Below are 72,089 nucleotides of genomic sequence, written 5' to 3'. Positions count from 1 at the left end.
ACCGTTGACCCTGTGTTAACCTACATATGAAAAATAAAACTGAAAATGAACTTTCCAGCGTCCGTCCATTTCACTTGCGTATGAAAATAACTTTCAACTTTATTAACCAAAGGTCACTGTGGACACTGTGTCAACATGAAGTGTTTATGCAGCTGGACACGTTTACTTGTCATGACATCGCAGTAATGGTTCTGTGGCTCAAATAGAAGCTGCTACTATCTTACAAGAACATTGGTGATGGGACATTTTGCCAAAAGCCTGTCCACTGTCCACTGACATATCATCGAAAAGACATAATGATGACAGTTAAAGCAGCAGAGGCTGAGATATCCAGTTCATAGCATGACTCATGCACCAAAAATGCCGGATCCTACATTTCCCATGATGCAACTGAATAGCATCCCTTTGTTAGACCCCTAAACACCTATATCTTTCATATGTCAGATCCCAATTTGTAACTTGAGCTTCATGTTTGAAGTTCGTTAGTTTTTTTTCTCAGACCTGAAAGCTGGTCCTGTTTAAGTCCAGCACAAACACATTGTGAATGTTTAGTCTCTTCTACAAAAACAGCTAGACCTGATAGAGGTCATGGTTTTCATTACTGTTGTATATCCATAACCAAATAAATGCTTCATATGTAATAATATTATTATAATAAAGGAATTTACAAAACTCTACTGAGCATTTCTCCTGCCACAGGTTGCTCCACAATGAGAGAGAAGAGATCAAATACAGACTGGGTTGTCATTAAAATAGAACAAAGTTGTTGCAGATTTGAGTTCCGATGTCAGGAGTCAGATGAGTCCTGGTTTTATTGACACACCACCATGTTGTGCTGAGAGTCACACAGGAGGCATCCATCTAATAAGTGTCAAGTAAAAGTGTTTTTATTGGGTTACTAGTTGTAAGTAATGTAGTAAGCAAAAGAGGAGGGCAGCTGGCTCAGCTAATAAAGCAGTCATATCCCCAATCACTGGCCAGCCTAATTGACAGCCACATGAAGAGAGAACAGCTAATTGATTATAGGCTTGTCCTATTCCAACACACCGGGGGACTGATGGGAAACTCACTGAGAGAAAGTTTGTGTCTGACTCTGTGTGCACACTTGAATTTCTGTTTTTCAGAAAAAAACTTTGGTGTATGTTTCTTTGGAGTAGGTTCTGTTTTGCAAGTCCTTCTTCCTTCTTTAAGGAACCATAAATAAACCAAGCTGTGCTTGTGTGTCTTGACACTTTGTGCTGGAAAAGTCCTACTAGACAGCAGGGGGCCCTCACACCTCCAAATACAGTTCTATGGAGGCGGCATCCAATTAAAGAAGTGAGGGATTGTTGTAGCTTCTTCTATTCCAAACTGGAAGCAGGCTGTCAGTGAATGCAAGTGAAAATTCCTTCACTGAGCCTGGTTGGCATTCCTTTGTGTTTTGTGTACAACAAAGACATGAGAGCGACAGGTTACTCTTCATTCTGCCATTCAACACAGGTGGCACTAAGAGGAAGATGGTTAGAGTTCACTAATTGTCTATCACAGTGTTTGGGTGATGAACTGGCTCATTACTGTGAATGAACTGTCCTCATAATAATGCTAATGTATTACTGCAACAATGTGAGTGTAAAACAGTGAATTAATGAACTAGTGAAAAATGTTGACTATCATTGTCTTCATTTCTATAGGAATGGATAGGCACAAAAATAAAATGTAAACTAGCCCATAGTCCTTCTACTGACAGCAGTGTTTGTGGGTGTAACAGACATACGGCTGTCTGTGCTTTTCAACTGGTTTCAGTCAGGTAGGTCCACACCTTTACATTCTGGTCTGCTGCCTTAGCACTGAGTACTGGAGGTAAATGAGCCTTCCTAGAGACATCAAGCTGCTTGTAAACAGAGCTGATGTTTTAAAGCTGACACTGAACGCTGATGGAAAGGGTTAATACTCTGGAGAGCATGAATGGATGTCATCATAAATTTGCCATACATCATACAATTATGTGTGGAGGATTTTTGGATATTTAAAGTAAAAGCAGGAAAAAATGGTCTGATGGTTGCAGTAGACAAAAGGTCAGGGGTTACATTAGGGTTCTTCTTCTGAGTACTACATTTTCCACGGTGGTATTCTATGAACCAAAGTGTTGGACAGATGGACAGGCATAACCATTCTTAAACTCCAACATGATAAATAGAACCTATGAATCTCACACACACACACACACACACACACACACACACACACACACATTAAGTGTGAAACTGCTCCTGACCTGCTTAAGTCTTAACTTCTAGACCAGTTGTATTCAAGAGTGTTACAAAAGTAAAAGTCATCATTCTCTGTAAAAGAGCATGCCCCTTCTTATACAAGTCTCTTATGATTAAGATAATAAATATATATATATATATAATATATATATATATATATATATATAGATATATATATTAGAAGAAACAACTGAATGACTTTTTGCAGTGGAGGCCAAAACTAATGGTGAATGTGTATTATGTGTATTGTGAAGCATCTGTATCTGTATATTTGTAAAATAAAACGTTTCCAAGAAGTTTTATTTGTGCTATAAAACATTTCTTTTGCATAAGCTCCGCCAACGCTCCGTCACTGATCATCCAATAGAGGCTAAAGAAGTGAATCACTGCATCCTCCACTTCAAAGTCCTCCATCAGCACACTGTTATGTTCCACCAATTCATTGTGTGTCAAAGACAGCCATTGGTTTAATCCCATCCCAAGTCATTTTTTTGTTACCTATCAAAGTGAATGTCGGGTCCGGCCCATGGGAGGGGCAACATGACATTTCCACGGCAGCTTCTAAACAGGTCAGCCAAGGGAACCATGGAGTCCAAAGCGGTGGGAGGGGGACACTTTCAACCAAAACCGTGTAACTGAATCTAAACCAGTGGTTAAACCCATTCAGCAGTGCAGGAATGGGGAGAGCCCTGACAATACAATACCATTCATAGGCTAACACAGTCCCAGTGGAATGACCAGGGAGGGGTTTTAATCAGGCAGAAAGGCTCTCAGCCAGCCAGCCAACCAGCCAGTCAGTCAGTCAGTCAGTCAGTCAGTCGGTCAGTCAGACTACAGAGGCCCTTACTTCATATAAAGCCTCACATCTCCACACCTACATCTATCTCTCTGTGTTTGTTTTGGAGTGTGTGATGCTTGACTCTCTCATTCTTTCACAGAGCTTTGCGGAATAAGAAAAATTTAAAGCCGCTTCTGTTGGCAGCGGCTGGGAGGTGTGATAAAGTGAAAGGGGAGTGAGGGGATGGAGAATGGGGAACTGAGAGTCAGTCTGCCCTCGGCCTGACCTGCAGCTTTCAGGGGGCTTGAACACATCAGAAATCCCATTGTGGGAGGTGATTAATTGAGAGTGATAACTTACCATGAACAGAGATTGTTATAGGCTTTAATGTGGTAGGCCTGGCTTTTTAAACGCTGCTTTCACGTAGCTTTGTAGTCCAGCATATGGGCCCAGACGTATTCACTGACAAAAGACGAACGAAAATTTATCACGCTTGTACGTCCTGCTAACAACGTGTTCTCTCTCTCTTTATTCAAACACCGATTCTCTTTTAGCCTCACTGGCTTTTGAACCATAAACACTGATGGGAAAACATGTTCATACTGTGGCAATAACATGTTTTGATCAAGGGATAGCTGAATATTTTCATAACTGATCAGTCTATTGACTAATGCTTCAATGACCTGTTGTTGTTGTTCATAAATGACTTAACATTGGCAAAATGAAGCAGCCTCATTTTCTTGTCAAGTGGTTGGTGTTAATTTCATCATTGACAACTATGACCAAGGAACACTGAATGAGTCGCTGCTCTGCAGTGAGTGGTCTGATCCGCAGAGTTTGGGAATGATGACTTCATTTACTGAGTAGACTGTCTCATGTAAGAACAATACATAAGACATAGAACTAGAGCAATGTCTTTACTTTTATGTATTAAAACAAACAATAATGAAATGACAAAAATGTGATTTTAAGTAAGTTAACAAAGTAAATACGTGCAGTTTATTTATTGTTCCTATTCAACTGATGGTTTGATAGTTTGTGGTGAAGTAAAGAATCAGTACTGTGTCTTATCTGCTAATGTCTCACTGATGCACTGCTACTGAAGACACGATCTCAGCTCAGACCAAAGTCCTGTCGTCGTTTGAACAGATGGACAGAGAAAGAGAAAAACAGGGAAACGAGAGGCAGCGAAGTCAAACAGGTCTTATGTGGTGACACGCAGTGTTTGTTCTCAGCTTTTCAGCAGTGTCAGGACCCCGGGGCCCTGTCCACTGGCCCTTATCTATCCCAGCTCAATTACTGATGTGTCAGCAGTGATCTATGGGCTGAGAGGGTCGGGGGTGGAGGAAGAAAAGGTTGGGACCTGGCTGGAGATGGCCTGGGACCACATGGTTGGGTCATGGTGGGTGAGTGTGTGATTGTGTGTGTGCATGGACTGGGGTAATATAAGGATACCCAAAACTGGTGGTGGTGGTGGTGGTGTGTAAAGGAGGGAAGGGGGAGGGTAAGGTTGTGGGCGGACTGCCCATTGGGTCACATTGTATTTTTCAGGGTGTAAGCGGCTGAAGGCTGGTTGCTTTTTCAAGGGCGATTGCCCTCCAGCACGCTCCCTGTCAGCCCTCTTGACTTCTACTTGACTGCAGCACTCTGGGTTTGCAAAGAAACACTCTGACTGAGTGGACTGAGCACACACACAGTGTGTGAGAGTGACAGAGCCCTGTTCACATGAAGGACACAGTGATAGATGGATGGATATATGCTGAGTTATTGATACTTTTTTCAGTGTTTGTTCATGTGGAGCGAGCTGCTCTTTATGGATATAATAGAAGAGCAAAGGGCTGCTGCCAAATCAATCATAGTGCTAAAAAACGTCTCAGTGCACTCATACATAAAAGACTCAGGTGACTGGGTGACTATATACTATGGGATGCTACACAACACTCAACAAGATGTTCTTATGACAACAAAAAAAGTTTGGATGAATACACCTTCTCTAAAATGGTTAGGGGAAAATATGATGCTGATTGCTAAAAAGCTAACTCAGAAGTAATAAAGAATTACTGTTCTATGCAAAGGGGAGAGTTCTGTCGTTATAATGAAAACATGCTGGGAAAATTAGGTTTCATAATGATTGTTCTTTATTTTTAACTTTCTTCACTGTAACAACATTTTATCCTCTTCGTGTTCTAAGGTCATTTTTTATGTTCCCACCAGACCACACCAGATGCTTCTTCATTACCATTCAGTGTTAGCACACTTTTTTGAGTCCTCCTCAAACATTCAGTTAAACTTTGAATGTTCATCCTTTTATTTGTCTTCAGTGTTAGAATTGGAGCTTTAAGCGGACTTGCCGGGTGTTACGGTGTATTCTTTACCGAAGCTTCCTCACACTGCAGCATCGACCGCAGAAGTACAAGAGATCACACTTCGCTCACAATCTTTCATTTTGTGAATAAATCACATATCTTGTCTAATCATGCTAATTATTATTGATATCTGTTGATGACATATTTTTAATAGCTTTTATTAAAGTCTAATAAGATTGCATCTTCTAACCTGTATCCACATTTTCTATATGAAAGCACAAACTATAAAGAATAACAGTCATGTAATATCCTCTTCATTATTTTATATGTACCTTAAGGCAGAAGTAGGTTTTACATGCTGTGTGAACACATGCAGTTACAATTAAAACAAGCTAACTGGTAATTTCCTCTGTCAAAGATGCCGTGACAGGGAGATGCGCCATGATTGAAAATGTGACAGAGTTTTCATTGTTTGCAGTTCTGCAGTGCACATAAACTCATGTAGCTGATAAAGCTGCATGAGTGTGAAGGACCATCATCAGTTACTGTGTAATCCTTAGTGCAGTCTGTCCTGCGATGTACAGCAGAGTACACAGGAGAAAAGACACAAATAGCTTCCCACTAATCTTCCCCTGAGGCCTCATCATCACAGGATGCTCTTGTTGACATATTTCAGTCTAACAACAAGGGTATAATCTGCTCAAATGAATAGGCTGGCTTCTGTGCATCTGATAGTGCAGTCTGTAGTGTGAGCTTCCATATTGACAGGGGGAGGCGGGAGGGGCTCCCCTCTCAGACTTATCTGTGCTAGTCATGTAAGCTAAGCTCATTAAGCCCACAGACCAATTATCACTAAGTCAATATGAAGCCTGCAGATTATTGCAGTTAACTCAGCTGTGCAGGCCAGAGTGAGTCTCAGCTCCCTCATCAGGAGCTTCAGGAGGAAGCACAGCCGTGACCTTTGCTCTTTTCTCACTTCATCACGACCCCAAGGAAAACACTGAGTTAGTGGAGATCCATGGATGTCAGTATTGATTTAACACAAGCTGCAAAGTATAAGAACCTTAAACCAAGTTCTTACAGGTTATCTCCACCTTCATTACAAACAATACTATTAGAGTTTGGACTGGGCATGATTTGAGAGGAGGTAACATCTCCCTGCTTTTTGCCATTTTTGACTTATTATTGTCAAAATTATTGTAGGAAACGCTCTGATAACACAGATAATAAATGTCACCTTCCACTGAAGTGAGAGACTCCCAAATGACTTCTTTGTGTTGTTTTCCCTCCTCTGCAGCTCATAACAGAAACACTGTGAAAACACACAGAGGTGATTCTGCTGAATGAATCCCATATTACCTTCAGATAAAGTATATGAAATCATTTATTTATTTTAATATGTGAAAAGGGAAAAGATTTTTTCAGTTTCATTCACTAAAATTATCCTGATATAAAAAAGATTTTATTCATTTATTTCTTTACAAAATGCTTCACAGTTCACAGTTTGAATACTGAATTTGTGAATCCAAAATAGTTCATACAAATATGTAACTGTAAATCTTCACTCCCACCAGTCCAGCATGAATCATCTTAACACAGAATACCCTGTGTTAAGATGATTCAAATATTTTTAATATATGTAACTAAGACTACAGACATGAAAAATATACTACTCAAATTATTGTTCTAAGGAAGACACATTAGGATGTTCCTGGTTAAGTATCTTGTAAAGGATCTTCAGCTCTTTATGTGTGTGTCAGTCTAATATTCCCATCATAAAGTCTGATATGTAAATATAAGTATAAGTCTTTAGATAAACTTAGCAGGTAATACAATTGTACTTTTACTTGTAACAGAGTATGTTTATTTCTCCTCATTGACAGATTAGTATCCACATGCATGAGATGTTTCATCCGTTTATGGCTAACTGCAGGGGTGGACATGAAGCTGTGCACGTGGCATCTATCAAATGTATAGCCCCAAAGAAAACTATTAATATGTCGTTATGCAATGCAGAGTTCATTTTCCAGCTTTCATTAAACTCTGTTTTGCTTCACCGTTTTCCAAACGACTTCAAATCTTGCACAAACAAGAAGAAACTGTGGCACGTGTGTGTTTCTCCTGTGTGTGTGTGTGTGTGTGTGTATGTGTGTGTGTGTGTGTGTGTAGTCAATGCATTTGTTTTCCCCGTGGCCTAGAAGACATATTAAAGTCTCAGTGAATCAGCGTGGACCCAGCAGTATGAATATTCATGGTCTGAGTGAAAAGCTGGATGAGACGAGTAGGGCTTAACAGGATGTGCACCTGGTGAACCTTGATCTGTTTGTATCAAAATGTCATACAGTGAAAAACAAGAGGAGGGAACCAATTCACAATGATGTGGATTTGTGTGTGTGTAATGGAGAAGAATGAACACATGGTCAACGAGAAAATAATGAATATTTATGTTTTATTTACATAGAACACTATACAAGGGAAAGGTAAATATGAGAACGGTGACTTCTAGTGTTTGTTTGTGTACATATGATTTTATTTAATTATATTATTTAATATTGAACCATGACTTCAAAACAGTGATTGTGTACTGTTACACCATTATGAGGTGTCTAACCAAACTGGACCAGCTGATGTTGACACACGTTTAATTAGGTGTTGCTGGGTGTTTTTCCCTTTGTTCTCCAGTCACCCAAACACCAACCAACAGCGCAAATTTGATCTTCAGGAAAACTAATGATCCCTGTGAATCTGAATACAAATCAATAGATTACATATGACCGAGTAAAGTCACAAGATGTTAAGTCTACATCCTGATTAAGGAGGCGTTGCTTTGTATGTTTCTTTAACTCCATTGTGTGTTTTTCTTCCATTCTCAGGCTCCTCCCAGTGAATGGCACTATTTGTGTTTTCAGTGCTTGCTGTGCCATTAGCTCCAGCTCCTACAAAGAGCTTGGTTGACCTGGCTAGCACTGTCCTTTCTCATGGCCCATGGTCCTGGATTGCGAATGGGTGGCTGGCCTTTCTTCAGGACCTTCGGCCAGTATTGTGAATAGGCTGCAGTGGCTGATTTAAAGCTTGTGGTCAGAGAAGTAGGTGAAGGTCAGGGCAGCAGAGGTCAACCCCGGAACATCTGATTTACTTCAATATGCCTGCAGTCACATAGATGAAGCTGTAATGACCATTAGGAGTGAAGCAGTCTGCCAGGGCAGCCAGCGCACTGTCACACTGACATGATGTAAAGCTATGAGAGGCAGCCGTGCTATTTTTGTACACTGAAAAGAGTTAAGTCATTTAAAGGGTCAGTTTACCCAGATTCTCATTCCTTCCCCCCTAGTGGTGTCTATCCAATCAGACCAATCGGATTTTATTCTATTCTTATGCTATTTGTCTGTCCAAAGTCAAGGGGTGGTTATTCTGGATAACTCACAGACCTCACTGTGAAACACTTTTCTCTGGACCTACTTCCTACTGTAGAAAAAATGATTAAACATTTCTTTGGATATTCCAGGGACATGCTGTGACAGTCTTTTAAAATATTATTCCCAATGTAAGCAGCACAAATTAAACATGTTTACTTCCATTTGACTGGAGAAGACTATCTGATGCTCAGATTTGCTTAATTCTGAGTAATCCCACCTCAAATGGAGATTACATCCTCAAGATCTAACCAATGTTAGCCCACTATCACCAGATGAGCATGCATCATCACACACACCTAGCATTACCTCTTATAAAACACACATCAACATTAGATATGTGGGAACTTTAGCACATGGAGCAGAAGGTAGAGGCAGTTTGCTGTTGTCAACTAATGCAAGTGTGATAAAAAAAATTGTGCTAAATAATACTAGAGTTGTCACGATACCAAAATGAGTAACCATGATACTATACCAGACAAAGTATCACGGTTCCGGGTATTATCGCGATATTGCAGCCTTTTTTTTTAGTATTATTTTTATGAACTGCAATGTATTTGTACAAGTGGCTGCCATGGCAACAAAGATTGCACTTTCTTCTGCAAAAACATACATTTAAGAGGGGTGATTTATATTAAACTTTTCTTCATCTCTCCTTCATCATTGTGGGTCAAAATTGACATTTTTACAATATACATTTTGTGGGGCTTTACATTTGGCAGTGTTACTTTGAGCTCAATGCTAATGTCAGCATGCTAACGTGCTAACATTAAGATTTTTGTGCTTACTCAACAGTTGGTCTGTTGATAACATTATAGAGAGTACAGTCTATACCTGCTCTGTACGTAAAGCGTCATGAGATAACTTTTGTTATGATTTAAATAAAATTTAATTGAAAAAATAAATCTAGTCTTATTTAAGTAGCCCAATTTCATATTCTAGTACTTATAATGAATTAGTTTAAAATTGAATTTTATCAATTACATGAAGCAAGAATTGCTTTAAAATGACCACTGGTGGGTGTACATCATGACTTCTTTAAACTGTTTTTAAGTGAAAATCACTTCACTGGCAGCCGAATGTGCTCAAGCAAAATAAAGTTTTAATAATGTAAAAAAAAAATGTTTTCAGTTTCAAATGTTTTCATGTCCAGTGTTTGATGGGGTATTTTACACTGTTTATTCCACCATCTTTATCATATGCACAGCTGTATATTTGAAAGGTCTATAGTACACTTATTCTATTCTTCTATATATCTAGTGTATCTTTTATTTTATTTGATTTTATTTTAATTCATGATTTATTAAGTTTTTTTTTTATTTTCCAACTTGTGAGCTGCTGTAACAAGTGAATTTCCCCAGTGGATCAATAAAGTCTATTTTATTTCATCTTTATGGCATTACAACAGATTAATGTGCTGCTTACATAAATATATATATATTACGTGAGGCTAGTTGCAACTGTATGTTGAAACTCAACTACAAACAGCATATTTGTGTTGTGTTGTAACCTCTATCCAAGTGAACAGTCCCAGTAAAAGGAAGGCGGTGCTGTGGGAGGGATTCCCATCACCTTCTTGTCACATTATCAACTGGAGTGAAAGCATGTGTTAAAAAGGCTTTGAGTGCCACTGGGGTGTTGACTGTGAGTGTGTGAGGCTGATTGTGACTCCATTTGTGTATGCTTATGTATGCATGGAAGTGTGCTCGTGGGTGTGTGCACGAGTATGTGTGTGTATGTGTGTGTGTTAGTGAGTGAATGAATAGCAGCCTGGGCTGTCACATTAGCCATGGTTGGGAGTGTTAGTGGGCGTTTTTTTTTTCTGTCCCTGTGTGTTTTGGTCTGGCTGAGACAAGCCTGTCAGTGAAACCCTCAGTTCTCTTTCTCAGTCTGAGAGGACAGAAAAGAAAGAGAGGAGTCAAAATGGAGGAAGAAAGAGAGACAGACAGACCTCCCGCTCGTCCAGTTCCTGATGTGCTTTGTGCATTGAGACAAGACAGTAAATGTGTAGGTGTTTGTCACTGACAATAGACTGCAAACAGCATCATCTGCCTGCTTGGTTACAAACCTCCAGCTGCCACACATTCAAATCATTGGCTGATACCATTCACTGATACTTCATGAACTGAGAAAGAAAAATAGAAATCTAATTTTACTGATGAAGTTTAAAGGATCAATAAGTGAACCCAAAACACTGCAGTGCATAGAACCTCATATACTGTAGAGAGAGTCATCTATACATTACTGTGCAGAGTTTTTAACCACTAGTACTATGGAGTGATGTTTGATTAGTGCATGACAAAGGCACAATTTATATTTAATTTTTTTAAATGACAAATTATTGAATGTATATTTTGATTTACATTAATAGAACATCATGTTAAATACAGTAAAGTGGAATGAAAGTGGGCTTCTGAAATGTGCCACAGTGCTGCTGTCTCTCCCATGATGCATATGTAATACTGCTCCCATACTGTACTATGTCAATGACTCTTCAGGTGTGTTACCACTTTCAAGTATAAATGTGGCCAGTGTGTAATAACAAGTCAGATTGTTGTAAAGTTCTTTATGTTCTAATAATGACCTGTTAAAGTGTAGTTTACTGATGCTTATCATTGTCACTACAAACACTTCTAATGTGTGCAATCACTCTGACTACACTTAAAGGTCCCACTTGACCAGTGGACCTCAAGTGCAGTTCAGTCCCACCCCCTCCACATTGTGCTGAGCCTTCATGTTTCACAGGGCAGGAGAGCAGTAGAATAGATGAAACTTTTGACTTCAGAGTGTTGTGCTGATCTGTGCTTGACTGCTGCTGATTGTTACTTTGACACTTGATGTCCAGTGATGTGCCCATCTGTGACTGAATACAGTTTTCTTTTTTATTGTGAAACTGATTTGAGTCTGTTGAGTTTTTGGTTTGGGGTTCAGGGTCTGCTTTCTTCTATATTTTGGATGTTTGCCTTCTCTTGTTATTGGAAAATATTGCAAGAGGCAGACATGTAGTTTAGTCCAATTACCTTTTTGGGTGAGTCAAATCGAATGACAGGTCCAGTCTTTATCAAGAGAAAAGACAGGTTTTATTACCTTTTATTCGGATACCTTCTATTCAATGATGTATTCTGATTGTCCAATATCAACGTCCTGATTGGTGATAGTTTGCCACTGTAACACTTACATGACGCTCTCTGTCATTGGGGTGGAACTAATGCTATGACTGCTTTGAGAGCCAAAGATAAAATGATGTCTCAGTTCACCAGAAGCAGCTCTTTTTAAAATCTGCTTTGAACCCTCTGCCCCAGGTGATGTCAGTCCACACATGCAGGTTAGATTACTGATGTGAGTATGAATGTGAGTGCATTGGGTTTGACCATTGATACGTGTTAGGCCACCTACCTCTGACTCCCAACGACTGTCTGAAGCTTCAGGCCTTTTATCCTCCAGAGGTCACTCAGAACAGATGGACACCGTTCTACTTTCAGCTGGTGGTTAGGTGACACCTCATATGAGCTGGTTTGTTTGAAATATACTGAGGCCTTAACTGTAACATAACAGTAATGATGTAGTATATTTATGGATCAGTTTTAGGAGCTAACCATTCATACACATTCACACACAGATGGCACAGCTGCTAAATGATGGTCTAACTCCTTATACTGATGGTTCAAATGTTTTATTGATAGCAAATTAACAATACTGTATCTCCTTTTACTATCTGAACACTCCGTAAGAGCTATCAGGATAAGAGACAAAAAACAAAGAAAACATTACCATCTTCACCTTAACTTCAATTTAACTTCTTAAATCAAATCGTGTGCAATATTATAACCTTTAAAATCTTACAACTTATGTAAGTGCAGGTTTATCAATTCAATATACTCGATAATCGATTGTGTAGTGAAGACTACATTTAAAAGAGTTTTTGGTCATTACTTGGGTGAACCCGTACAGGTCAATCATGCAGAGAGGAAGCGAGATCTCAGAGGACCTCAGGAGGAGGGTAGTGACAGCACATTTGTCTGGGGGAGCTATGAAGTATTCTCAAAAAAATTTGAGGGAGATCATCTACAAATGGAGAGCACTGAAAAAGACTACAACTCTGCCTAGAAGTGGATGACCTTCTAAAATATTAACAACAGACACGCAAGAAAAAAGGTAATGACAAATATCCTCCAAAGTAGATGTGAGAGACTGATGAGTCACGACAGAAACTGTTTGGTTGAGGTTAGGACTTGCAATATCCTATGAACTGAAGGGGTTCACATACTTTTGCACCTATGAAATCAACTCTTTTTTTTAAGCAAAACAATAACTAACTATAACGTATAGAGAGCAAAGAGTGTAAAGAGTAGGGTTGAACATCGGCAATTGAAGGCTGACTATGACAGTGACCTACTCTTTCAGCCCTGTGTGTTCATCACTGATGTTCCTGCAGCAAACAAATACATTCCTGGTGTTGGTAGTAAGCGTCAGTTTGGACATCCTGATAAATGCACTTCATTGTCGACTCTGTGCTGAACCAACAGTTGCACATTAACTAAAAATCATTAGTGGCGGGAGCCATATGTGTTTGCAGCCCGTGTCTATTTTCTCTTTGTCTGACTGCACTGATGCTGTGATCAGAGGCTGCGAGGTGTTGTTGATTAAACATTTAAGAGATAACCTTCCTGTCCCCGGGGACCATAGGTGACATTCTAACGCTAGATTTTGACACATTTCACTGCCTCAGCAATGTATGATCATCCCACGCGCTTGGCATAATAAATATATTGGATCTATATTTTTTATAAATATATAAGATCCAAGAAGCAGATAGAGACTGGAATGAATTGAAATATAAAATACAAATATGTTGCATTTTCTGTTAGCTGAGTATGTGATTTTTTGTTAAATTAAAACTTAGAGAATGAAACATTTTTTCTCAGGCTTCAATTCAGTTTTTATGAACCGTATGGACCTGCAGTATCTTTAGGTGTTGAGCTTAATATAGTCATTAACCTGACACAAAGCAGCAGCCACAGATTTGGCAACAATTTATAAAACCTGGACATACAAACATGGCTCTGTTGTCACGCTTCCTCCTCATACTAATTCAAAATTGACAAAGAGGTGGAGTGTGGGTGGAGCTGAAGTGGGCTGAATGAAGACTGACACACTCTTAATTCTGCATAACTTTAAGCCTTGATATCATTTGAACAGGTGGGTTCTATAAAAATTCGCCCTCAGTACAGTTGTCATGAACGGGGAAAAATGCTGTGAAGTTGGACAAATGTCAGTCTCCATAATGGAGTCTCCTTATAGAGACTGACTCACTTCCACTTCAGTTTATAGCCACAGAGGTCCCAAGTAGCCTGGTTGTTTTCCAGATTGCCATTCATCACCAGGGTCAGCACTTAGCACCCTGAATGTATCATTATCTGTTTTCTGCTTTAGCCGGTGAATTGTGTTATGGTTAAAAGACGTATTCACATCCAGCTATGGGCTCTAGTTTTCTCAGAGGCCCTGCAGAGGCTGACCACTTCTTTGAATATAGCACCTATTAAAGCCTATATTGTCCTCCGGGGGATGATGAGTGATTACAGAAATCTTGAAGGATGTGCATGTTTACTCTTAACACTTAAGAAAGAGCCACTTAAGCCAACTCAAAAAGCAGGTTTCTATTTAAAGTCAAAGGAAGGGGGGCAGTGATTATTGAACAGGTCTGTGAGTGCCATTGTTGTAAAAGTAATACAGCGGCTAAGGTTTGAAGATGTATGTATCTGTTTGTTCATATAGGAACTGAGAGGCCCATCATTAAGACTGGATACAAAGGTCCGACACAACACTGTGGTGAAACATAGCCCAGAGTCAAAAGACTGCACCTGCTGGTCTTTTTGCACCTTGGAGAACAGAAACCTTATGAAGGAAGCTATCATCTTTTTTCTATCACCTGAACAGCTCTTCTCAAAGGCTACATGAGCAGTAATCACTAGTATATTTTCAATAGTGCTATAAAGCTACAGAAAAAAAATAGCCAGCTCTGTGAAGACATTGAGTCACAGGTCTATGGATGGTAATATTTGTTGGTTCTTTGGACCCAGGTGAAACGAAGTATCTGAACAAGTCAAGACAATTAAAGTCCATCATAAATTTGTGAATACAGCATACAACACCCTCTATCTTTAGACATTGAATTTAGAAAAGGAAAAATTCTCCATGAAACCTTTAACAGGGACAAAATAGAAGAATCATCCAGAGAGGCAACTGTGGAGGGATTCCTGTCCCTGGACCATAAAACTATAGATAATCAGGATGATCTTGTAAACATAGATGAAGAATATGGATCTGGGAGACCGTTCTTTAAATAAGAGCCACACCGTCTCATCTCCACAATGGAGACCTGGATAGTCGATGAACTACACAGACTCACAAAAATTCAAGCCTAAATAAAAAAGTGAGAGACAGTAGAGAAGAGATAGAATCCAGATCTAAAACATGTGGATGAGGTCCCAGGGTGGCCAGTGGTCCGGCACAGAGAGGCCTGAGTGACTATAGCTTAGGGTTTAATAGATTCATTGAGACTGAGACTCAGGAGCCAACAGGTGATAACCTTAAACTGGCTGTAAGTAAATCAACAAGATGAGTTTTAAGTTTGACACTGGTGGGTGGATTGTTAAGAAATGTCGTCGACCACTTTTTGTTTTCTAGCACCACCAGTACATTAGCCAGTGACATATCTTTAAATCTACACATCTAGACTTTGGCACTAAAGTTTGTACATTGATGATGTAGCACCAGCAGAGATTTTTGGTTGATATATTTCAGAAAGGATTCTTCTTCTCAAGATGAACTGCAATATTCCTGGTGATCTTTTTCACTCTTCAGTTACTATGGTGAAAGTGTACTTGCTTTTAATTTCTAACCAAATCCCTGTGTGAGCACTGCTGTCCCTGAGCATAGGCTCAAAAATCTTGGAGAATGCTTCTCAGACACATTTTCAGTGGTCTGTCTCACACATATCTGACGGATAAGCTTTGATTTCAATCAGTACAGCTGCCCATACAGACCATGGAACAGCTTGTGGTTCACTTGTGCCATATGACCATGACTGCAACCCAAATTATTTTTTAGGCATACTCACAGACAAGGGGTATTCTAACTGTGGCTTTGTCCTCTCCCCCTCCCAACACTATACAATCCTGCTGTTATTTGCTCCATTCATCAAAGTCACTAAAATACTGACAAACACATTTTAACCTGTCTTTCACACTCACCACTGAGCCACAGTGCCTCAGTGGAGGCTGACTTTCTAGTCAAAGGACTAACACACACACATGCACACACCAAAATGCACAGAAAAAAAGAAATAATTGAAAAGCAGAAGCACTTTATATGAAATGGTGTATTGATGGTGTGCGGCCGTATGAGACAAAACATGGCAGGTGACTGAAGTGACCTGAGGGGGAAGGTCAACAGCAAAAGGGGGGTTCCACTGACAGAAGCTGCAGCCAGCATCTGCTTCTATACCATCAACTCTACTAACATTCATCCTACCATTTATCCGTTTGTCTGCTTGTCTGTCCATCCAGCCTCCTTCCATCCATTTGTGTGACTGTCTGTGCATTTGTCACTTCGTAATAAGGAGAAAGGTTCTATCAGTGAGAATAGCACTATTGATCTAAAACCAATATGTCTTTTATCGTGTTCACTGCTTGCCCATTTTGATCCCTATTAGTATGAGTGCTAACCCATGAATTCTTTTTCTGTCCATGACCTGTGAAGGTAAAGTGCTTTCTCTCTTTATTCAACCGCCCCACTAACCTCTCTTTATAGTACAACTATTATTGTCCTCTAATAGGCTGTTAGCAGTTAGCCTTGTTGGGGTTTCCTGACAGGTGCCCCTGAAGAGGTGTGGTCAAGGAACACACAAGCCCTCCGAGGTCCTTCTTATTTTGATCTCGAAGGTATAAAAATGGTTGCTGACCACTGGCCTTCTGGGTGATTATTGATTAATAAAATGACTCTACATTTTGTAAAATCTGCTTATTTGCCTTTTGACCAAGTGATAGGTGAGAGGATATATACCAAAGTCACATATGTCGTTAAATATGAAGCTAGAACCAGTCAGTGGTTAGCTTTGCTTTGCACAACAACAATTTGCAGTTTTACTGGTTGTCTGTCGGGTGACTTCTTGGCCATGACCAGTAGTCTGTGCTGGTTGCCATCCAATGCCAGGCCAAGATTCGGCACACAGCCCCCTGTAAAATTGTGAGATGTCATTATTTCACTTTGTGTTTGTGTGGGTTAAACAAATTGCATATGATGTGTAGAGGTGCTGGTAGGCTCTTCTGTTTTGAGTCTTTGTGCTAAGCTAGCAAACCGGCTGCCAGCTGTAGTCTAGAAGTCAAAGTTAATCTTTAACTCTCTACGAGAAAGCATATCCCCCAAAATGATGAACTTTGGCTTTGAAGGTCACTATCTGATTTATTTATATCTATTTTTTTTGTGCCCAATAGTGTTTCCAAACCTCCACCTCTTGCTTCTCTTCAGAGAAACTGACTTAACTGTGTTTATACATTTGTCAGTATTTGTGTTGGCTTTTAAAGATTCTTGAATGTCCCTACCCCATTGACCACCAGGTTATATACTACAGTCCTGAAACGTTGGATCTTTCAAAATTCAGATGGTAATTAAGATTTTTAAATCCAACCTTTCACATACAAATGCAAATGCTAACACTGCAGCGTATACATTACTCTAACAATGTTTCAATCATTAGATTAAAGGTATAGGCTACACTAATGATGAATACTTTTGGTGTATAATCTTATCTATAGATAGCAACCATAGTTTGGCTTTGGACTTGTTGGGAGGTATATTTTTAATTTGGCACGGCTGCTCTCACTCTAACATGGACATATTCTGGATCTGTGTACTGGATACTGGATATGAACAGATTGACTTGATATCAATGTTCAATTGTTTATTCTTAAATGATGCTAATATTGCTATAACATTTCACTTTAAAACTGCCTCTCTAATTATCATTTATCATTATCGCTATCATTTTTCCTAACTGAATTGAACGTGTGTCCTTTTTCTAATTAACACAATCCATGGTGCAACAAAGCTGAGGTTTAACTTGTGCTGAGGATGTCATCCACAGTCTCCTAGCAGAGACGGGGGTCAGGTCAGGTCACTCGTGTGGTGAAGTGGCTCTTTTAGTCTTTCAACGTCTTTGTGTGTTTGCAAATGGGGGATGTGAGGACAAGTGACAACTCTGCCTAAACACTAGTGTTTGAAATGTCCTTGGAGCTAAAATTGTTATAAATTATGTAAAAAACACAAAAATAATATAATCAGAACTATAGAACTCTCTAAACAACTCTGTTTGAACAAGCTCAAATGTTTGAACAAGCTCAAATGTTTGGTCATGGTGGAAGTTGTTGGGTCTCTTTATATGATAAAGAGCACACTCTACACCTGCTCTATATGTAAAGTGGCTTGAGATAGCTTGTGTTATGACTTGGTATGATATAGAAATAAAACTGAATTCATTTAAACTGATCATGACGTCTCCCCAAACAGAGGAGATGATGACATTTTCTGAAAAATGTGGTGGCAGCTTACTCATTTGTTCTAGTCTCTTTTTACACATATTTTAGACATATTTGAAAATCATTATCAATCAATATCACATTAGCGACCAATTGATTTTCACTTGTATATTTTCTACCAACAGGGTTTTAAAGGACTGGTACCAATATATTTAGGCTAAAGCTGCCAATATCATATTTTTACAATATTTGATACAACTCTCCACACACCATGGTTCATGGCAACACTGACAGATGAATCAGCTAGTTTGGTTTTTCAGGACCAGTGCATAGGATTTTGTGGCTTCTCGTGGTGTAGTTGCTAACAGCGAGTCCTTGTCCTTTAAATGACCCTCTCCTTCCTAGCCTTAAAAAGAAACTATGGTGGCCAAAAACAGCATTTTGAGCTGCTGTAGAGACACGGTGGTCCACCAAAGCAGGAGTTTAGAGCATCCCTTGTGTGACTTGGACACTGTCCAATCACAAACAAGAAGTTGTTCCAACCTTTTCATAATCTGAAATGTTATGTTTTATGAAATGTCGTTGTGTTTTGACCCTCAGGGCCACAATAGAGCCTCCTGAATCTTACACACTGGACCTTTAAAGTAAAAAATCCAAACTGAAAAAAACAAAAAACACAAAATAAGCAACAAAATGTATAATCAGAACTATAGATTAAATATACATCATGATCTTTCTCTAAACAACTCTGCCTGAACAAGCTCAAATGTTTGTTTTAAAGTAAAAAATCCAAACTGAAAAACAAAGTGTTTCCAAATGCTTTCAAAGCCACTCACTTATAACTGAATACTTCAGATACACTTATAAATCCAAAACAACCAAACAAACATTTTTGTTCTTAATCACTTATACCGAAACATAATTAAGAAGGAATTTATTTTTTTTAAGCAGTGGTGAATGATTAAATAAGCAAGACTTACTGTTGCTGTTTCAGTTTGTATATGGGCACCTGACATACTTGAAAAATTATGACTGTCCTTTAATAATAGTTTATTTGTGACACGACACAGTCCCTAACCATACAATAGTTCTCTATGTGCAGATTTTGTGAAGGAAATGTTTTAAACAACAACTCTATAAAATGATATTTGCCTTCTATTGGTAGATCTAGACAGGGTCATGGCCTGGGGAAGGTTTAGAGATTGTCAATTGTTCCCTTGTTCCTGTTACTATTACATCTAATTTACTACCTTTTTAAAAGTAGGAGGAAAATCAACAACAACACAAACATAAAATAAAAACAGGGCTGTGGCAGAATGCCAGTACCTTTAACTTCTTATCAGTATTTTCTGTTGGCTTGCTGGGAGGCTGGAAGACTGTATCATAAAGGTTCAAAGCAACAACTCAACTTCACCCATTCACCATGTGTTTCAGCCATCTCACTGTGCAAGCATGTCAATCATTAACTGGTTCTGTGTTGCCTTAGAAAAAGCTGATAACATCCAATAAAGCCATTTAGTGCGTCCCTATCACTGGCCTCTTGGTTTACAGAAACACACAGTCTCAAATCTATTGGCATCTATTGTATTTGATAGATGGTTGTACAAATACAGTCATGAGACATGAGCATGAGGTGGGGGATAAACTTTCACTGATCTGAAGTATAGCAGTTGCTTTAAATTGCTGCCATTTGTTCTGGAACTGTTTGTTTCCCATTATTTAGCACTTAAGGCACGTGCAAGAATATATACAAAATGAAAGCATGTTTTTATTATACCAAGAACAAGGATCTCAGGTATGACTGTACTACACTTGATCCCTTGATGCTTATAATAATAATAATAATAATAATAATAATAATGAATAATAATAATAATAATAATATCAAGTACTACTTATGTAATGACCAAGTAATGATCATTGCACAGTGTCAAATACAACACTGAAATACAGAGGTATTATAAATAGACATTTGACCAGAGCCATTGTTTAATTGGACACCATTTAGAACTCTAAGAGTAGTCTCAGTAATGGGATGGGCTCAAAATCCAGATATCTAAATTACTTTGCAATCTTTCTATGAGGAACGTCCCTCATGGTCCGGCCATAGATGCATGTAGCAGCCCTCAGAATCCCTCATAGACTGTAAGCACTGCTCTGGCAGCGTCAGAAGAGAGAAAGAATTTCATTGGATGCAAAATGAGTGTACGTGGGTCGCTTGACAAGGCTCTGCAGTCAAAAAAAGGGACAAAAAATAGGTACTCATGAATTTAATGAAAATATTTCTATTGGGTGTGTTGCATGGGTGGCTGGGCGGGTCTGTTGTGTGTGTTTCCAAGCCCCATTGTCCCTGACCACTTTTTTGATGATCCACCTAAACCCTGAGGGCCCCTCTTCGCCCTGACAGCGTCCTGACCAGGTTCTGACCCTCAAACCACTGAGTTCAAAGTTCTAATGTGTATTTGCATTCAGCTCTCTAAGTTAATCACAGTAGTATAGAAAAAAAAGCCCGTAGCCAGTGACTCTTTGCTTTTCCTTTTCACTCTACATTTCTTAGATTAACACACTGAGCTGCTAATGTGATGTTAATACTGGTCAGACCCATTGACGATTACTGAGACGAAATGTCAGCAGAGACGGAGACGACGTTTTATCCAGTATAATCTGCTAATATGCCTTAAATAGAATAAAAGCCCCTAACCCTGACCACCCACTACCCAGTGAACCAAAAAGAATTATCACGACTGCTACTCGTCCATACAAAAGATACATTACATTAGCTGAATGTAATGTAACTAAAATATGAATACTTTCCTGGAAAATAATACATAATTAGGAAATATGACCTAAATATCTGTGATGTCCTCTGAAAGTTGCAGTTAACATGGTTGAAAATTTACACTTTATTCCAGATTAAACAAATTCAAAAGCTACATTTGAAATAAAGCTTTGAAACCTCTGTGAATTTAATGTGCATTTTATTATCATATTAAGGTAAGATTAAAGTGGCACTCACTACTTGGATAAAGATAAAGAAGAAGAAGAAGATAAAAAACAACAACAACAATATCTCTGAATCTTGATCTTCTTTGTCAATGTCATACAAGTGCAGGGCTAAATAAGAGGTGCATTAGGTGTTCACTCAAGTTGAGGGTGTGGGATCTGAAAGAAGTGGGAATCTAGGAGCTAGGGGGAGGTCCAATAAAGGAAACTGTTGAGTTGAGTTTCTTGGCATTTGACACATAATAGATATTTCATAATGAATAATAAAATAACATTTCTAAAGCTAAATTATAGTAACATTGCTTTACCTACAAGCAAGTGTGATTACAGTCTGAGCCTAACAGTTTGTGAAGGTGGATAAACATCAGAGGGGGTAATGACTGTCCCTGATGTTAACCACTCATCAATCACTGACAGATATGGCGGGTCCAGTCAGCATGTCCAAGTGTCCTTGGGAAAGATACTAAACCCCAAACTGTTCCTGAAGGCTGTGCCATCGGTGTGTGAATGTGTGTGAATGCTTAGCTCCTCAAACTGATGAGCAGCCGGCACCTTGCATGGCAGCCAACGCCATCAGTGTATGAATGTGTGTGAATGGGGTGAATGAGATATGTAGTGTAGAGCGCTTTGAGTGGTCGGAAGACTAGAAAGGAGATATATAAGTACAGTCCATTTACCATTTACCATATGGTGTATCTTAGTCTTGTTAGCATTACTACTATAAGCATTACTACTGGAGCCCTTGAGGTGGCTGGCCAAGTTACATAAGCATTCTGAATGGCAGTCAAACATTTGTGCTAGATAAAGAAGCCGTGAATCCACCTGTACGCTGTTTGTCTTCTCTCGGAGAGCTCCCACACGTTGTCCGACATTAGTCAAATATACAAGTGTTGTCAAACACTGCAGGGTGTTTGCAGTCTGCACTGAGTGCGCAGCTTCCCTCTTTATGTATTTATGCATGAATATACATGTATGAGTCAGTGGTTCACAGCAGGGGTGATGTGGCTGTAGCATTAAAGGGGCCAGCAGCTTCTCCAGTAGTGTATGTCAGATGGTTAAACAGCTTTGACCCACTCCTCATAAGCCCTCCCATAGGCATAGAGATTTCAAAATTATTACACTCAAAGACATAAAGGGGTCTGAATACTAAGTTAAACACTCAATGTAGTGGAAAGTCAACTGTGTGTACATTGCCCATTTTTGGAGTATATCAGCTGTCAACATGGAGAGTCTGTATCTTTACTGGCAGATGAGACGAGAAGAAAAAGATTATTATAAGAGATTATTATATAATTATATACAACATTAGGCTGGGAGTGAATGTGATGATGTGATGGTGAACTTGTACAAATATAGACTGGAATCAAATAAGAAAAATGGGAGATTCATTTGTGTGAAACTGTTTACCACTTTGCAACACTTTGCAATGACTCCTGAATGCTGCGATGATTTTTAGTGCCCTGATATACTCTAAAGCAGATGTGGACATGGACAAATACTACATCAGGTGTCTGGATACTTGAGATGGCTATTGCTCCTTCCCTAATGCAGACAATTTCTATTTGTATCTGCTGAGGAGCAGAGGATAAAAATGTAGCATGAAGACACATTTTAAATCTAATCCCATCCACACGTTAACACAAACTCAAGATTGAAGCTGTGAGCGGCATGCTGACATTCAAACACACACAAAGACACACACTCTGTCTTTTCAATTTTTCTTTTAATATGCAACACAAAAGGCATGGCGCTCCAGCTGTGTAGCAAATATGAGTTCCATTCTGGGACAAAGCGACATAACAACTTTCTGCCTTCGACTCTATCCAATGAATAATAAAAAGCTCTCTCTCTCTCTCTCTCTCTCTCTCTCTCTCTCTCTCTCTCTCTCTCTCTCTCTCTCTCTCGTTCTCTCTCTCTCTCCCTCCCTGTCTCTCTCACTCTCCCTTCCTTTGAAATAAGCACAGTACATTAGATACAAAGAGTATAATTCAGGGGGTCTGTTTGTTGAGGTGGATAATGTGCCTCATACTGGTGCTCCATGTCAGTCAGGTCACTGCTTTGTAGAGGGCCAACATTGGCAGCTGGGTCTGTCCACCCACAGTACACAGTGTGTGTGTGTGTGTGTGTGTGTGTGTGTGTGTGTGTGTGTGTGTGTGTGTGTGTGTGTGTGTGTGTGTGTGTATTCTGTTATTTGTTGAAAGAGATAAGGAGACTCCTGCAGAGAGAGGTTGCAATAGTTGAGTTTCCAGTTGATTACTCATATGATGGTGTATTGAATTTAAACAGCTGAATGAAATCAAGCTTCATAATATTTAGTGAAAACACAAACAGACATTAAGTGTGTTAACTCCAGTGTGATGTACCCTAAACTAAGAATGATCTTTCTGTATATCAGCTCAACAGTTTACTGTTTGGAGCATATATTAAATAATTCTTGAAAATCAATTCAACATTTTGAAATTGGTGTGGCAGCTTAAGTCTTTATTTGCGAAGAGATTGTTTTCATGCCAAACAGCCCCAAACCAGGCTTCATCATCGTTTTCGAAGATCCATACAGAAAATTAAAAAACTGTCATTTGAAGATGTATCCACTCTGCAGACCATTTTTCAAACACTGTGTCCTCACTGTGTGCTTGCTGTCTGTTAGGTTCATATCAACCCAAATTACCGGGCCCCCGGGGGCCCCCCTGGTCTGAGCTTTAAATTCCAAGTTAATAATCCTGGAAGTACCACTGTTCGACACATTCTTTGTTTAAGCAGAACCAATTGAGATGGAAATGAGCAGGCGTGTATGTGAGTGTGTGTGTTTCAGCATTGTCACATCACACACAGCACCTCTCATAATTGTGACAAACATGAAAGATGGTGTGTGTGTGTGTGTGTGTGTGTGTATGTGTTCCTCCTCCTGTACTTCGCTCCATCCTTCCACTCCACAAATTCTCTCTCTCTCTCTCTCTCTCTCTCTCTCTCTCTCTCTGTGTTTCTGTCTCTCAGACGTCAGTACTGTTTTGTGCACAGGGATCATATTTGAGTAAAAAGAAATCTTCACTTTTCCAGAAACTGAAAGGGAGCTTTTTCTGCGTCCATTGGAATGAGGCCAGAACCTTTTCAACACTGCAGAGGCAACAAAGGCCTCTAATAACACCCACTTTCATTCAGGTTGGCAAAACGACACAGTGAAACGCAAAGAAAAGGAAATGAAAAGGTGGGGAGGAAAAATCAATTCAGTCAGTGTCAGAAGTCACGCTTCATGGGGCTGAGTGTGTGAATGCTAACTGCATGCAGTCAGAGCGTCATAAACAGCCTCGACAAAAGAAATAACACAACAATCGCTCAGGGATTAGTGCCTAGCATCTGGGCTTCTCTCTCTCTCTCTCTCTCTCTCTCTCTCTCTCTCTCTCTCTGTGTATTGCTGTGTTGCTCTGCTCGGTTGGTCAGTTGTAGTTGTTGTCCATGTGTTAGTGTCTTGCTGGCTGACTGGCCCTGGCTAATTGCTGGCCTGCTTAATCTTTGTGGGCACTGAGCCATTCACCTTGGCATCAGCAGATGACCACTCCTATCTGACTGTGTTCATCAGGCCTGTTTGTGCTCCGGCCACAGCGCAGGCTGCCACAGATCCAGCAGAGGGCCGCCACAGAAGAGGGAGATGTTTGTTTGAAGGTGACCGCTTTAAAGGGTTCCCCTCATGGCTTTAGTAATGGTTCATAAATCATTTAGTAATACTGTCTAGATCTGTAAGAAGCATTAGTCACTCTTTGGTTGATGGAAAAAAACGTACTTGGCTTGTGTTGATTCTCTTCGATCAGGTGTTTTTAGCTCTTTGTCTAATGTGAGATACAGCAAACTGACCCATGTCGTATTATTTATACAATCACATTAGTATTGAAGGACTGAAGGTGGCAGGCATTCAGTGTTGGTTTCCAGCCTGTGTCTCTTACAAGAAGACATTTCTCTGGATTCTCTGAATCTTGTCATGATATAGACTGTAGATAGTGAAACCTCCACATATTTTGTTAATGTACAGTAATGTAGACGAATGTAATGTAAAGTGAAGTACTCTATTTGCCACAGAGTAGTTCACAAAGTCGTGAATCTTGCCCCATCCTTGAACCACTATACTGTTACCATTGAACCCGTTTACTTGTGGAATGTTCCGAACTGGTGTTTTTCAGGAGCATTCCACAATTTACGTATAGGGTACTTTTGTTGCCCCAGTCCCAACATTTTTTGGAATGTGTTGCAGACATCAAAGTCTATAAAGTTTATCAGTTTGAAAATTCATAGTTGGTCTTTGCACTGTATTTAATTGCAAATCATTGCATTCTGTTTTCATTTATGTTTTATACAGTGTCACTTCTCTACACAGTTCACTCAACTTTTCTGCGCCATAAATAGTAAACCTGTGATTTTGATTGGATTTTTGAGAATGGATGATAAGGCGTACATACAGCATGGTTAGTCTAACCATGGGCGTCACTTCTGTGACGATTCTGAATGAGCAAACCACATTTTGAACCCACAATCTGAGGCGTTGCCTTTAGGGTGACGGTTCAGAATGCCAAATTGGAAGCAAATTCATTTATTCCAACTCCCATTAAAATTCAAAAGCAATAAGTAGCAGTATTACATGTTTTTTATTGAGGACTAAGACATTGTGATCTATTCATTTATTATCTGGTTTGATTATACCTGTTTTATTATTTGACGCTCTTATCTTAAACTTCATGGGACAGTGCTCCAGCTCTGGTCTCTGGTTTGTGTTGTTCATGAAAGCACTTAAGGTGCAGTATGTCAGATTTATGGGAAATGTAATATAATATTCATAACTCTGTTTTCATTAGTGTTCAATCACCTGAAAATAAGAATCATTATGTTTTTGTTCCCATAGAATTAGTTTATAGTTTGTATCTACAGACACTCTGGGTCCTCTTCCACAGAGTCAAATTCCCAGTCCTTCTGTGATTCTGAAGAAGGGAGCAGCAGTGAGGTGCATGAGAGTTAGTGAGAGTTAGTTAGCATGAAAGTTGTACATCTTATGAGAAGATAAGATGGAGGCACTGACAGAAAATAAAAATAAAAATGAAAACATTTGAAACTTCCTGCTTTTACTGGAGCACCCAACAGTGGCCCCAAACCCTCAAATCTCCTCCCAGCTCACTGCCGGTGTACACAGTTGAATTCCAAACATCTTCTTTGAAATGGGAGTAAATTTGAGGCTCTGTTGTTGTGCGTTGTAACAAAAAATGTGGAAGTGTATGTTTAAAGAATAAGCTCCTTTTACAATCTCCTCTAAGTCCGCCTCAGGCCAGGCCTTTCAGCTGGTTCACTGCAGAGCTTTCTGTGCTCTGTGCTGAGATGAATAGGGACCACAGTGTCTGGAACTGGCCGCCACTAGCCTGCCAATCAATTTGTTTAACTCCCCAGGCGAGGGCAGTGATTGGTGGACCCTGCACACACACTCCCTTCCTGCCAACAAAGCAGCCCATATGCCCTCCCAGCAGGGGCCGGCCCTGATATGGGGGCCCATGCATTTAGAGACCCAGTTATAGGAATTCGGAGCTAATAGGATGAAAGGACTACCATCAGTGAATTGAAGCACTGAGCAAATCAAGTGGAATGCACATTCAGGGTGTCACTCATCATCCAGGCTGTACCTCTGTTCCACCCTCCTCACAGCCACACTGCACAGCCACACTTTCAGCAGCACGGAGGTTAATTTCATTTCAGCATAATAACTTAGTTAAACGAGTTATACAAGTGTAATGATAAAATCATTGTTGTGCACCAGATTTTTGATGTGATATGTGCATGACCTTTTACATTGACATTTTAAAAATATATCACATTTTGTGTGCATGCAGTGATCAGACAGGCATTTTAACAGTAAATCATAAAATGGGACAGCAATGTCTTTCTTTCTTCTTATGATGTATTATGTGCATACCACTAACAAGACCATCTAACGATTAGGGTGTGGGTATTTACCAGGCACAGAGGATCTAACAAAGGGCACCATTGCATCATGGGGAGTGTAGTTTAACCCATGTCAAAGGCTAAAAGACAATATATCTCAGCCTCTGCTTCATTTATTTTTAACAGTCCCTTTTTACAATGTGTGACTTGCAAGTCAACTTTATTGAAGTGCGATACTAAAGCTTAATGTATTTAAAGCAACTAGATAACAAACGGTTGTTTTTTAAATTCTGTAAAATGATTACTGAATTGCATTGTTTCTGCCAGTACCTAAATATAACCATGAAGAAAACTCACTAATGCTATCGTCACTACAAGTGGCCAGTGTGTTGCAAACAGACACATTGTCAGCGATATATTTTTATTGATCTTTGTGACTTGCCAGATAATAATCCATAATGCAGTCTGCATAATGTTTCCTTCAAAACATAACTGCTGTCGAGAATTTGTTTGATATAAACGTCATTTCTGAAAGACATGGTTGGTTTTACAGTTGTTGTTGTTGTTGTTTGTTTTTTTTTCTCAGTAATATGAGATGAAAAAATATATTGAGCACAAATGTCAGGTCAATAATGTGTTTAAAAAAAGTGAAGAAGAAAAAGAAGCAGCAGATGTAGAATAAAATGTTTTTGAGTGAAGAATGTATGCATGCATTTAACTTATTTAGGAGTGCAATGTAATAACAGGACCAGGATCACTTATGTCAATACAATTTATTGTTACAAACAGCAGAAACTTGTCACAATGAACTATTATTTGACTGAATATTATTATCATTATACTGATACATATACCACCAAATGTTACCACCAGATAAATTGCTAAACATGAGACATTTCTTGATGCTTGTATCTGTTCATTATCTCGATGTTAAATAAAGAAATATGTCTTGTGCATTTTGCAGCACTAAGAAAAATGTTGATGTGTTTACAATGTCATCTAACATGATGGATCCATGGGTTTTGGTATCAGTCTAATTGGCACTAGTATCCATACTCAAAACACGAATTCATATAGTTAGTCAGTACTTTGGAGATTGGTAGACTGATTCCCTCTAGTCTTATAGTCATTGTGCTCACATCCATTTAGATTGAGCAATGCAGCGACAATCACTTGAAGAAGTCTCGTTAGCATTAGTATTGCTAATAATCCATGGTTTAGATAAACTGTTTACAACCTGTCTGTGTGATCTCAGCTACTCGATGAGTACAATAAGATCATAACTGACACCACAACTACTAAAATAAAGCCTGTAATACATGAAATATCCTTTTTAATATTAATAAAAGTGACCTTTAATAATGTGCTACGTGTTGTTAATTTCACACATATTGCATATTTTGCGTTTATTGAAGGTCCACAGTATCACCATTGAGTTAGTGGCAACTGCCACAGCTGAACAATCCAGCCCATTTATTATTAATTCCATAAAATATGTTATCAGTAATGAATCTGTGCACTGGATAAGTGTTTAGGACATTGTGTCTGTTTATATGCCAGAGAAATAGATTTTGGATGCTTCTAATTGGGGTTCAGGAGCTTTCTCATAATATGTTTTGGATTAGTAAAATCAAGCCAATTACAATCTAACCTCCCAAACATATTGAATGATTGGATCTGAGAGGATTTGTGGAGCAGATTTATCTTCCAAAACCATCGCTTTTACATCTGTGGGCCATTTGATGCCTGTAGCTCTCCCCTTATTAATCACAAAGCTGATTGTTTTCACCAAAGAAAACTATTTGGAAATAGTTGTTAATCTCCTTCCCTGGCAGAGTCTGTTTTGGTCAGACATAATCTGCCGGAGTCTGATTGAGCTGCATAATCCCTGGATAAGGATATGTACGGCCCCCACCCCTGGTCCCTCCACCCTCTATTGGATATCTCTGTTGGTGGCTGGAGATGTGACCCCACCCCCGTCTCCTCTAGCGTAGCTTCTCTACTGTATGAGTCTGCCCTGGGGGCTAAACAATATGCTCCTATTTTTTTAATTAATCAAAACCTAAATCTGTGTCTGTGAGCAGAGCTGCTCTGTCTGACTGATGATGCTGACATCCTCAGAGCTTTTGGCTATTGACCGGCCACCCTGTCTTCTTCATTTTTCTCTTCTCTCCTTTCCTGCTGCCATACGTTCAGGGTCAGAATTTTTTGTCTCATGATCTCTTGTAGCAGTGTGCAGGCAAATTGCATAACTGAGCCCAGCACTGTCTGGAGCTTTACTGAGACTCTGTGCAGCCGTTGGAGATGCAGTGACGTGGAAGTGACTGACAGCTGGGCCGGTCGAGGAATGAATGGAGGATCAATGACACATATCAACAGACAACTCCGAGCTGTGGGAGGAAGGGGGGCGAGGAGGAGGAGGAGGAGCAGGAGGAGGAGGAGGAGGAGGAGGAGGAGAAGGCTACTACTAAATTAATAATTAATACTAGTTACTACGTTTTTTGTTTTGTTTTTGTTTTCAAAAGTAACTTTTATATATGTCATAACTGAAGAGTTAATCTTATTAAATGTTTAATTGTGTGTTTGTCAATTTAAAAATGACTTCCATCAAAAATATAAGCATGGTTTACTGTTAGTGATATAAACTTGAATCATGACTTGTGTGTGTGGTCCTACAGGAGCTTCCAGTCTGAACTCTGAGCCATACAAGCAGCCAGAAAGATCCCCAATAAAGACTTGTATTAGTCAGAGGTCAGGATTCTGTATCAATCCTCCATTGGTGGTGATTCGTTGTGTGTTTCCTGCACTTTGTGCGCCCTCTGCTGGCAACATCAGAGTTGACCATAATTCCTCTGAAATAACCTACATACACCCTGCAGTACAGGGATGAGATCAGGCTGATTATGCTTTACTGAATCTCTACACAGCACCTCAACAACCTCTTCCATCATAACACTTCCATCACAACACTACAACAACAACAACAACAACAACAAAAAGAACTTGCAACGATCAATTTATGTGGATTGTTTTGCACTCAAACAAATTTCATTGTACATTATGCAATGACCATTATATTTGATTTGAATTAACAAGGCTGCAAAATCAGAGCACGAAAATCATTAATTCTAAATGTCCACCTGAACACTTAAACAGGGACAAAATCACTCTTCGTCTTCACACTAAATGTCTCTTCCTAAACTGAACACACACAGGTTGACCTGGAGTACAGACATTTCCTAAAGAGTGCTACTTCTGGGTGCAGAGCACCTGAATGAAGGCACAGGTCTTCTGTTGTGTCCCTCTACACGCAGGCTCATTTAGCTGGATGAAAGGAGTGTATTCAACTGAAAGGAGAGGACAAGTGGGCTAATGGACCACAGGTAATTCAGGTTTGAGAATATATGACATATTACACTGGGAATTTATAATTGCTGCCAGATTAAAAGAAAGAAGGAGATGGGTCAGAAGAGACTGAATTAAGAGTCAGCTGATTAACAACCAACTGTAAATACTATTTAATTAGTAACTGTAGAAGACCCTCATGGAGCCAAAAAATAATGAAAAATAATCAACTCTTAAGATATTGCAAAGTGTAAATACCTGCTCTTGCCTGTGTGTGTGTGTTTCTGAGATTTTTGTTGTGTTTGTGTTTGTGTTTGTTTTTGTTTTTGCTTTTGCTTTTGCAGGAAATGTTTGTGTTTGTGGTCGGGCCAGTTGTCAGAGTTCAGATCGGTTTAGACCACACTTCTGAGAACAATAGACCATCTGCGATCAAGAACAATGGTCATAGTTTATAGAGAGACAGAGAGAGAGAGAGAGCAGAAAGCGAAAGGGATGGTGAGAGAAACTATCTATGCATAGATAGATAGATAGATAGATAGATAGATAGATAGATAGATAGATGGAGGCTACATGTCTCCCTCTAGTGATCATAACCCTTGAAAGACACATCTAGAGTGTGTGAGCTTACTAACATTTCATATTAGGCATTACAGTGCTAATAGGCTGTCTAAAGGAGATGTCATTATATAACACCAGATGTTTGTGCTCACGCACAGCTTTCCCGCACTAATGAGAAAACAGTCTCTCCTTTCCAACACTGCTTTCTATGTGTGACATGTTGGAGAGAAAACTGGAAACAGTTTGAGGTTAAAGGCTATACAGAAAAAGACAATCAGCAACTACACCCATTTCATTGTTGTCAGAATATAGAAAAATGCATGGCCTCATCATATAAGTTCATCAGCACAGGCCAGGTTTGGACTTTAGTTAATGTTGGTATCTTAGTCTCTGGACAGAAGAGCCTGCAGCCACATCTGACAGAGTGACGTGTTAAGGGGGGCGAGCAGCAGTATTTCAGACCAAATGGTGTGCCATATTGAAGTCTGTTTAGAATTCTGACCCTCATGCAAATGTATGACAATCATTTAATTAAGGAGTGAAGGGGGATTTACTCTTTGGGTAACCAAGGATTTTCAGACTGACATATGGTTGGTTAGTTTATCAGCTCACTGCATGACCTCTCTGTGTTTAGTCTGTTCAAATGTATTAGTTTAAATAGAAATCTATCTATTTATTTTACATGCATGATAGTACACATGTATTGATTTCTTCTTGTATTATCTGTATTGTTCTAACTCACATGCAGCCCTCACATCTATGGGCTCTGTATATTAGGAGCTGGATAAAAATGATTATGTAATTACTTTCTGTGGACCGACACTACCACAGGGATGCTGCAGAGCTGCACGAGACCTGCATCCAGTAAACTCGAGAGATTCCACACCGGAAACAGATTCACCTTCAAAATATAAGCAGCATTTACTTATCAAAGCAATTATGACAGCATAGAGAGTGGACAAAACTGGACACAACTAAATGGGTGCTGAATGATATTTCCCTTCTCTCACTGAGCTGTCTCGTAAATGCTACAAAACGCCTCGTCATACGGCCTTGTCGTCTTATTTTGAAAGGGTGGACCAGAAATCCTTTTCATCTGTAACTCGTGCTTTTATTGCAGCTGGTCTGCCACAGTAACCGGGATGTCACTTTCCGCCCCGCTTGGTTACGGTGACGGTGTCTAGTTAACGAAGTGAAGGCTGAGGACGGCTCGTTCATCTGCCCGTGCACGAGCCCTGTCGGTAACGGAGGCGACAGGCGGAGAATGAGAGCGCGAGCGCTGCAGTAATGATGCGCTTTATTCTGGACTGCTTGAGGACACCGCGCGCGAGAAACCCGAAGGATGACCGGTAAAATGACCGTTAAAGCTTCTTTATCACTGTCATGTCTCTGACAGCAACAGAGCGCGAGCTGTCTGTTCACGTCATATCGATGACGTTTTTAAACTTTTCACGTAATAAACGTAAAAGCTGAGCTGTAAATGAAGAACGGTCAGAACTCAGAGTAAAGACAGCCGAGCCGCTGCGGGCCTGTCCCGTTACTGCGGGACCGAGCAGACCGCAGACTAACGAGTGCACGATGAATGATGATGTCACATGTAGTGTACCTGAACACGCTGTGGCGTGTGTGTGTCTCTGTGGAGGACACACTCTGTGCTCTGACATGTCCAGCCTCTGTGTCGGACATGGACACTTTTGTCCAATTGTCATTTTCATTTTGTGACTGTGTCAGAGTGGTTTTAGCAAGAGCCTTGAAAATCGGTAGAGGTTCATCATTTTTCACAGATTTTTTGAATTCTAAACCAAATCCTGTATGACACCGTCCAACTCTGAGAAAATCTACTTTTCCGCACATTTACCACATTGGACAAAAGTGTCCGACGTGTTTTATGTCATGAAAAAAGCAGATTTTAGTTTTTTTTTTCAACATTTTTTGCATGAACCTTCCAATCCATTTCTCATCTATTGATCCAAACCATTGAATTAATTCATTTCAGACTTTTAACCCCTTCAATGCCAGAATAGAGTACTTGGTAAAAAAAATGGTGAAAAAAGCACATGAAAAGGGGTTTATTTCCAATATACTGAATGCAAATTGCATTTGGTTTGTGGGGATTATAACAGTCTTGGATATGTCATTGATCAGTAACAAGATTGATTTCCAGGGGTTTTTATTTTTTCTTTGTAGTGTCAGATTAAAGAATTGGCTCCCATAGACTTCCATTATATATATAAAAAAATAAGTCTATGGGGCAATGGCATAAAATGGCAATGCACACATGACACAGACTAGCATACACACACACACACACACACACACACACCTGTGCCTTTGAATTAAGGCCTTGTTTACATAGAGGTCCAGCTTAGCGTGTTTAATAAGATCAGAGGTGTGGGAACTCTTTCTTTGTTCATACAGGAGAAGAGGGTATAAATGTGGAGCTCTACATTTCTCTTAACCCTGGCAAAATGGATCCACGCAGCGTGAGACAGAAACGTATCAGAAAGGAAGGGAAAGAGATTTTGGTTTCTTGACGGTGCCTCCTAGTGTTGCATTGATTCTTCTGAATACTGTACGGTATCCATCTCAGAGGCAGCAGTCCTTATTTCGATGTAGTAATCAATTCTGGCACAAAGCACCAAGGTAAGCATTCTATCACTGCAGAGCAGATGGTCACAGTGAGTCAGACAGCAGCCTGCTACAAAAGCCACACATTAGCTTTCTCCCTCTTATCTTGCAAACATGGACACACATCTCGTCCTGCACCTTAGCTTGTTGAACGAGCAACCAACCAAACAGACACTCACTGGGGAAAAGTGCGCTGCTAACGTAGAGAGCTAATTAACCGCTCAGCTGCAGCAAGTTAAGCAGTAGGCCGATGTAAATGAGCCTGCACACGTCACATGGCTCCAGTTAGATGCTGCTGTGCTCCTTACACTTCAGTGCCACCAAAAACACTCTGCACATGACATGAAGGCTAGAGCTATCGACAGTATTTCTGGCTCTTAAATCTGCATTCTGTCCCGGCCAGCAGGGAGCAGCTGCACTGGCTACAAGAAGAAGAAGAGATACTTTATTAATCTCTCAGTTATTTTACATGCATTTAACCCCAAAATACAACCACATACACACAAAGGGCTCATAGACAGGCAATGTGGAGCGAGGTGGTGGAGTGATGGGCTGCCACCCAGAGCAGCGCCCTGCAAGCAATTGGTGGGTTCGGTGCCTTGCTCAAGGGGGGTGAACCGGCACCTCTCCAGCTACCAGCCCACCTTCCATACTTTGGTCCATACTGGACTTGAACCAGCCACCCTCCGGTTCCCAAGCCAAGTCTCTATGGACTGAGCTACTGCCGCCGAGGTCCATTTGTATTGAGCGTTATGGAAAAATGAGCCTACGAGTTATGACCTCAGTCAGCAGTTGTCCTGAGTCTATGGTCTCATTCATTTTTGTGTTTCCATTCAGAGTGAAATAGTTGATAATGCAGGCTGGTATGCTTTAGGACATGGCTAACTTGTGATTGACAAGTCTCTGTAGTCTGTGCGTGCATCTTGTGCATCACTCACTCAATCAGATATGCTCAGCATTCTGTTACCTGCTGATTTATCACCTCAAATATTTCAACAAACATATTTTAGTTACTGTTTATCTGGAATAGCAGAAATCACAGTCTGTGACCCAGCTGGCTTGATTCCACGTGTGAAAAGAATGGACAGAGCCTGAGTGACATCACCCATCACCGAAATATATGCTGCTGACCGATGCTATGTTTGATGTACTGCTGCTTCAACCCGGCTAATTTAAATATCAGCAAAGACGTGGATCGTCAGTGGACCTGAGGTGGGCTGAACGATGCCTGGGTGCTCTAATAAGCCATCTTGAACAACACTTACCAGTGGCCAGGCTGTTAATTATGCGCAACTTTAAACCTCATTATCATTTCAATTCAACCCCCTCATAGTTGGCATGAATGGGAGAAATTAGCTATAGAGACCAAAACCATTGTCTGAACCAGGCTGTAAACATGTTGATTTCTGCTGTGAAGCTGGACATTTGGACATGGGGACTTATGGAGACTGACTCATCAATCATCAACCTGAGCGTGGACTCTAATTCACACACTTGGTACAGGATCAGACCTAAATGTGTTCATAAATATAATGTTTACATCTGCTGTATCAAGTCTAAAGTTTAGCAGATCTACTATGTGCAGCTGTCATTAGAAATAAAGAGGGGGAAGTTTTCTCCCAGCATTCCTCTCTTTTCTCATTTGCAGTGACAGTGTTGCTTTTGCTGCATTATTACTATTATTATTATTATTATTGTTGTTGTTGTTGTTGTTGTTGTTGTTGTTGTTGTTTTTAGCAGTAGTAGTAGTATTCAGAGCTCTACAAGATATAGTAAGTGGCAATTGTGTGAAAGAAGAGTCAAATGAGGCACAGACACCTCTAGGGAATGTGGACAGAGCACTGAGCAGATCGAGCTGGCAGGAAGTCAAACACAGCAACACATAGAAAGTCCAGTCAGTTTTTAAAATAAAACACCCTGTGCAGACTCCAGATCTTAAGAACGGACAAAAAGGAAACACACATAAACCAAGAAAAATGACCAAGTCTGAGAAAGTGAACAAAGTCTGCTGGGCAAATCTTCTGAAGGGTTTGAAAGGCTCCTGGTGGGAGATGAAGTCGTGTGGAGAACAGACCAAAACAGCAGAGTTACAGCCTGGGGTAGTCTGCTGTAAAGAATAATGATAATTATAATTATAGTAATAACTTAACAAGAAGTTTACAAAGTGCTTTACAGAACAGCTGACCCAGGGGTCGCACAGGCAAAATCAAAAGTAGAAACCTAAAAGATAATAGATTAAATGGCATAAAAATCCATCGTACAATAAAGAAAATATGATAAAGCAATGATAAAAAGATAAAAAGACAATAAATAACAAGAAACAATAAAAAATGAAAGGATTAAAAATAGATAAGAAGTAAAAAAAAAAAAAAAAAATAGATTGTGTAAAGTACAGTATCACTGAATATCTCAAAACACTAAATAACCATATATAGTCATATAACTATTATTATTATATTTGAATCATAATACAATGATTTCATTAGATTCAATTACAGTGAACTGAAAAGAAAATGATCAATCATTAATTAAACCTTTAATAATAACTGACTGGTGTTAACGATGGAAGCAGGAACATCAATGGTCACATATTTACGATTATTGATTGATTAGTAATGTGCAGGCTGCTGCTTCTCTGCTCTCTGGGTTTTTTTTATGAATGGTTCCTTCAGGGCTTTCTGTGTGTCTGTGTTTTGTGTGTGTGTGTGTCTGTGTGTGACTGATAGATACTGCAGTGGGCAGTGATGGTGATGGAGGAAGAGGGGGTGAGAGAGTGAGAGATGTGTGAGGACGAGAGAAGCAGCATTATGGTTGGAGGGAAAAAGGAGGGAGGAGGGCAGATATGAAGGGAGGAGACTAGAGGAGAGGAGATAAATTCACCTATGGGTGGATAAGCCTACTCTACTGCTCTCACTCTGACTCATCCCCCCTCTCTTTTCATCCTCACATTGGTGCATTCTGCCTGTACGCATCAATCAGCACACACACACACACACACACACACACACACGCGTTCACAGAGGCAGCTCCGCCTCCTCTGCAGTGTAGCAACAGCTAGCGAGGGCAGCAATGGAGGAGCCAGCAGTGCAGCAGGAAAAAATAGAGGGATCGTGGGAAGGAGTGCATGATGGAGGGAAGGCAGACTGGAAGAATGAGTGCTCCCTCTCCTCCCTCCTTAAACACTCCTGTCTCCTCTGCTGGTCGTCTCCCAGGGACACAGACGTCGTGGAAACGGATGAGAGAGCCCTCGCCAAGGCAGCCGAGATCAGAGTAAGAAGACCGCAGCATCTAGCGCTGGTGTGTGTGTGTGATTGTGTTTGGTTTTTACACATCGTGTGAGTGTGTTTTGTGTTGGTATCATGTTTCTTTTGAGTTTGCTGAAAAATAATGTGGACAGGACAGAAATCATTGGTGTATTTATACATATAGTGTTTCCAGTTTGGGACTGCAATTCCCATGATACTCTCATGTGATGTCACGATGCTGTTTGAGTAGTGTCAGACTGGATGAATCTGGAGATACATGTGCTCAGTGCTCGTCTGCTCTGGTCTAATATGAAGAGCGGTTCCATCTGGTGCTAAAGACAGTGTTTAAATGAGGTGATTAGGATCCAAGCTCTGATGTTATATGGAGTATGGCTGCAATAATTATTTTCATTATAGATCAGTGACAACCTGCAAATATTCACATTTCAGAAACTGGAACCTTTTTTGGCCTTTCTGTGAGTTTATTGTGACAAGAAGGGATGCACATTTTGACACAAAATGGTGACAAAGTGACCGCACACAGCAGGCCTTCAGATTATAATGATGCTGCCTCTGTTCTGTATCCACTGGAAACACAGCAGCTCCCAAGAGGCTTTCCAGACCTGGCTCAGTGTACAGCTCTGCTGTAGCACTAATGGAATCGTCTGCGTTTTGTTTCAAAATCTATTCCAAATTAAATAGACTGGCGACCGGCTTGCAGGCTAACAAGATCCAAGACAGGAATGGAGTTGTTGTTAGCATTTATTATTCTTAATTATATTAAACTGCTCTCTGCTTCCAGTCCATGCTGAGCTCAAGAGATATGTTAGGTTTATTTTTTGTTCACTGGACACAGATGAATTTGATATCAAAGCCCAGATCAAAGTCTGAGTAAAACCACAAACAAGCAGTCGATCACATGAGACAAATGGGGTACGTCCTGATGTGGTGTTGTTATCTCTGCTCATGTTTGTAACATCAGAGGATCAAACTAGTGATTACCGATCGAGAACAGAAACATGCCAGTCCACCTTTTTCCTGTGTGTGTGTTGTTTGTACCTCTACATGCATGCTTTATCATTCCACAGATGAGCTTGAATCATTCTTAAATCCTAGACTGTGTGTGTGTGTGTGTGTGTGTGTGTATGATTGTAGGAGCTGGAAAATGCAGTGGCAGTGGAGAACTTGGAGCTTCAGGAGCAGCAGTCAGACCGCAAAGAGCTGGAGGAGACTCTGGATAAATTAGAGAAACACAAGGAGAAGCTGATTCAGCAAATAAAGTCAACCAGACAGCTCTGCTATGAGGAGAGTCAACAGGTAACTGAGTGCTACTGTACAGTCAGAAACCTGTTCTAACTGATGTGCTGCCTCTGCTACAGTCTGCGATACTGTGTTTACTCTGATTAGACACTACTCCAGCTATTTCCAAGTAATTCAATTCAAACACTTTCCTAAGCTTCCAAAAAGAGCACAACTGATACAGCACAAACATAACCCAGCTACTGCAGGAGTAAAAAAAAATCACATCAATTATAATTTGTACCAATTGTTGTAGCAAGACTGGTTTAAAATCCATTCAGATATTTCTGTACATTTCTTAAAGGGGCAGTAAAGCTGCTATCAGCTGTGACCAGGTACAGATCATGCAGGGCTGTTGCCTTCTGCACCTGTGCTTATTTCTCTGTGCTTTCTTTACAATTTGCTTTAAATGAATCAATAAGAATAACATGGGATCGGTTCTGTGTCCTCTCTTGCCAGATCCTGTCTCTGCAGGCGGTTGAGGTGCAGAAGGAGAGCCAGGTGGAGGAGTATGAGCGGGAACTTGCCAGAGCCAGGTGGAGGCTGAAGAAGCTCAGAGAGGAGGTAAAGCAGGCCAAGAGGAAGGTGGATGAGGCTGGAGAGAGGAACACTCCTTTGCAAGACTCTATCAGACAGTCCTATGAAGAAATCCTGCAGGTAGAGGATATGCATGTTTACATATGGGTGTGTAGTCTAAATGTGTATTTTCATAAATCCATCCATCTGTTTCCTTCCACTTATCCGGGGTCTGGAGGCAGTGGCAGCAGGTATAAGCAGGATGTTTCAGATGTCCATTCATTCAAACAAATTCCATTCAGACGTTCCCAGGCCAGATAAGCTATAGTCCCTCCAGTGTGTTCTGAGTCCACCACAGGGTCGCCTGTCAGTTGGACAAGCCTGTTACACCACCCTGCAGAGACACCCTCATTTCATTTCAATAGCTCCAGCAGTATTATATTTTTATATATGTGTTAACATGGTGCTGCATTACATTTAACGGGTATCATCAATGTCTTGATCTTTTGATCCAGCTGAGGGGGAAGGGATGCATTTCGTTATCATACTTGGAAATGTGTTAACAAAACAAAAGGAAAACGTTTTCTTTGGTAACTGTGGTCTTTAAAGAATCAAGTTTAAATCTAAGCTTCCTCATCACTCCTTACTCTTACTTATAGGAGGAGCACACTTTGTACTCTCTGTCAGGAGGGGCCGTCACTCCAGAAAGCCAGCTGGAGGAGTCAACATCTCCTGCAGATACCACTGAAGATGACCCGCTTCCTATGAGGCCATGGGGAAGGAGCCAATCACTGCCAGCCTACGCTGACCTGATAATGGTAAATCACAGTAATCATGCTACTTAAAGGAATTTTTGAGCCATGAAAAGGCAGTTTTCCGCCGCCACTAATTATTTCTTAATTGCAGAGTCATTTAACTTTAATTAAGCTAGAAATTGGTACTTTTGTAATTTATATTGTAATCCTCACATTTCTGATTACATTACTTATGATTAAAAAACTAGTGAGTCAACAACTTTGCTAACAGCCAATCATCAACCAGGTCACCAACAGCAGACCCAGCAGCAGCTAATGTTACTGACTAGTCCAACAGCAGTCAGCCCAGCTCGGCGTCTGTCTTTCAGCCTTTGATTTCACCAAGCTCTCACCAACCACTGAAAGTCAGTCCATGATTTACTCTTGTTGTTTGTTTGTTCATTAGCTAACAGCAGCTACAGCTGGCAGCAGTTTACTTCACTGTCCATCATAAACTCTGTAAATCACAGAGAGTTGAGGCGGAGCAGCCGGAGGACATCAGAGGGAAAACCAGAAAACATTTTCTCCGTAAAATATGATCCAGTTTCACCAGAATCAGTCAAATAGTTGGTGGTGTGTGACTGTAAAGTGTTATGCACTTCTTCAAGCCATACTACCTGAAGCCCAAAGTTACATAGTGTGAGAACAGACGTATGAATGACAGTGTAGCATCAACAGGATTTAACAGATGTTAAAAAGTTACAAAATGGAACTACAGGCCAGTTAAAATTCATTCACAACACAAACCACAAACCTCTAGCATTGGTTGCATTTTCTATTCTAAACGAATAAATGAAGTGAAAAAAGTGTTCTCCATGTTACAGCTCTGTCTCTGTCTTTGTCTCTCTGTCTGTGTGGATGACTCATCAGGGGGGCAGTGGTTCGTCTTTCTGCAATAATCTTGCAGATACCAGAGAAGAAGTAGATGACAGTGAGACCAGTTCACCAAAGGTAGCTTCATTATGATAGAACACCTCGCGTCATGCAAGACAGTTATATGATACATGAATAATGTGATAATTAATGTCCAATGACATATTTTGGCTGGTTTGCAGACGGAAACAATCAGAGCTTTTATCATTTTGTAAAATGATACAGTCAGTTAATAACATGATTTTGATTTTATGACCAGTGGTGACTATTTAAGTACTGTGCTGTCATGTTTCACAGATGGACAGATCTGACATAGAGGATGACCCAGAAGAGGGGGATATCAACAATGAAGGGGAAAAAGAGAGAGAGAACCAAGAGTCCAACATTAACCCAAGCCAACTGGACTTCTACCAAGCGGACCCCTTTGCCCACTGTCAAAGTGACCGTATGTATCAGACCCTGTCAGCCTAATGATCACTTCACTGTTTGGTAACAAAATCAAGCATCAATTTGTTTGATGTCACAGCATAGGCAGTACTGGTAACGTGGTTTGTGTTATGTTAGGAGATTTTACCACCAGGTTCAGCTACTACTAGTCTGTATATGGGAGGTATTCATTTGGTTGTCAATCATGAAGAAAACAACACATTGTTCCATCATTAAGCCTAAAATGAAGTTGAATCGAGCTGACAGGATGGGACAGGAGTGTGACATTTTGATGACCTGTTGTGTGTGTGATTAACTACTGGGGGATTTAAATAGCAGCTAGCAGCAATTGAAGAAGAAGAAGTTAGCAGCTAACCCACAGCAACTGAAAAGGTCTGTGGACTGGGGAGACAAGCCTGTCAGGGAGCTCCTTACTCTCCAAACAATGTCACTGACGATGACACACTTGATGCCAAAAACATCACACCTCTTTTGCTTCCAGAAGGCCAGCATGCTATTTAAATCACACACTGAGGCAGCTTCATGCCACTGTTATTTGGTTCAGTGTGAAAAAAAATCATGCTGGGTCTTCAATACAGCACCATTGCAGGATTTCTGTTTAAAAACGGCTACTCTTTCTTCCCTTCCCACTGGCATCTGCCCTCTGCAAAAATTATGTTATGTGACCATGACTTCCCTCCCCCCACATCCAAACAAGTTCACTGAAGTTTTAATTTTGGAACCTACAAGTTTGCCTAATTGTATCCAGAGGTATATCACTTTTTCAGAAATGTTCAAAAGAGTACTGATTGATGTGTATGCCTGGTGTATGTATAATGATACTTAATAGTGGAGTACCCTGTATTGATTTCACGTGTCATTGGTTGTAAAGAGTAATTTTTCAGGTTCGTTCTCACTTGATTTGTAGATGATCTCTTCAATGAAGATCTGTTCCCTAAAACTGACACATCAGGTGAGTAATAATACATGAGTAAGTACACAGTATTCGTAGATGATTTCTTTGTTGTAACAATGCTTCTTGGCAATAAATCTTATACCATTGGAAAGCCTGATTATTTCCTTTTTAAATGGTGCCACATTTGTGCAGAACATGCATTTGTGGGATGAGCAGCAGAGCTGAGTATGTGGGTTGTGCCCATAAAAAATTGCCAAATCTTCTCTGACAATGCGAGCGAGCTTTTCTTTGCTGTTGACTCTGGTCACCAGCCTGGTCACACACTGCTGTGGGATGGCATCCCATTTCAACCAGTGTTTGTCGCAAGGCAGCCAATGTGGATGTGTTGGTCACTCAAACAGCATGCCCAAGCTGATTTCACAAGTGTTCAGTGGGTTGCTGGCAGGCCATTACATCTTATGCACTCCGAAATTCTGGAGGTAGTCTGTGATAAACCCTGCTCCTTGAGTGTTGGAGAACAGAGTTTGGTCCCAGACTGTGGAGATATGGGATTGCCACTGGTTGCAGAACTTCATCTTGATATCTCTCTGCATTGAGATTGCCTCACATGGTGACAAGCCTTGTTTTTCCTGTGAGAGAGATGCTGCCCCACACCATCACACTGCATGTCTTCTCCACCCTCTGACCCTACGATCCATGTGCCATAGTCAATATCTGGACTTATCGCTGAACATAATGTGCCTCCACATATTCAGATTCCAGTGCACATGTTTCCAACACCAGCGCAAACTGGCTTGACCCCCCGTGATATAAAACCTTCAGCTTGCAGATGGTACTAGGGCTCACTCCAAAGAATCCCGCAACTTGGTTTTGCGGAACACCAGCTTGAAGTTGCCCTTATCGAATGGGCCATACCCAGATCAGTCAAACAGCATGCCAATTCTTGGAGCAGACACCACAGTAGGGCCCATTCTCACAGGTACCCCCAGGTGCTGTGTGCACCAGAAGCTCAAAACAAGAGTCAGCAAAGAAAAGCTGTTTGGCATTGTCAGAGAAGATTTGCAACATTTTTCGTGGGTGCAACCCACATTGTCAGTTCTGCTGCTCATCCTACAAATTCATGTTCCTTACAAATGTGGTGCCATTTAAAAATAATCAGGCTTTCCAATAGTATAAGAAAGTAGTTTATATATGTGGGTGGCTGTGCCTCAGGAGGTAGAGTAGGTTGTCTGCAAATCAGTTGAAATCCCGGCTCCTCCAGTCTGCATGTGAGATGCTGAGCAAAGTACTGAACTTAGCACCTGCTCCTGAAGGCCGTGCCATTGGTGTGGGAATGTGTATGAATTAATGAATGGTTAGCTCCTGGAACTAACCTTGCATAGTCATCATCAGTGTATGAATGTGTGTTAATTGGTGAATGAGATATGTAGCGTAAAAGTGCTTTGAGTGGTCAGACTAGAAAGGTGTTATATACCCTATATTTACCTTTTATGTTTGCCAGATGGATTCACTTCAGACCCTTTCAAAGGCAGTGACCCCTTTGCAGCAGATATTTTGTTTCCTGAGGTGAACGTTGGTTCTGTTGAAGGGGCAGGAAATGTTGGCGATGAGGCGGACACCAGTCTGTCCTGTGCTGAAAATAAAGCCTCACAAGGAACTCAGTGCTTTGAGTCAGAATTTCCTGACGAAGACAGTGACATAGAGATCAGCTATAGCCGAGAGGACCTGGACGCCATTGCTGTGGGTGACGATTCTTGTGGATTTAAACCCATCCAGAGCTCAACGGAGGAGCTGGGGCTGGAGCCCATTCAGCGCTGGAGGTCCCAGGGTCAGTATTCTGTAGAATCAGACCCTAATGGGTATGAACTGGACCTCAGTGCTGTCTCCCCTCCCTCTGACATAGAAGAACAAAGTTTGGGATCTCTAGCTGGGGAGGCTAACACGGAGGCAACAGGAAGACAGGAACACGGTAATTTATATTCATTTCACTTTTAAACATTTGTCTAGAGTGTTTCAAACTGTTTAGTATACAATATTTAAATTAATGTGATCTTAATAAACACAATATGAGTTTTGTTTTGTTGCTTTACAGGCTCTATATAAGTTTTGCCCTTGATGGATGATTTATCTTACCTTGCCCCCTGATTGTTTTCGTCTCCTAGGTCTAAGTTCTGGTTCAGCTCAGGCTGTCCCTATTCTTGGTGAGCAAGCCCTGTTTGAACAAGACTGGACGGGGGACGTAGAACAAACTCTGTCACGTGATGTTACCTCCAATCAGGGAACAGAATGGATAAGCAACACGGAAGAAGAACCCGGAAACCCTACTACCCCCCAAAATTCGCTGGACTCCCAAAACCTCCGTATCCAGCCTGACTCAGATCAGAACAGAGAGCTGAGCTTTGAATTGAGCTATGAACCCACTAGTCAGTCTTCCTTTGACCCATATGGGTTTAAACTGAGCCCAGAACATTCTAGTCACACCCTCTTGGACCCTGATGAAGCTGAACTGAGCCCAGAGCCTGCTGAAAACTATCTGACCTTTGACCCTGAGCCCTCCTCTTCACATCCAGACCAACATGACTTTGATCCCTATGAGTTTGACATCACATCCTCGCAGATGGCACGGGACTCCGACCCTTATGGCTTTAAACTCAGCCCAGAGGAAGAGAACCAGGAGGTACTGGAATTGTGTGACCATGATAACCAGGAGGCAATGGACCTTTGTACCTATGATAACAATGAAGAAGTAGAACCCTCTAACTATAGCAACCAGGAAGTACTGGAACCTCATACCTATGAAAACCAAGAAGTGCTTGAACATTGTAGCCACAATAACAAGGATTTGTGTAACAATGGAAACCAGGAGGTGCTGGAACCTTCTAGCCTTGTCAACAGGGAGTTAGTTAATAATGAAAACCAGGAACTCCTGGATCTCTGCAGTCATGACAACCGGGAGGTGGTGGAACCCTATCGCAATAACACCATTGAGGAACTACTTGAACCTTGTAACTATGATAACCAAGAAGTGCTGGAACCTTGTAGCCATGGCAATCGGGAACTGCTAGATTTCTCTCATCCTGAAAATCAAGAAGTGCTGGACTTCGATAAACATGGCAACCAAGAACTACTGGATTTTGGTAGCAAAGAAAATCAGGAAGTGGTTGTTTCAGGTAGCCACGACAACCAGGAACTCCTGGATCTTGGTAGCAATGATGTTCAGGAATTGCTAGACTTAGGTAGCCATGACAACCAGGAGGTGCTGGACTTGTTGAGTAAAGAGGTTTTCCCTGAAGCAAACAATAACCAATGCATTGTGGAACAAGAGCTCAATGCCAGTCCCACCAACAGCTCAGACAGTGATGTGGCATCAGAGGACATGCTGGGACTTGAACTCAGTAACACCAGTATCTGCACTACAAACAAAACAAACACCAATACTTCTGACACCCTCAACATGGCTGTCAGTAACACATCTGCTAACCAGGACTTTGCTACATCCAATGCTCCCACCAGTCACAGCTTGTTAGAAGGTGATCTGGGTTCAGTGTTTGGGGCTGGAGGATACATCAGTTGTCCTGATGTAGCTGATGACCTAGAGCCTCTGGACAGAAGGCAGGCAAACCCAGTAGCAGAGCCAGTACGCCCAGTTAGACCAGTTCGGCCTCCTCGGCCCTCACTCAGGGTGAGTTGGAACCCACACAGTCCACATCAACATTCTCAGACATCCCAAGTTCCAAAAAGTCATTTCCGGGAGATGTGGGGGGGGGGGGGGGGTGATGAACTTGGCATACCTCGACATGTCGTTTGCAATCATTAAGTCCGCCGGGAAATGCTGAAATCACTGTTGCACACAGTGCACCTTGCCATGGTGTCATCATTCCTCACTTTAACAAGACAAGGATATACTTTCTATACTCTGCTGTAAAATGAGTTTTGTATTTTCTTTTCTTACTGGAGGATTCGCCCTCTGCCATTTCGCGAGCTGCATTGATTGAAGGAGTGAACACAGAATTTTTAAACCTGTGGTGATAAATAATAAGTCGGAGAGAGTACATCGAAGTCCCTCCCACAACGAAAGCTTATTGGTGTATTTTGCTGACCAAACCAATCGGCGCGCTCTCTCTCGCAACCAGTCGCCCTGAACACGAGAACACGCTGAACAGAGTTTTCGCTTGAATGCATGCACGGGTGCTTCATGTAGCTCATTGTATCTCAGTCTCACGCGCTCACCCCCTCCCCTCCTCTCGCCTATGCCTGCGCAATGTAACTGAAAGTAATCCGAGCATGATGCGCGAGGTACTATCTTTTCTTTATGCTCGCACTCGCATTTTTTTTAATCTCTCTCGCGTAATCCAAAATCCGGGATGTTTTACCTAGCTCACGGGCATCAGGGAGCCACTGTTAATATCAGGGAGACTCCCGGAACTTCCGGGAGACTTGGGATGTCTGCATTCTATTCATTCTAAACCCTCCACGGCTACAGTGCTGTCTGCATCATATAGTCTGTCCACCAGAAAGGAAAGACATTTTAGCTGTCTACATATCATACTTCTTTATTAAGATGTTTAACAAGATGTGTTAATGTTAAAAAACACATTTGCTGATATATAGAATGTTTTAAACTTTAATCAAATAACCCTAATTGTATCCACCTCAAACATCCAGTATTCATCGATAGTAGTGGCTTGTATCGAGGGGTTCAGGCTGGTGATTCCCTGACACTCGGATTGCCATGAAATACTGTAAGAAACATTCACATCCCCTACAACATGATTTGTAATAACTATGGTGATCCTTTAGCAAGCCAGTAGCAAATTAAACAAAACTAATGTCATCCCTATCAGCTGCAGGTGCACTTTGTGTGTAATGCATTTTTTTAAATGTTAGCATGCTAAGGAGCTAAATAAAGATGGTAAGCATTTTACCTACAACATCATGTTAGCATTGTCGAAGTGAGCGTGTTAGCATGCTGACGTGAGCTTTTAGCTCACAGCACTGCTGCCTATAGATAATCTCACAGAGCAGCCGGCATGGCTAAAGACTAAAGTAATATGACTCACATGTATACTACTTTACCAATCAACCCTATAAAATCATACTGGAAGTGGCTTTAGACAAGTGTTACGTGTCTTCATTGACATTGTGCAGAAAAGACAGTGTGTATAGTCTTCATAAGTAGGCTCTTTTATAGACAGCTAACAGCTAATATGTCAAATATCATGGCATGGATTCATGTGTCATTTCTAATCACATTTATCATCATGCTTCCATTGTTTTAGGCCAAGGAGAAGGCTCAGTCCCAGACTCAGGGCATCGACCTGAAGTAATCTCTCACCAACCAACACTCACGTGGGGTTCACCATGACATCAGGGTTCCCATGACAACGTCAACTCTGGATGAAGAGGATCAGAAGAGAAGTCAGAGAACGGGCAATGAAACAGAAGGAGCAATGACGGAGGGATGATAAAAAAGACAAAAGGGAGAGATCATTCTTCTGTTATTTATGGCAATAATTCTACTTATATTTAGGTTTTGAGGTTTCAAAGGTAAACATTGAAGTCAATATGGAAAGATGAGAGGTACCATGGGATCAACCAACTCACCAATTACTATTAGGTAAACCTGATTGGCTCCATTTGGAGTGATTAATAGAAGTCATGATGGAAACATTTTTCCCGCATGGTTTTAGCCCACATAATGCTAATCGATCCACCTTATGGTCGATATTATAAGTTATTTATTTAACTGCCAACAGACTCCTGTGTCCTCTCCTCAGAGTCTGATTTCAGCTTTCTGATTTAGTTGACCTGACCTGCTTTTGACAGGGATAATTGGTCGACCATGAAAATATTCTTTTTTCTTGGTGTTGGAGCATGTGTAAAGTGGACTTTGACTCATAGATAAAACTGTGTATATATTATATACTCTGCTATTGTGGTTTTCAGATTATCTCGTGAGTTTGTAGCTTTAGGTCTAAATTGATTGACAGCTGTAGAGAGAGTTTGGTCAGGTCGTGCATGTACAGTGAGTGCATATCAATACTGTAACCATGGTAACATTCCCAGTGTTGTCAGTTATAAGTTACTTTGAGGTACTCCTTAAAGAGTAGCAGGCTGAAAAGCAGTGTCTCACTGCCATCTCTGGTTTAAGCCTGTTTCCCCTCTAACCACAGCATGCTGATGTGTGTGTGGTCAGATATGTGTAACAACACCAAACAGTGATGTCACGGCATCCTGGAGTACACCTGCGCATCACTGCCGCAAAGGTTGTGAAGTTACAGTTGAAAACATTTTCAGACACGATGATCAGGAAAAAATGAAAACATTAAAACATCTGATCTCTGAAAACTGTCAGCATGAACATGGCCTCAACATGCATTTCACTCCACCAGTGTCCCAGTTCCATACAATATACTTATAATATTAAATATAAGAACTATGCACTAATGTTGTCATACAATACATTGATTTTCGGAACTGTTTGGTACTAACATAAGGACGTGCAGACATGCAGTGTGTGAAACTATGACTGAAATACTACTGCCAATTTCAAAACTGTGAGCAAACATTGTATTTCCAAGTGTGGCCACTGGAGTCTTCTTGTGACCACACAAGACACAGGTTAGGGTTAGAATAACTTGAGTTGATATGTCAGCTGGATTAGCTTATTATCCATATCACAGTTTTGGCATATATGGTGGCTGATGAGGACCAAAAAATATAAACACAGAAATGTCATTGATGTGTTTTTAAAGAGTAAAATATGTCTCTGTCACAGAGTTTGTCCACCAGAAAGAACTGACAGGTTTATTTTTGACACATTAAAGTGTCTCATAATTGCATAAACAAATTTTACATACAAAGCAGCACAAAGTCACACTCATTTTGTAGCTGTTTCATTACCGTCCACAATCACTCTTTAAGTATACTTGACACCTTTGAGCATGTTTCATTTAGTGTGAACACACTGCCTGCTCTAAACCTGCTTAGACGTAGTATGAAGTCTGGAACTGGAACACAGCTGGAATCAGGCACCGGGTAGCATCTGACACGGCAGGTCGGTCTGTAAAGGAAGCTCTGATAGGCCAGTGAAAAAGTCACTTCCAACATGTTTACCCTCATCAAACCAAAGACATCGGAGAGGGCGAGTGAGCACAGACAGAAATGGACTTTACAGACAGTAAATGCTCAACCACCATCAGCTCTGTCCAACCTCTACACATTACACATGGATGTAGGCTGGCTGAGGAGAGGAGTTAGACCTGCTGGGTTAAAGGTGTCAGATAAAACTGCATGTCCAACATTTTCCATCATTCTTTGGTGAAACCTACAATAACTTGAAGACAGAAAACAAGCTGTAAATACAACATTGACATAACATTGACCTTTAAGTCTATTGACCTTATTAGGTCAACCTGTTAACAAACAGTTGCCCATTTACACAACCAGCAGTTACAAAGCAACTGTATCATTCATATGGAGCCGTGTTTGTGTCCAACTAATGATTATAATGAAGTCCAAGTTTCACTCTCTTTCAGCTCTGATCTAGCAGCTCCTTGTGGAAAAGGGGATTTGCCACTTAGTCTCTTAAGTCTGTTTGCTGTTTGTTGCTGAAGAAGTAGTGCACAGTAGGTTTTTAGAGTGTTTCACTGAAAACAGCTGCCTGCTATGAGAGCCGTGAGAGTGAACCAAAACAGTCCAGTTGTGGCAGCTAAACAGCAAGCTGAAAGCGACTATAAAGCTTCAGATTCAGGTGATAATTCTCTGTAGTGACAACTTTCACAATGTCAATTCATACATTGTTCTTTTTATCAGTTACAGCTGCTTTAATGTAACACGGACACTCTGAACAAACGCTGCACTCTTTCTGCTTGCTGTAGCCAACACATCGCATCTCCTGGTCTGCCCAACAAAGCAATGCACATTCGACATACCACCTGTAGCCACTTGATTAAGCAGTTTACAACTCCAATGAAGTGTACGTGTATAGAATTGTTGTTATATAAATGAAGAATGTGAATGTGTGATGAATATAGTCAGTCCTAGACGACAGTCCACCCTCACTGGAACACACTCAGCGGGCACTGAAGGAACATTTCAGTTAATATTCAGTTTCAGTTCTCACCTACCTCATTCCTACTTTGCCATGATTGCATGACAACACTGTGAACCCTGTGACAGCACTACTTTAACAAATCAAAATGTACACATTGTATAACCAAGACATTAAAATACAAAGTGGGTGAGTGAGTCACACTAGAAAATGTGCTGGTTTTATGGACAGGAAGAAGAAATACAGTTATATATATGAATATGTTCATGTGAGCTGGTTTTCACTCTTCTTTAATTTCCTCACTTAAATGTTGCTTTTTGTCCAATGGACTGCTTTTTTAAATACCCAGCACATGGAAACACTTCTTTTTTAATGATGCAAACATCATATCAAAATCCTTTTCTTTTTTTTTTTTGATAAAGCAGTCCTATTCATTGATTTGCAGACAAAAACCTCATATAAGCAGTGGTGTTACATGGTGTCACTATTCTATTAATGATTTGTCAACATTTGATAGAAACAAAAAATAACTTATGAACTACAATATTCATATTCATAAAGACACAATCAACACTGATAGAGCCATGACGCTCTGATCAAACTGGTTCCATCTTTCTGGACTTTTCTCAACTCTCCACTGAGAAATGTGTTTTTTGCAGTTTCTTCTTCCATGTCGAATCACCTGAAAGAGAATGAAGCTTCAGTCTTATAAATACGTGTCAACATGTTTTCACATTCTCATTTTCATTTTCTGTATGTGAATTCATTCACAACTTAACAAATGTAAAAAGAACATATATAAAACATAAAAGAAGTATGAGCAGATGTGTTCTGCAGAACAAGGATTTAAGAACTTTCTACCTTGAGTCTCGTCTTAAAGCATGAGTGGAATATAAGAAACGTGTTCCACGTCTGAGTTCAGTCAGATCAACCTTCCACTATCCAGAGCTGATAAATGCTGTTTCCTGACTTAAAAGAAATGTTGTAAATGTATCACTGTACATAGGCACATGTAGCACCACACCCTCATTCCATGCACTGTAAAAATGACAAGGTTAGCAAGCAATTTTATTTTTTGCACAGATGGCAAATCAATTATTTGACATCGCTGACATATTTATTTATTTATTCATTTATTTTCTGATCATTTATTTGCAGGCTGCTTATAATATCTGCTGTTACATGACCAAGACATGGACATGATCAGAATATTATTGGAAGAAGTTGTCAGAGCAGATATTGTTTAGAGGGACTGAGAAGATAAAGTTGCTTCTGGAGCTTTTCATTTTTTGCAGTGTGTGTGTGTTTTCTATGATACAGATGTATGCACTTTAAAAGCCATGGTTGAGTGAAATGATATACAAAAAAACTTCTGCGTTATGCCGCGTGAAGCCATGGTTTCCTGTGATGATAATACATTTATGTGTGATGTTGTATGTGTTGCTGTCTAAATGTGAAGATCTGTGTTGGAAAAAAAAAAAGAAATAAAAGTCATCTATCCAGCATGTGGCCCAGTTTACACTGTCAAAGTGGAAGACAGCCGTGTGTGACAGAATAAACTTCAATTCTCAGATGAACAGAACAGATGTGGAGAGGAAACATCCTGAAACATTCACATTATAACAACAGTGTTAATTAACAGCTACATGTCCAGCAGACACAGAGCAACACGAGCATTCATTTGGAATCCGAATGGAATATGAATTTCTTTATTTGTACAGAGATTATTTAAAACTAGGGGAATTGTAATGTAAGGTTTTTATCCAGTCAGTATTATAGTCTCTGTGCAGGTAAGAAAATACACAAAAAAAAAAGAAAACATCTATTCACTGTCTTTCTGCTGTTTTTGGTCTCCACCAGGTCCTCAAAAAATATTATCTGATCAAAGAGAGGCTAAAAATCTCCTCCAAGCTGAGAGAAGTTGCAGATAATTCTCAGCAGTGTGGTTTGTCCAAGACCTGATCAGACCAGTCAGAAAAATACTAAAACATCTATTTACTATATATATATTTATCCTTTTTCTATATATATGTACCACAAAGTAGCTTCAATGACGAAGGAGCATAAGTGAGCTCTCAACGTGCACTTAAACGTCCATTTATTGCAGATACAGAGCATCCATGTGGTAGTTATAGCAATAGCAGAAACAGGCTGCGTTCTACTTAAGCCCTGTAGGAGGTGCTGTAACATTAAAAACACAGGTAACATAACATCAATCATTCAATGTGAAAAAATATTTAAAAAATCATGGTTCAGGGATGAACCTCACTGTTGAATGTGTTTGTAAATTAATTATGAGATTCTGGAGAACCTTTTCATTTTTAGTGTTTTATTGATTTCCTTCCTTTTGATCAACAAAAGTTCATCTTATGACACAAACAATAATGTGATACTGAATCAGAGTGAGTTAGTTCATCTAGTGCATCACGCTAAAAGAATAGTTGAATATGGATTTGTAGAGAAGAGCTTGCTCAGGTAGTTACATCAAGCTGCCACGTGATGGCACTAAAGAGCTTCATTGACTGTGCTTGTAGTGGTTATATTTGGTCCTAACATCACTTTGAGTTAAAAAAAAAAAAAAAACAATGACAGCATAACCTGACAAACAGAGCAAGCTGCACAATTAAAGTAAAGTTAAAAATTATGACTAATACAGTGTAAACAAAGAGTATAGCAAAGTAAAACAATGTTTCTACAAATAGAGGAGATAGAAACGTGAAGGGAGACCAGCTCCCTGCATTTGAAAGACACCTACACACCTACACACACACACACACACACACACACACACACACACACACACACACACACACTTAAATAGGTGCAGATGATTGTTGAGATATGTTGAGGTCCTTGTTTCTTTGTCGGCAGCAGAGGACCGTCACCACAATGATGATGATGAGGACTGTTAAGGAGATGAAGATTCCACCAATCAATGCTCCAGGACTCACCTCTGGAGGGACAGACGGAGTCAGTTAGACAAATGAACCCAGCAACTTTAAACACAGTTTAGTAGAGCAGCTTCAATGTGAATCATTAAAAAACATTAAAACAAAATAATTTGTCAGACTTCCAGGGTAAACACTGTTTGGATGAGCTGGGAAATTTGAGTAAAACTATGTTTGTTTTCATAAAAGCTTTTAGAGGTTTAGAGAATTCCTCTCCAGTTGGCGTACTTAATGGTCTTGTAAACACACAAGACAAAACAATTATATAACCATAAATGACACAAGCAGGACTCATGGCCCTGGTATTTCTACATTCACAGATCTAAAATGTGCATTTTCAATTTACAGGAACAAAATGCTAGTGTCTCTTCAAAAACCCCAGGATGATATCACCATCCCAAAACACATCACGTTTCACTTATTACCTTGAACTATAGGGTGTATTACCTGCCCAAAAGTGATGCTGATGCCACTATTGTTACTGCTGATGCAGATTGCCCTATGTCCATGCACTGTGAAATGTAGTGTTAAGTAGTGCAGTAGAGTAGTGTAGTGTAGTGTAATGTAGAGTTATATAGTGTAGTGTAATGCAGTGTAATGTAGTTAAGTGTGGTGTAGTGTACTATAGTGTGGTGTAGTGCAGTGTAGTAAAGTGTAATGTAGTGTAGTGAAGTGTAGTGTTGTGTAGTGTAGTGTAGTGTAGTATATTGTAATGTAGTGTAGTGTAGCATAGTGTAGTGTAGTATATTATAATGTAGTGTAGTGTAATGTAGTGTAGTATATTGTAATGTAGTGTAGTGCAGTGTAGCATAGTGTAGTGTAGTGTAGCATAGTGTAGTATATTGTAATGTAGTGTAGTGTAGCGTAATGTAGTGTAGTATATTGTAATGTCGTGTAGTGTAGTGCAGTGTAGCGTAGTGTAGTGTAGCATAGTGTAGTATATTGTAATATAGTGTAGTGTAACGCAGTGTAGTGTAGTATATTGTAATGTAGTATAGTGTAGTGTAGTATATTGTAATGAAGTGTAGTGTAGTGTAGCGTAGTGTAGTATATTGTAATGTAGTGTAGCGTAGTGTAGTGTAGTATATTGTAATGTAGTGTATATATATTTTCATGTAGTGTAGTGTAGCGTAGTGTAGTATATTGTAATATAGTGTAGTGTAACGCAGTGTAGTGTAGTATATTGTAATGTAGTGTAGTATTTTGTAATGTAGTATAGTGTAGTGTAGTGTAGTATATTGTAATGAAGTGTAGTGTAGTGTAGCGTAGTGTAGTATATTGTAATGTAGTGTATATATATTGTAATGTAGTGTATATATATTTTCATGTAGTGTAGCGTAGTGTAGTATATTGTAATGTAGTGTATGTATATTTTCATGTAGTGTAGTGTAGTGTAGCGTAGTGTAGTGTAGTATATTGTAATGTAGTGTATATATATTTTCATGTAGTGTAGTGTAGTGTAGTGTAGTGTAGCGTAGTGTAGTGTAGTATATTGTAATGAAGTGTGTTTACTAGTGTTTACCTGGCAGGATGTCTTTATGTCCGGGCGTACTGTGACACTGCTGCACACTCCGGGCTCCTAGCTGGGTGGCTTTGGTCCTGGATGGGATGTAGGCTGCCACCATGAAGCAGTAATTCTCTCCTGCATCCAGCTTGGACACCTCTGCTACACTAGTGTTAGATATGTAGTCTCTCTGTCAGATAAGAACAGTAAGAACATTTTACTTGTGATTAAAATTCCAATATTTAGCTGAAACTGCCACTTTTATTTATCAAATCTCATATTTGTCTATACAGTATAAGGGCATACAGCAGCTGGTTAGGTTAGCTTAGCTTAACATAAAGACTGGAAACAGGGGAAAGGCTTGCCTGGCTCCGTCCAAATGTAACAAAATCAATCAATATCAGGCAAGATGTGTAAAACAAAAAAAAAAAAAACAATCTGCCCTTTTAAGGATTGCGTGGCAGAATATTTCCTCCCCAGACAAAGTGGAAGTTACTATGAATGTCTAAGAAATCACATAGAGAGAGATCACTATCTGTCATGGCCACGAGCAATTTAGAGTAACTAAAACTACTCTTTAGTTATTTTCGTTTCACTCTAGAAAGTATTCCATTACATAGCTGTCCATTTTTATTCTTTTGGTGAATAAACTGAGCTTCATCTCAGTTTCAGTGCTGAGTGGATATCGTACCTTGCCTGTGCTTCCAGACTTGTGGTAGCTGATCTTGTACTTCAGGTCATTCTTGAGAACACCTCTGATGGTGAGCTGCTTCTTACCCACATGGATACTGCTCAAAGGGTCTGTGATGTTCACAATCATTGTGCTCTCATTAAGGGGTTCCAAAGTGAATTCAACGGCACTGATGTTACCTTAGGAAAGGACAAATGCAGACATAATGAGACTATCTGTCAGGCTCATTCACAAAGCAGGCTTAGCTGCCTCTATGGACAGAACGAACATTGACAGAGGAAGCAAAGAAGAGAAAAGGAGAGAGTGAGCGAGCAAGAAGCCGTTGGACCAGAGTAAATCATGGACTGACTTTTAGTGGTTGGTGAGAGCTTGGTGAAATAAAAGGCAAGTACAGCTGAACATATTAACCACAGTCGGATAACACTCTGAAACTGGAGGCACTAAACTGTATAAATATAAAATAATAATAATAATAATAATAACATTATTGCTCTAATTTCAGTTCACACAGTTCAGTCTGTTAGATATTTCACAAACAACAATGCACAGTGGTAACCAGAATTATTAGAACGCTTGGAATACTTAAGAGGTTCCAGTCAAAAGAATCTAGGCCTGTGTCTTGAGATGCAGTCCAAGCACTGTAAAGTCACTTTAGACCACCATGATGCCACCAATTCACACCAGAAGCAAAAGGGGAGAGGTAGAAAAAAGAAACTTTCAGACAGACAAGTGAAGCATTTTAAAATTCTCAGTCTTAAGGACTGAAGAAAGACCTCACGAGAACTGTGTGATGAGATCAATGCCACAATGACTAATAGTGCAACAGTGTCTTCAAGAAGTGTGTCAGAAACTGGGTGAAGAAGGACTTGTTGGCAGAATAGCAGCAAAGAAAGCATCACTGAAAGAGAAACAGAGTGAAACACCTGAAATCTGCAAAAGAACTCAAGAAATGGACAAAGGAAGATGGGCAGTGAAGAGTGTATGTTGGACAGAGGGAGGGGGAGAGAGACAAACATGAGTTGAAATGAAATGAAATGAATGAAATCATGTTTTGGAGGCTAAATAAAGGTCAATATTGGCAAATCTACCAGGTGTTCTAATCATTTTGGCCACCACTGTATAAGCAACAAACCTTTGCATATTTAAAAAAATATATATATTTAATCCATTTGTTATATTTAAGGTCCAAAAACATGCAGTGTCAAAAATATGGTATAAATGTACTCCTTGTGTCAATGCTCAACACATACTCTCTTTGTAGGGGTTGAAGGGTCTTTCAGTTTCAGTATGAGGGAATTCCTCGTCATCAGAGTCCAGAGGTTCTGTTATGATATCAGCTGTGTAATTCCTGTCAAACAGGAATACATATATATTGGTTGGAGATGTCACACACATTCAACATGCTTAGATTTTGCACAGCAGCATATTATTCAATGGAAACGTAGAAAGAGGAGTTGACACAGAGAGGACGGAATTCCTAAAATTAGATGAGAGGAGGACAAAAACAAGACTGAGAATAAAATGCATGAACATATTTCTCCTATCTGGTAAAAAAGAAAGATTTTTCTTTGAAAAAGTAGAATATTAGTAAGATACAACACAGGGGATAAGAAGCCACACACTTTGAAGGTTCAATATGTAAGACTGAATTCCAAGCTCAAGTTCCAAACAGTGGAGCAACTCCCCCCTTCCTCCCAAGACGACGCCCGCGCAGGGTGCCAGGTTAACGCCGCTGAACGTTCACTAGCACAGAATGAGCAAAACGTAATGTAAGCGTGAACGTAACTATCTAAACTCTGATACTCTATCTCTATCGCTTAGAGACCATCGCAAAAGTGCAACCCATTATTTTCAAGGAAAACCTTTTCAATTTTTTAAAAAGCCATACCACTTTTGATGTGTTTATTACCTCATTATGAATCTGTCACAACCCTTTAGTTTCCAGAAAAAAAACCTTTACAAGTTCTTTAGATATAATGAGCAATCGGTGTGTATATTCTATTCATACTTAAGGCTTTTATTTTTTAATAACATGTTTTTCTACATATCGACTTCAAATCAAATCAATCAAATCAATTTTATTGGTACAGCCCAAAGTCACAAAGTACATTTCCCTCAGAGGGCTTTACAATCTGTACAGGGAGTGACACCCTCTGTCCTTAGACCCTCGGTTCCAGTGAGGAAAAACTTGCCCACAAAAAACCTTTTAACAGGGAAAAAAGGTGGAAGAAACCTCAGGAAGAGCCACAGAGGAGGGATCCCTCTCCCAGGACGGACAGACGTGCAATGGATGTCACGTGTACAGGACAAATCAACACAAACATACTGTACAATTACAATGAATGATAAAATGACAATGAATTACAATGACTGACAAAATGACAATGAATGATAAAATGATTACAGTAGCAGGGGAACTTCTGATGTGTTCATGAACTCACTATGACGATTGCACAGCTTTTTGCTTTCCTTTAAAATCCTTACAAGATTTTTAGACAGAATAATAGTGAGTATTTATTTACATTTGCCATTCTTTATTTTGACTTCACCTTTCTTCACTGTTCTTTTTCTTCCAAATTTGCTGCTGTTAATTTAGATTAAACATGCAAATTTTTATTCAAGTATGAAACATACAACCTTTCAGGTAGTTTAGTGTGAATTGCTAAAACAAAGTGATTAAACAAAAATATGATTACTACAGCCAAAGGTATGCATCTGTACTTGACCTTAAGCTAGTGATGCTTTCCAAAACATAAAATTGCAAACAATTATAGTAAGCAATAGTGAGGTTTATGTATGCTAAGTTTATGTGGTAACATCTTAAAATATGAGTGCTGTTATAATTTATAAATGAATGGGAAATATATCAAACTGACTGCAAAGTAACTCAAGATGTCTACACCCTACTGAGAGAAGAAGGCTTGAAGTGACAGAGGTTTTGTTCCTACCTGTCTAAGGGGTGGAGAAGGTTTGTCAGATCACATTCTGAGTCTGTCACTTTGGTGCAGTCAAGAGTTTCCCTCCAATCGGAATTACCCCTGTAAGTCACACAAACACACAAAACAGTATTTTAAAGTGTTACTACAACATTCTGTCCACGATGTGATCCAACACTTTATTTACACCAAACATACAGTTTTTTAAATGTCCAAGACAGAGAGAAAGATCATTCAAAATTCAAATCTTTGTGAGACCATTGTTTCATAATTCTGATAAAAATTATACAATTACAAGAAACGTCTTTTATGACTTTTTACTAAGTATAGACTTTAGATGATATAGACCTGTCAGCAGTTATTATGTTCTGAACTGAACCATGCAAACACAGTGATCTCAGTGAAAGAAATGCGGATGTTAGCTTTCTTTTCTAATGATGTCTGAATAGTCAGCTCTCAGCACACCCTGATTCATTTTAATGACAATCACAATCACAAAGCAAGGCTGTAATGATTATGCATGTGACCTACGATTTTTTCAAACATACAATAAACACTGAAATAACCATTTGAAAACCTGCAGTACTGTTTCATATACACTGACAGCAGAGCAGCTCAAAAGCTAAATAATAAACAAAATCACTCAATGTTGTGTGTGCATGATTTTTTCCTTGAAAACATTCATTTTCATTCACTGTCCATACAGTAAATATTTAAAGGATCTGACCCACAGGTGTCAAGACAAAAAGCTCCTCCTAAACATCAGCAAGACCACGGGGATGATAACGGACTACGGGAAGAATCAGGGGAGATGACACTTCCAGTAATGGCTGTAGGAGTAGCATGAGTCACGTGTCTCCCTAACCCTCAAATAATGTAGGGTCTATCCCTCTCTTACTTTAGTTTACTTTTTTTTTTTTCTTCTTGTTAATGAAAAATGGGGAGAGATGGGTGTGGGTATGTGGTGGTGGTGGTGGGGGTCCTTATACATACATACATTTCCCTTTAGATGGAGACTTTTTTTGTGGCATGACCTCAAAGGCCCATACTGAAATTTTTTTCACCAATGGATATTGATTTGGTAGGAGAGTTTCAGGACAGCACTTATGCTACCTGTGGATGAATGGTCAGAAAATGCAGGCAAGTGTTTATGTATTTATGGTTTTGCTCGTGTGTTTTTGTTTCTTCCTCAATAAAGTGATTTTTTTGTTGTCATTTTCTTAGTCTAGCCTTTTGTTTTATAATGCTTAGGTTAGTTGTTTTTTCAGCCTCCCTTGGAGAGATTTTCAGTTAATGTTTTGCAGCCTTTTGATTTTCCTCATTGTGGGTGACACTCCAGTCCGGAAAATGAATCACAGTGGAGAACAGAATGGAATGGGTTTATATATTTTTGCCATGGCCTTAGCAATAGAAGAGATGTTGTGGCGATAATTACAAAGGAAGTGCAGCACACAGTTTACTCAGTTTTAACTGACAAAGTGGGAAGATGGATTATATTAGATTTAATGGTAGGTACATATGCTCCTAATGAGGATAATCCATGTTTTTTTGAAGAAATACATAATGTACTATCTGCTCAATAAAATAACCAAAATATTATAGTTGGCGACTATAATACAGTGTTAAATGTAAACAAAGATTGTGCAGGTATTCATACATTCGATAACCATCCTCAAGCACTGATCAATTAAAGAATTCATGGCGTTAGTGGATATCTGGAGGTTTCAGAATCCAGATTCTATCAGATATACATGGCGTAGAGGACAACAAACCAGTCGCATTGATTATTTCCTTATCTTTTTCTCTAATACCATTCTCTAATGGTCTCAAAATGTAATACTGGTGTCCACCTAAGATGTGATCATGTAACTGTCACACTCCAGGTTACCACAGCAGAATATCCACATGGGCGTGGCTGCCTAAAATTGAATCAGTCTTGTTTAAAGGATCCCATCTTTGTTGAAAGAACTAAAGAGTTTATTGAGAATGTTTTTGAAATTAATGAAAATTCTTCTAACCCACATAATATTTGGGAAGCATTTAAGTGTGCCTTTAGAGGTTATGCTATTAAAATTAGTTCTTGGAAACAAAAAATGCATTTGATGAAGGAGAGAACTTTAACTGATGAAATACGTGAGTTGAATAGTAGACTGGATGAAATGCAACAACCCTCAACTGAAATAGTTTATTTAATTAAGGAAAAACAACTGGAACTGGAAAACTTACATTCTGAGTGTGTGAATGGCATCATAAATAGAGCGCAGGCTAACTGGATGGAAAAAGGGAGAAATTATGAAGATATATCCAAGAGAAGGGGTATCTCTTATGACACCACAGAATATATTGGCTGAGGAGGTAGATTACTTTAGGACTATATTTTCATTCGACAATGAGCCAGAGCCACTCTGTGGCCAGAATGTCAATATATTTTTTTCCAGCTAATGATTATGCACTCTCTATACCCCAACAGCAAAGCTGTGAAGGTGTCATTTCAGAAGAAGAGCTGTTAGATGCCATCACTTCCTTCTCCTCTGGTAAATCACCAGAGATTGATGGGATTGAGTTTTAGAAGATATTTTTTGAAGAAATTGAAAAAACCTTGGCTAGCATCATTTAATTTTTCCTATAATCAAGGATTTCTATCTGAAACACAAAAAGAAGGCATCATTACATTATTATTAAAGCAGGATTCACAAGGAAATTATAAAGACCCAGTATATTTAAAAAAATTGGAGACCTTTGATACTTCTCTGTGTTGATACCCGAATACTATCTAAATGTATTGCATTGAGAATAACAAAAATAATTGGTCAAATAATTGACTATGACCAAACAGGCTTTATTAAAGGGCGTTTCATTGGTGATAACATACAGCATCTCCTTGACACCATAGAACAGTATAATAATAAGCAAAAGCCCAGACTTTTATTTATTGCTGATTTTGAAAAAGCATTTGATAAAGTAAGATGGGACTTTATTCTTTATTAAAACACTTTGCTTTTTTAAATTTTTGTGAGAGTCTTGTAAAATGGGTAAAGGTGCTATACAACTTACCAACCAGTCGAATAATTTATAATGGTCACTTATCTAATGCCTTTACCCTTGCTAGAGGGGTTCGCCAGGGATGTGGGGATATATTTTTATTTTTCATTGAAATTTTAGTTATTTGAATTGAAATAATCACTGCATTGTGGGTTTTAAACCATATGATCTCAAAACAAAAATGATTTTATATGCAGATGGCTTTTTTTTCTGCAACCAGAAAAAAACTCCTTCCATGCTTTGATTTACGATTCAAAACTTGTTGCTAGATTTTCCAGATTAAAGCTTAATTTTGAGAAATGTACAATTATGAGAATAGGTACAATAAGAGATAGAGATTTTAATTTTAAAGTGCCCTGCTCCAGTCAAATGGAGTAACGGTGCAGTTGATGTACTTGGTATTCATATTCCAGAGAGTTCCAAAGATTTAGTCAAGATAAATTATGAAAATTTTTTTTTTTACAGAAAATTTATATTTACAGAGTAACTGAATTGTTTTTATAAATGACCTTCTTGATGATACAGGCAAATTTCTCTTGTAAGACCAGTTTATTAATAAATATGGACAATTACATGACAACTTTAAATTTAGTCAGTTGCTCTCTGCTGTGCCATTAAATTGAGTGACAATCAGCAGGTTAGTGCTCCAGTCATAAAAACTCTTAAATGGCTATGAAAAATTAAGATAAATAAAATCATATATAACTTTTTCTTACTTAGTAATGGTCTTTCATTTTTTCCACATGCATTCTGTTCCTTTTGGGAAGACAAGTTTATTACTTTGATCCCCTGGAAAAATTTTTTTAGATCTATATATACAGTATCAAGCGATTCATATTCTATGTTTTTTACAGAATTATGGCTACAAATAAACAACTTAACTTTTTTAACACAGACCACTCTCCATTATGAAAATATTGCAATGAAGAAGTGGAGGATGAGTTACATTTATTTTTTTTCTGCCCACATGTAGTCAGACTGTGGTTAGATATTGAACTTGAGACTTTGAATTCACACCCCTAAATATTTTGTTGGGAGTACTTGAAGCAAATTGCCCACAGATTGTAAATACAAATATTCTTTGGGGAAAAATGTTTATATTTAAGGCTCAATCAAAAAGGAATTTGAATTTGTTTGTTTTTTTAAATAAAGTGTAAAGCCAATTTTTTTGGGGAAAAAATCATCACGACAAATCAAGACAAAGTAGTAATACATAACAGAAAATGGAAAAAATTACGTTGTGATTAAATGTATAATTATAACATTTAATTTTCGTATATATTTACATCCCTTTTGTTTTGTTTAGTTTTGTCTGTTTGTCCTTTGGCCAGTGTGTTGTCAGTGTATATGGTATGTTTATGTTACTGCCTGTTTCCATTAAATAAAAAAAGAATCAGGGGAGGAAGTGCACTCTCCCTTTAATATCAACAGGTCCTGAGTGGAGAGAGACAGCTGTATACTGGCTCTGTGGTGGGAAAAGCAAAGCAGTGACTGTTTCACCTTATACACTTTAGGAAATTCCTGGCATCTGCTTACAGACTAAGGACTTTCTACTCCTGAACCATGAAGAATGTTCTAACAAGGGAATATCACTGTACAGAAATAGAACTGAACAAAGCTCTGAAAGAGCAGACATTAAAACTAAAAATAATATGCTAGCAGATTTTTCAAGGATCCCAACAATCAGAAGACGTTTTCAGATTCTGCCTCACTTCTTCTACTCTCAGACTAGGATCCTAAATGAGGACTGCCTAAGACCTGAACCTTAAAATACTTTTCTTACTGAGTTAAATACTCTTTATTACTGTTTTATTATTGCTGTTACTTATTTAATTCCATTAAGATATTTTACTTATGCTATTTACTTGCATTACTTATTATGTATTACTTTTTGAAACTTTTCTCTCCTTTAATTGCAGAAATTATAGCAGCTGACAGAAACTGTGTGTGTGTGTGTGTGTGTGTGTGTGTGTGTGTGTGTGTGTGGGTGTGTGTGTGTGAACTCACTCAGAGAAACGGACACTGTACGTGTATACAGATGGTTTGACGGTCCAGGTGAGGATGGTCTTAAAGTCCAGAGACACCCAGCGTACGTTCTCTGCCTTCGGCGCAGCACCTTCGTCTGTAAACAGAATGCTGCGTTCATTTCCTCTCGTCCACCATCTCTGAACACCTCCCTTCCTGATTTTGTTTTTTTTTCAGTCAGTGTAATATAATATATCACCCCAAAGTGTAGATCAACTTTGATAAACATACTGGAGAAGTCCTCGACACTCACCTACTCATCCTCTTCTAAATCAGACTTTTCCAGTGAGCACAGCTGACTGTGAGTCAGCAGACACACTTACTTCTTATGAGTGATGTGTATACAGTTTGAGTTACTGTATGTCCCACAAACACACAGCATCACATAACACTGCATTCAGTTCTCACTGTGTTCATTTCTTAAAGAATGTTGTGGAACAAAAAATGCTGTGTCATGGTTGGATAAATACCATCATGAAACAATTACTGGCCCTACATTTTTGAAATACCAGAGAATGTTAGAACTGTGGACGCTTCTTGTTCAGTCGACCTCATGAAGATCCTCACATCAACCTACTGTGTGTATCCATCTGATTCTGTAGCTGTAACATTAAATACATTTTCACAGTATGGAGCGTGGACTAAGTGTGGTTGTATTTTTGGTGATAAATAAAGTAATTTTACACATTATGCAATAAATGTTATGCATTGGTAGGGCCAAGAGTTGGCCAACTCTGACCTCTGCACAACTCCCAACACAATGGAGATTAATCCATTATTAATCCATTAATCCATTATTTAAGAATATACTATTTACACTAATGCACTATAATGGAGGAAGTGAGCATGACAGGCCTCCCACTGAAATACTGTGACATCAGACATCTATCTATCTATCTATCTATCTATCTATCTATCTATCTATCTATCTATCTATCTATCTATCTATCTATCTATCTATCTATCTATCTATCTATCGTGTGTTCTTACCTGCAGTGGTGATGATCCACACAGACAGACAGACTCCAAGATTAAGCAGTGTTTTCAGGGATGCCATGTTAACTCTCTCTCCTGTAATTCTGTGAAGGTCTGAAGATATTAGTCTGCTCAGTCTGAAGCTTGTTTCTGGTCAGCAGGACAGAGAGTGTGGGAACCGCAGATGGGGGAATTGGGGCACCGTTCAGGAATCCGCCTCGTTCCGCCTGCTGATCCCTCCCCCAAGCTTGCCTGTTGATGGGGGATTGTGCAATCCTGTGCTTCAGTCTGAACTCCTCCTATTACCACAGCACAGATTACATGAATGTCCCTGGGATGAGACACGGCATTTCTTTAAAACTTGGAAATGATTCCTCTGGGACTCTGCAGTGTACACTCACTGTACAGAAACATGAGTAATTAGTTAGTTACAGCCACCCTGGTAAGAATCCAACTGTGTTTCTGTGAAAAGCAAACTCAATGACCTGTTGCTTTGGTCAAGTTCTGTTCTGGATTTTAGCTCAGCAAACTTTTCTGAACTCACAGCAGTGCTGGAAATAGCAGACAGCCTGATCTCACATGTAATGCCTATGCCCATTGTTAAGGACTTATTTCCAATAACTGGTGAACATGTTTTATATTTGTTGCTATTGTTTTACATTATATCAACACATCCTTTGGTCTGTTGTGATTCCTGCTTGATAATAAGTGGAAATTGATTCATTTTCACTCATCAATGACAACTGATTTAATTTATTATGGCTTCAATTTGTGTGTTCCACAACTCATTGACTCACTGACATGGTTACTTATTATATCCTTTATTTAGTTGGGTAATATCATTGAGATGTTTTGAGAGACCAGCAGAGAGAAAGAAAGTCACAGATCACAAATCACAGATGTTGCTAAACAGATTTAAAGTTTAACGTTTCAAGTCTATAATTTTGTGGAAGGCAGTCCTCAGTCAGGCAGTTCAGTGTTTACCTAAGGCTAGACTAGACTCAAACTGTCCTGAGATCAGCTGTGGTGAGCAGTGGATTTACATATGACACAATGAGGCAGACTTTTTAAATGAAGTGTTGTTCTTTCTGTAAGGATTCTTTATTTAACCCGTTAGCTATAAGTTGAAACATCCACCCTCCCCCACCTTATTAGCTCCCTGGTGGGGCAGGGAAAGAAGCCAAGGAATGTGGGATTGAAGAAAAGTGAAACAACATGTTCAAGTCCATGTTTGAAAAGGTCGTAGCTGAAGCGGTGGGTATTGTGGATTCTTGTTGGAATCAGTGACGTTAGTGATTTCATCTGTTTAAGGTAATGGCATCTGTGTCGATCAGAAAAACTGTGAGCTGTCTGGGCGGGTTCACAGACACTGAGCAGTTGTGTGGGAAGACTGGAGCATCATCTGGGGGAAAATTCCTTGTAGCAATTAAAAACCAACTGTTCGAGTCAGAGCTTTCACACGGATACACAGATTAATCACCGCTGTGTCCTAAAGATAACAATCATATACAACTGATTTACATTTTGCTGCTTTTTATTAACAAAATGAAATATTTATTTTGACACCAACATAAAATTTAAAACATATTTCACATTATAACATTCCATTGGTACAATGAACAAAAGGAAAAGACAATGATCATTAAATCTGCATTCATAATTGATGTGTCGACTTATTGTTTCAGAATCGGAAATGAACAACAGATGTTTGTTTGAGTCATCCAACGTGTCCTCATTGACGTCTGTCACACTCATGCTCTGTTGTTAAACTGAATTCCCCCACTCCACTTCCCACTTTCAGCCACTCTGATCTGTCTTCACATACCCAGTCTCAGTGATGTAGCCAGGAAACCAGCATGACTCACCGGTGCCTAATCAAACCATCCTGGTAAAATATTGACAGATAATGTCCTTAATGTATTTGCACAGGAATGTTTGAAGACATTTACCTGCTACTTTACATGATATTAAACACGGTATTGTGAAATCTTTCAGACCCTTTTAGCCTGTGGATACTTTCTTATGTGACCAACGCCTCTTAGTCTGACCATCCGGTGTGAACTTTGGTGGTCTAACTCGTGTTTTTTGCCTAACTCTGATAGCTGTTTTTCCTCATGATGACTGCTCCTTGGACATGATCTAACAACAGAGCAAAAGAACAACAAAGAACACATGTGTTAGCATTTAAACAACTCTGAGAGCTATCCCAAACCTCAGGGAATCTGAATAGATTTTACCACCCTGTTACACCCTACAGAGAAAGCTCAAACTGCAGTATTTACTAGAAAAATGTCCACCCTGAGTCTGATAATGTTACAGGAAGAGATGCCAACAACATCGTGTGCTGTGTTGTATTTCTGTAGCTACAAGCTTTGATGATTTCATATTTAAACATGATGTGGCATGTTTTTGTCATCTTTATATGTATCATCAAAGAAGTTAAAAATGTCCAAGTTTAGTAGAGGAAGTTACCAATTGACAGTAGTTAATCACTTGTGATGAATAGTCAGTGTACCAAGCTGGAATAATAATAATAACTTTATTAATATGAACCTGAAGATAAGAGTTCATAGTTGACTTCCATTATTTACTTTTTTATTTACATATTTATTTATTTCATTGGTCCACTTCATCTAATATATGACCACCTTGACATAAACTCCCGGCAGCCAGTCTCCCTCCAGAGATGAACAAAACATTCCAGCGCAGTGTGGGAGGACTTCATTCAGTAAAACCTGAAATGAAAGTATCCTCGCCCTGTCTCATGGAGCTGTAACCCTCCAACTATTTCAGTTGGAAGTGTTTGAGAGTATTTGTGTCCCTGTGTGATCTAACGCTGTATCAGAACTAAGTTTTAAAATAAATAAACTTAAAATTAATGTGTGTGTTTACTGCATTACTGTGGTCAAAGTAAAGATAATTAAACACTCCCTCGTGCTGCAAATGAAGCCGACTTGCAGCTGTTTCAGATCATTGAGCTTTTATTGCCAATCATGAGGTCTTTCCTGCAAGCAAACATTTGGAGTAAATTGTTTTATTGAACACTGTGTTCTGGAAAGTTTAGTTCAACAACACGAAAACAAAGCTCTAATGTAATGTAAGAATATGGGCTCCATTTGGTGTGACACAGGTCACAGTGAAAAGTATGTACCCAGTCCATCAGGGCTGTGTCAAATGCACTGTTGGTCCTTTGGTGGCCAGACTGATCTATTGCACCAAAGAGAATACATGATCACACATAACACTGGGGAACAATTTGAAACAAAATTTTCTGTTAGATTTTTATGCTGATTCCAAAGTTGCAGTCAGTTTTTTTCTAGCACGTCAAGTTTTCTCTCCACAGCTGACCCTCAGATAAGCAAAATTCCACTGATCAGCTGTATTAAGACTTGCCAGCTGATTACGATTGGACTCATCTACAGCTACGTGGCAACTTGTTTGTGCAGTCACAATAAAGACAGTGCAGTGAGAGGTGTGTGCAGCTCCCAATAGGTCAGTGCTATCAATATCTGCAAACAGAAAGCTAGCATAGTAGGAATGAAGAGGATTTGTGCTGCTGTTCTCTTAACCTTGTAACCATGGGCATACTGTTGCACGTTCTATTTCCTACTTCTATTTTTTATCCCAGTCCGCCCATGATTACTACTAATATTCAGGGGTGTCGTATAGGGGGGAAAAGTTAGGACAATTCCAAGAGCCCACTTTAAAATTATTAAAATCATCATTGAGTGTATATATTTCAAATATAATAATGAAATGAATTATTTCTTTGTTTTTTACGTGTTTTGGGCAGTAAAAGTTAAATAAAAATTTGTTTTTTACGTGTTTTGGGCAGTAAAAGTTAAATAAAAATGGCCTTGAGCACATTTTTATGGTGGCTTTTAATCTTGCGTCAAATAGTGAACTGCACTGCATACTGTATGCAGACTTTCATGCATGTACAAATCACCAGCAGTAAATGTTGTGCTAGTACAAGTATTGCACTACAAGACGCAAAACAGTTGCAAGCCTTTAATTAGAGTTATGTAAAGCTTTTGATGGGATAGTTAGTTCCTATAGATGTGGTGACAACAGCTGTGCAGAGGGGGGCCAATTTGATTTTTTTGTCATGGCGCCCAAAATTCCTGGCGGCACCCCTGCTACTATTAGTCATATTTCTATGCAGTTATAGAAGTAGTTATTATTATTACTGCTGCTATGCATCTTTCTCTCTCTTGAACTCAGTCAAGTGCTTGCCCATGTTTGGAATAGCTAAGTCTCTGTAAATAATATAATAATAATAAAAAATATTCTAAATAAATAATAAAAAATCAAAATAGGGTCTAGACCTGCTCTATATTGAAAGTGTCATGAGATAACTTGTGTTATGATTTGGTTCTATATAAATAAAATTGAACTGAACTGGAAACAAAAACCTGCAAAACACCTGAGCAGAACAAGGATGTGTGCCCATGTGTGTTTTGGATGACAGATGATTCTGAAGTTATCAGAGTGCAGTTTTCATGGAGATGTTTTTAGTATCAGTAACATGTTGGCCGTGTTTTTATGGATAATCAAAATGACAATCTGCAGTCAAGCAGCATGTTTCTGTGGTCCATTTAAACAATACCTGAACACTGAACCTCTTTTATTCAGTTAGTAAATGACATGTAGACATGTACAGTCGTAGTAGTGTTCACTATAACAAGCCCAATCACATCTCTTACCACACAGATGTTCATCTTTTGCTCCTGCAGGATTTTTACAATGCCTCAGTCCGGTCTGATGGCACATTCCAGGAAATAAGAAAGCAAAGCTGGAAAAACTTTTTCATAGATAGCCTAAAGGATAATATTTCAGCAGAACGTCCTCCCTACGTTGGGGTGTGGAAAACTCCATCAGTGATATTCATGTAAGGAATGCCAGTTTTCTGGAAGTGTGCTGTACAATGTTATGTTGCCTCATAAGCCCTCATGGAAATTTAATAGCAGATCCACCCAGTCACTCATTTCACTCACCCTCCTGAGTCACAGGATAAGTCAATGTGTACAGTCATGTACACATTGACTTCCTCTGAACTGCTCTATGGGATTTTGATGTCATAACAGCTGCAGCTGGAACATCTGCATCCCAGCTGACTTGTTTCTATCTTTAGTTCATGAGTATGGAACTGATGGGATTTAAAGAAAAATGTGTTTTTTACAAATTCTGGTTAAAGTTTTGTGGAATCATTCATCATCTTTATCAGGTCTATAAAGGACCTATAAAGTCGTCAGTGCTTCCAAAATCACTTCCTCGCACCGAGACACCACCTGACATTGACACTCTCACCCTCTCCTGACCTCAGCGTAATTTATTAACACACTAGTCCCAGCAGTTGAGATGGGAGAACTATGACCTTACATGGTGGAACTGTGTGACTTACTGAACGCCCAAAAGTTGAACTGTTCATCACACATAGCATGTTTAGTAGTAAAGCCAGATCAAGTTAAAGTTCAGTGACTCTCATCCAAACCATTTCAAGCCCACAACAACCTCAACAGGCCATATAATTCAACACTTATGACCCACCATCATTTACAAAGAGTGATCAGTGCATGTGGGAGCATCACATATTAAGCAGTCTGATTTTATTTGTACGGTATATTATAATTATCTAATATTTCATCTCATCAGTACTTGGATAGCCTCTGCTGTGTCTTCACGAGGATCCCTCAGTGCTGAAGTACCAAAAATCCAAAAATACCAGCATGGATGGTACTATTGTATTAGAACAGAAGTTTAAATAAAGTGTAACTTCCTTCAAGAGAATCTGATCCAAACAGTCCTGTGCTCAACAGCTGGTTGCCAGGTTGGAGAAATATTGTAAAAGATTTGTTTGTAAAAGATTTGTAAAAGAATAAACTTCCTCTGCCAGAGACGCAAAATCACAAAAGAAAGATTGCACGAGAAAGGTGGCAAGCATGAATGAGAAGTACCGGAATACTAACTCTCAAATCGTCACATTTCTTCAGTCTGCTACCACCTCTCTGTCAACTGATGAAGGGGTTGATGGGATACACTCACTTCACTAGGAAACAGCTGATGATGATGTCAGATGATGATGTCAGATCATTTCGTCCTATCAGTCCACGGGAGAATTCTGCTCATTGTAACGTTTCTGCAGATTTCTTTATTATCAGATCTTGTGTTCCCACATCTCAACAATGTTATTATTCCTGTTAGGAATGAAGGACAAAACTATCTTCATGAATGAATGTCAGCTGAGCCGGAACATCTGATTTCCACCCTCAGCTCACCTTCAAGTGAATCCAGTAAAACAGTTTAACAGTGCTGGAAGAAGTTGGGGGTAAATTAGTGTGTTGTTGCCCCTCTAAGCTTTGTCTGTACTTACCTACATATAGATTTTGTACCCAAGTAAGTATTTTATTGATATGTTTTAGATACTCTATGATTAGACTTTCATTTGTGAACTGTAATCTAATGATTACTATTTTTTTTTAAACCACTGTCTTCACTAGCCCAGTATAAGTATTTGTTTTTCTCTGTTGTTACATTCTCATTCTTGGGTTCCGTTATATAACCTGTTTTTTTGGTACTTTTCTGGCACAGATCTCACTTTTGGGTCCCACATTTTCCATCAGAGATTTGGGATGTTTTCGTAGGAATATGAGAGTGCACTACATGTTTATTTTTATTTTTAAGAGTGGAGACTTCGCTCCAAGTAAAATATGTATAAAATAAAATGACGTAAATGTCCTGTGAACGCTTAGAATGTGGGAAGTTGCTCATAATTTCTCTTCACAGGCTGTGGCCTGTTTTGTTTACAGTTTTTCTTCTTAGATTGTTTCTTTTTTCTCTTTGACGTTTCACAGAGGAAAATAGTGCACACTCACTTTTACATGTTAAGATCTAAGAAATAACTCATTAATAGCTTCATTAACGGTCCCGCTCAGATTTATCTTAAAGGTCCAGTGTGTAGGATTTAGTTGCATCTAGTGGTGTAATCACTGCATTGCAATCTCCTCACATCACCTTCATCTTCCTAGTATAAAGGAGAAACAACACTTGAACAGTCTTGTCTAGAGTCAGTGTTCAGTTTGTCTGTTCTGGGCTACTGTAGTAACATGGTGTTTCAACATGGCGGCCACTGTAGATATGGAAGGAAGTTACAAAAATTAAGAGATTCTTATTTTCAGGTGATGCATGCATGAAAACATAGTTATGAATATTATATTTCATGTCTGCCTTATTCTGAAAATAAAGGCCCCAAATCTTACACACTGCACCTTTAATCCTCAGGTGTAAATTAAAATCATCATGAAATGCAAATCACCATAAGTCATAATACAAAGACATTACCCATTTTTTGCCATTTTTCAATTGCACTTTTGAAAAGCAGATTTCTAATATTTAAAATTACAGCTTAAATGTATTTTATTCATACCAAATCATATTTTCATTATTGAACATTGTTTGCAATCATCAGTCACATCATATAACTGTCGTCAGTGTTCTGTGTGTGTAAAAATAGATGTTACTGGTGTAGTTGTTTCTGCAGTGTGTTTTGGTTGCACAGTATTACACAGTACAGTTTTATGTAAGTGCATGCTGTTCACTTTTAAGAGTAGACTTAAGACTTTCCTTTTTGATAAAGCTTATAGTTAGGGCTGGCTCAGGTCATCCCTTAGTTATGCTGCCATAGGACTGGGGGACTCCACCTTTTTTCCCTGTTAAAGGTTTTTTGTGGGCAAGTTTTTCCTCACTCGAACCGAGGGTCTAAGGACAGAGGGTGTCACTCCCTGTACAGATTGTAAAGCCCTCTGAGGCAAATGTATTATGTGACTTTGGGCTATACAAATAAAATTTGATTTGATTTGTTCATCACACTTTACAATGTCTGTAATGACTTCATTGTTTTAAGCTTCATACATTCATTGGAACACACACGATGTACACTCTGCTCTTCTTTGCTATTATTTGTATATCCAGAGGAACAAAACAAAGAACCCTGTTCATTCAGACAACCCAACAATAACTCACTCCCAAGCTGGTTAGAGTGTTATGAAAACTCAGCTCATTTAAACAAAACTCCATTCCAACTTCAACATCAGACATCTGCTCCAGGATATAAGAAC

The 72,089-nt window shown here is 39.4% G+C and overlaps 2 protein-coding genes and 1 long non-coding RNA gene across 7 annotated transcripts in view; 2 read left to right on the top strand and 1 right to left on the bottom strand.

Moving 5' to 3' along the window:
* Window positions 1–51, top strand: part of LOC109139238 (uncharacterized) — a 7,346-nt gene extending 7,295 nt beyond the window's left edge. Inside the window, exon 3 of the long non-coding RNA XR_002042118.2 lies at window positions 1–51. This exon is cut by the window's left edge and continues 762 nt beyond it. This is a non-coding gene — a long non-coding RNA (uncharacterized LOC109139238).
* A 32,161-nt stretch (window positions 52–32,212) lies between these two features.
* On the top strand, window positions 32,213–52,433 carry LOC104928200 (dentin sialophosphoprotein). 5 transcript variants are annotated; one of them, XM_019261993.2, is made up of 11 exons: window positions 32,213–32,450; window positions 36,942–36,999; window positions 38,130–38,291; window positions 38,733–38,930; window positions 39,449–39,607; window positions 40,454–40,534; window positions 40,754–40,901; window positions 41,811–41,855; window positions 43,300–43,767; window positions 43,961–45,480; window positions 47,078–52,433. In XM_019261993.2, the coding sequence occupies exons 1-11, from the start codon at window positions 32,389–32,391 to the stop codon at window positions 47,123–47,125; spliced, it is 2,949 nt and encodes a 982-aa protein (XP_019117538.2). In that variant the 5' UTR covers window positions 32,213–32,388; the 3' UTR covers window positions 47,126–52,433. The 5 variants fall into 5 exon arrangements, with proteins under 5 accessions (XP_019117538.2, XP_019117537.2, XP_019117534.2 ...); XM_019261992.2 differs by having other exon boundaries at window positions 36,942–37,026; XM_019261991.2 differs by lacking the exon at window positions 32,213–32,450 and having other exon boundaries at window positions 36,460–37,026; window positions 43,300–43,626; window positions 43,702–43,767.
* Window positions 52,164–64,180, bottom strand: LOC104928194 (tissue factor). Its single transcript, XM_027276497.1, has 7 exons — window positions 63,988–64,180; window positions 62,980–63,094; window positions 57,943–58,032; window positions 56,245–56,342; window positions 54,995–55,173; window positions 54,322–54,493; window positions 52,164–52,804 (listed from the first exon to the last, which is right to left on the bottom strand). Exons 1-7 carry the CDS (start codon window positions 64,052–64,054, stop codon window positions 52,665–52,667), a joined length of 861 nt encoding a protein of 286 aa, XP_027132298.1. The 5' UTR covers window positions 64,055–64,180; the 3' UTR covers window positions 52,164–52,664.
* Window positions 64,181–72,089: the final 7,909 nt, after the last annotated feature.

The sequence above is a fragment of the Larimichthys crocea genome, unplaced genomic scaffold, assembly GCF_000972845.2.
Source record: "Larimichthys crocea isolate SSNF unplaced genomic scaffold, L_crocea_2.0 scaffold397, whole genome shotgun sequence".
Classification (NCBI taxonomy): domain Eukaryota; kingdom Metazoa; phylum Chordata; class Actinopteri; family Sciaenidae; genus Larimichthys; species Larimichthys crocea.
Note: the sequence above shows the minus strand (reverse complement) of the source record. Positions and strands in the feature narration are given on the sequence as shown.

Excerpts from the sequence above, each read along its gene's own strand:
- LOC104928194 (XM_027276497.1), bottom strand. The coding sequence starts at position 64,054 with ATGGCATCCCTGAAAACACTGCTTAATCTTGGAGTCTGTCTGTCTGTG. Across the intron at positions 58,033-62,979 it reads TACAGTGTCCGTTTCTCTGA|GGGTAATTCCGATTGGAGGG; the intron begins GTGAGTTCACAC and ends TGTGACTTACAG. Across the intron at positions 54,494-54,994 it reads AGTCTGGAAGCACAGGCAAG|AGAGACTACATATCTAACAC; the intron begins GTACGATATCCA and ends CTTATCTGACAG.
- LOC104928200 (XM_019261989.2), top strand. The coding sequence starts at position 36,799 with ATGGAGGAGCCAGCAGTGCAGCAGGAAAAAATAGAGGGATCGTGGGAA. Across the intron at positions 40,902-41,810 it reads TGCCCACTGTCAAAGTGACC|ATGATCTCTTCAATGAAGAT; the intron begins GTATGTATCAGA and ends CTTGATTTGTAG. Across the intron at positions 43,768-43,960 it reads AACAGGAAGACAGGAACACG|GTCTAAGTTCTGGTTCAGCT; the intron begins GTAATTTATATT and ends TTCGTCTCCTAG.